This window comes from Plutella xylostella, chromosome 6 (assembly GCF_932276165.1).
Source record: "Plutella xylostella chromosome 6, ilPluXylo3.1, whole genome shotgun sequence".
Taxonomy (NCBI): Eukaryota; Metazoa; Arthropoda; class Insecta; order Lepidoptera; family Plutellidae; genus Plutella; species Plutella xylostella.
The window spans coordinates 3174949-3247037 of NC_063986.1; the positions used below are offsets into that span (position 1 = coordinate 3174949).

Genomic DNA, 72089 nt, shown 5'->3' on the forward strand with positions numbered 1-72089 from the left:
AGTCGTGACTCGCTCTGAATTAATTTTTTTTCGTAATATAGAGTGAACCCCCTGTTTCGGGATCCATTATCTCCCGGAGCTTTGATCCTACTTTGAGTAGCATGCTCTGTAAACACGGCCTGAGGTTAGGATTAGCCCGTATGAGAGCAGAGAGCAGGATTAGTCATGCAGTTTTAAAGGCAATATTTTGGTGCTTTTGTAAAATACCGCCTGAAAAGAGCTGGTTTGAGTAAACATAACTGCTGCTACACGGGTTCATCATCGATGTAGATAAACGTTACTATATCGCGATTCACCATAAAATCGGCGTTGTGATTGGTGGAACGCGCATTAAACGAGTTTATCGACGTCGATAACAAACCATATTTTGGTCTTTGTGTTTGTCTGGGCCAGTTAACAAAGACATTATTTTAAGATGTTTTTCAAATTGAGTCTTTAATCACATAAAAGTCAAACACCCTCAGTTTTAGTCTTGCGTTTCCCAGTAAATAAATAATACTTATATTATTACTTACCTATATCCTTCGCTTGCTATAGTATAAACATAACGCATACACGAAATCGTTAATATATTTACGTTTTCTTTACGGTCCACCGTAACAGGTCGTTTAGAATATGGCGACACTTCCGCTAGGCACGTAAGCTGCATAATATGAAAATGCATAATAATATAAAAAGTGAAATATGGCGCGCACAAGTCTAGTTAGCTTTTATTATATTCTGTTTAACCGCACGTTGTGCTAACAGATGGTACCGGTTTTAATAAATATATTTTATTACTTATACGCGATTAATCATAACACATACTGGATGCTTATACTGGTTATAATAATATAGTGCAAATTATTTTAATATTATTGAAAAAAATATATAAGAATAAAGCAACGCAACCCAAACATTCCACCGTAAAGCAAAACATTCGCAACCCCAAAATTTCCATCTATGTAGGTAAGTAGGTACCTATATCCATACGGCCATCTCATCGGCAATTCAAAGCGAAACAGTCGCAGCCACGCAGACCCATTCCCCTCAATTTGGCCACATAATAAAAATAAATTAGCAATATACGCGCAAATAGAGTCAACAGAGGGGCCGGATTGGTCCAGCAATTACCAATACCGATATGTGCGTAATTGATATTTACGGTGCATTTAACGCAATATCTGGAATAATAGTTTGGTCTGTTTAGTCTCCGCCATCAATCAATTATTGTGGGTGAAGCATGAGGTTGGATGAGATTAAGTTATTAGAGTTAGTCATCTTTATAAATATATTCAATTATTTCAAGCTATAATGATGAAGGGAGTAGAGAGAAAAAAATACTTCGTGAAAATCGATAACAGGGTTTAAAAATCCCAATTTAGGCGAGCTATTTTCAGCTGATAAAACTAAAGCCGTAAATCACGAAAGAAAGACAGGCATTATCATGACAGAGGCTTTCGGGGAGTCGAGCGACAGCGCTTCCGGTCAGCGACTTCCGGTCGACACTGATACCACCGGAAACGGACGTCACGCGATACCGGGTTCTAGCTGAAGCTGAAATATGTGAAAATTGCCTAGAAGAGTCACAAAGGTATGTCGTACACATAAAATATTAATTCTCAAAGAAATCCTTGTTTTAATAGTTAAGTATATCCAAATCTACACTTCGAGTCCTATGGCCTTAATTATGGATCCCAGGACCTGATGCTGATGATATCCAAATAAATATCAATCATAGCGGATCGTTGTTTTCAGTTACTATGCCTAGATCGCATGAAAGTCGTCAATACTTTCACTGGTCATTATATTTCATATGTAAATAGGAGATTGAAGATTTTTTTATTTTATTTTATAAGTAGAATATCTAATCTTCTGTGGTAACCGAGAAATAGCAAGACTAGTAGCAGTGTATGCAGACAGGCCCCCAATAAGTCACAAACCCAAAGTTAAATTTCAAAGTGAAGCTCAAGACAAATACTCGGCTACCTTCCCTCTAACTTCAAAGTCTCTGAATGGAAGTGGAATGGAGGGACCATTAGTCAATCGTCTAACTACGGAGCGCTGTGGTCATTGACAAATCTGCTGTGTGACCGCTTTGTACTGCTGAAGATTGAATGCCACGGTTAAACTCATGTTTTTTGTTGTGTGTGACGACCGAATGGCGTAGTGGTTAGTGACCTGACTACTGAGCCGATGGTCCCGGGTTCGATTCCCGGCTGGGGCAGATATTTGTTTCAACACAGATATTTGTTCTCGGGTCTTGGATGTGCCCGTAAAAAGGCAATAGGCCCGCCCCCTATTACATTGGGACTAACATAACACTCTGGCGAAAAGTGGGTGCAGCAATGCACCTCTGCCTACCCCGCAAGGGAGTACATTAGTACAAGGCGTGAGTGCGTGTTTTGTTGTGTGCAGTTTATTTGGAAAATTGTGCTAGTTCGTTATTATTATTTTATCTGGGATTCTGCGCTTGTGTAATATACCTTTGACAGTTTCCTGATGTACACCTGATATACCTTTGCCTGTTTCTCCGTAGAGTAAGGACGAACCAGTCTCATATACCTATAATACCAAAAAAAAAAAACGACGGGTGACGGCTTTTTGCGGAATTTTCTAAGAATATTTCAAACTACCGACCGCCGCCAAATGGCACCTTAACCCTGTAGAACAATCCATGGTATTGGACACGCAGACAAGCCAGCATTAGTCAGCAACACGCAGCAATTTAGCAGTGTCAACCGCACATTTGTACACGGTCGCACCTTCCACGTACACAGTGGTCCCAACAATTTGTTGCCTAATTTCACTTGCCACTAAATACAAGATTAATGAGAGTCTTTTGTTTCATGTAGTAGCTGTGGTGTGTGAGTTTACGTATGGTACGTAATATTATGTTGATAATGTATAAAATATTGGTTGTGTCCTTATATTTTAATCATTTTAGTAGGTAACATTCTGATGCGCTGAAATCTACTTCAATACTGCAAACGACGTCATTAGGCTAGCCTTTATCGTTTAGGAGTAATTAGGTGCTAGTGTCACTAGAACTTTTTTGCTAATATAAAACTTATAGCCCACAATATGTTTATGTCCTAGAAAGCCTGACAAATATTTGATGGCATAGTAAGGCAGTAACTCGGAAGATAACTATGGATTCTCCATTCTAAAGCTGCATCTACATAATCGATAGCTTATTGGCATTCCCCTTTACTTCCAAATTGCAAATTTTCCACACGATTTCCTACAGACGAATAAATTTTGAACGCGAAGCTATTTCGCCAACTTTCGTGAACAATTTTTGTATTCATTGTTAGTTTTTATCATTTTATTTGCGCAGGTATCCTTTTTGAAGCTAAATGTATATGGTTCGATCAATATTCTGTTATATTCCGGTTAGGCATGATGGCATGAATCAAATCAAACATGTAAAGCTTATTTAAAGTTTGTTAGTATTTTAACCTGTTAAATCGAAATCTAGACAGTCACCGATAAACAACCGATATACGGTTATACATACGGATTTTCAGAGCTAGTTAAGATCTGGTGCTAGTCAAAAACGTACTCCTTAGAAGACTATCAGGATTGCGGATTTTATTTAAATTACACTTTTAGCGACGTAAAGTATTATACAACTGTATGGAAAAGGATGAAGGTAAAATAAATGAATATGAAATTCACTTTTAATCTGCTTTTACATAGTTAAATATTACTTTGTTTCGTGCCATTACCAACAATATAATTTGCGATCTGAGAACAAACATTAAACAAAGATAATTGCCTAATTATTAACATTCGCGCCACTGTGTTGTGCACCTCGCTTTCCAAAGTAATTCCAAACTATGGTTACTTTCCAAAGACCTGAAATATTTATTACCAAATTTAATGATGCCTTGAAACTAAACTCAAACATAGTACTTACCAAAACAAAATAAATTGCGATTTACATTACAATATTATGCATGCTACTTAAACTTTTTCTGGTTTTAACAAACGGTCCAGTTTTATATGCATTCATTTACACAAGGTCCTACAATTTTACATTTGTAATAGTTTTTTGTTTCTTATTCTTTAAAGGAACAATGCACACGCCATACGTCAACTGCGGTATTTGTTCAAGAAAACGGCAAGTTATATTTCAATAGAGTGTGCTGACTCTTATATATGTTTGTAATACAATTTACTAGCTGTAGCGGCGAGCGTTGCTTCGATCTAAAGTTTTTCCCATGGAAATTTCCGAAACGTAGCTTATTATGTGGTATCCAGGGTGACAAATTTATATATCCCAAAAGATTAAGAATTGTTAAATAAATTTTCCATTACATGATAATATTTTAAGCAAATACTTAGAAAATAACCAATATCTTTGGTACTTATTTGATTGATGGGAGTCCGTGCGCAAAACGACATGTGTTTTTTTTGTTGTTGTAGTGAGGACAGGCTTTAGCCTTTTAATTTCAGTTAAGCCACCAGCCAGCCATTCTCCGAGACATCTATATAGTCAGCATGTACAGCATCTAGACATCAAACCTTCACAGACATCAACATCAAAACATTCAAAACCTCTTCGAGACAAGACACAAACATAACAGACGGAATCATAAACTATTTTTATGTTATAACCGAAAAGCCGTATAAAATGTGTCCATAAAGTATAAACCAACTCAAATATTTACATCGAATAACATTTCGATTGTGAATTCGTGTGTGTAGTTTTATTGGAAGCATTCATGTTTGAGATACACTGTCTATTTCACGTCTAGCGTTTATGACGGGAGATACAATGTCTATTTTATATCTATCGTTTTCTTCCGACTTCAGAGCGGAATAGCTGTTGAATGAAATAGTTATAGGAATACGATGTTTTCGTACATACATTTATTTGAGGCCGGCATATACATATTTTTGTTTCTATACCAAAAGGGGGTTTTCTGACATATTATTGTATTGTTACCAGCAGCATAGATTATAAAAAATAGATATGTATACATAAAATAGTCTACCATCAAAGATAAAATAAAATACTTACTTTAAACTACATAACATCACCAATAAACAGTTAATCTTGTTGCAAAATTCACTCAATCTACTATGATTTTGCTAAATTCAGATCGAAACATCCCAATTTCCCGACTGAAGCGAAGCAAAGCAGTAATTAATCACTTTGTCTATGAAACAATGGGCTGGGCTTGCTTCAGCGTGCATTGTTTGGGCTGGGTACATGCTGGGTACATGCGGGCTGCTCTGCCTGAATGAACCTGTTCACGGTAAACTGCCTGCGGACATGGAATCATCAAATAGTGATGGCTATATACGTAAATAGGTACATAGGTTTATAGAATAGCCAAATAGGTTTATCTACATATGTCAGATTTTAATAACGTATACTGACTTATTACAAAATATAAACGAACGCAATATCACCAATACCAGATTTAGATTTAGTTTACAATTATTGGTTGAATGTCAAGATTATCACTTCTTTACCACCATTTTACAAAAGTTAGTCATCTCCATTATTAAATTATGAATATGTTCAATTTGCAACTTGACTCAATTAAATAGCATTGTGGACTCCGTTAATAAACCTAGCTAGCAAGAGTACAAGACAAAAAAACTCCGGAGAATAGCGCAATTTAAAACTTTCAAAAAGTAATTAACTTATCGCGGTTGGAAAGAATTTAAACCGAGTTTTAACCTCCTTTAATTAACCTGGCCACGTATCTGCTGTGACTGCAATCAGCTTTGGAACAGTTTATAAAACTTCCCTCCTTTTGTTGGAAGTCGATCGCTTGCAATTTTTCTCATTACGGTTCGTTTCCTGAAATTAATTAGGTACATTTTTCAGGGCGCAGCGTGCCTGATAAGGTGGTTCGCTGCTGCAGTAAATTAAAACTTAATTGTATTACACAGAGCTATGTTTGCGCTAACCGCCTTGATAAGAATGGCTTTCAAAGGTTGCTGCTATAAATCTAGTGGGTTCAGAAGGCTTGAAAGCTGCTTGCTTTACGATGCAATAGCAGAAAAAACAAAGTAAAGTATTTTCAAAAACAGAGTTTCGATGCCCATTTATCCCATTGTTTAAAGGTAAATAAATTGATCTCATAAATTTTATTAATACCTCCTTTGTTTTATTTAGCGTTGGTTGCGACTACTTTAACCGCACCACCCCGAAGTAGCTGTAAAATTAATTACCCAAATAGCAAAACCTTCTAAATCGTCGGCTTTCTCTGCACAAAGTCCACAACAGCTAAGTGGGGCGAGTAGCCTAAGATAGAGAAACGGAACCGCAGAATACATCCTGTGAGGTTTCCGCACCGCCCTTTTACGGAACCCTAACATTCGCATTTCCTTCCCAGAATCAGGCTTTGTTTTAATGGCCCCTAAGCCTCGCCTTTTAATTTTGCATTGAATAGCCACGTTAGAAACAAAAGCTTTGGCGTGAATAATTTTTAACCTTTATGACTTTATTATGCATTGGAAAATAAGCTTTTTCCGTGCGCTTAATAACTTTGAAGCCGATAGCCTTTGCGCTATCGTTTCCTCGATGAAAAATACCTACTTACCTACCTACTATTTCGTTGTAATATATTACTTTATTTCCGGGCAGTTTAAGTAAAAAACATACAATACAATAAACTTTATTTGCACCAAGAATAAAAATTACAAAATCAACAAGTACCTACTTAAAAATAAAACAGTACAAAGCGACGGCCTTATTGCTTATAGTAATCTCTACCAGACAACCTTTGGATGGAAGAGATTGAGTCTATATAATTATGATTGTAATATACTGTGCCGTGTCAGCACCTAAACAAACAATTACAATCATTTCAACACAAATTCCTCAAACAACTTGAAACTTCGAAAACAATTTATTTGATGGATAATCTGCGGTGCACCGCCCATATTTCATACTATTTCTTGTAACAATCGCGCTCAAAATCTCTCTGTAGCTTTGTAACCTTAGTAATAAGGTTCAATTTATATCTGCCGTTCCTTGTTCACAGCAGTTCTCACGGGTAGGCTGAAAAGTAAGTGAATTTATCTGTGTCGTCATAAGTCAACGTAAAATGCCTTTCTGAACTGAATGATGTGGTGTGGAGTAAATATTCATGAGTAAACATTTAATTGCATGTTAACTGGAGTAAGTTACACACCGTGAAAGTATGAATCAAAGTCTCATTTTCTCACGAGAAAAAAGTTATAATTTATATTTATATTTGTAGGTATTTGAATCGAAATTATTATAAAATAAGATAGAATGTCTAAAAAAACATAGATTGATGATAAAAACTGTCCAAAAGACAAATGAAACGAAATTTTACAACTTGGCTCATTGTAAATTCATAGTGCACCGCTCTCATATTGATAGGCACTAAAATTTCAATCAAAAAGCCGACATTTATGGTTTTAGCATCGAGGGTTTTATAACAATTTATCGGCGTACAGTATGATCGTCTGGCCACCAATATTTTATGTCAAGTTTTGTTTTTTAAATATATTTTTTGTGCACGTGACCAAATATTTATAACGAAGCAATATTCATGTTTAATCGTGAATAAATATCGTATTTGCTTAACGTTAGGTAAAATTCAATTTATTTTTTATCTATACTTATAGTACCTATAAGTAGAAACTACTGAAAAAGCTGTCTTGCTTTTTAACTTAGTTATTATAAGAACATAGGTAGGTTGTACATGACCTATTTTAATGTGATTTTATTTGAATCATTTGTTAATATGTTTGAAGAAATAAAAGACAAGTCGTATAATTTTCAATTCTACTCAAACTCCAGTTTAGCCTTCAACATTTACGGGCGTTTACTGTGTATACAGGATGTTCAAAGTTGTACCGCGAATTGTTCGCTGCAGCGCAACTTTTATTGCACCATCCGTCCGAGAAATGCTGCGAGATATTTTTCATATTTTACGATGTTTTGAATTTATACCTGCTCCCCCGTACCACGGTGTTCGGAGAATCATCCAGTGGAAGAAACATAGAGCCAAGATAATGATATTATTCAATCTCATACCATATATGTACCTACTTGTACATTCAGAGTATAATAATGGAATTCACCAATGGAGACCATATAATAACTAGTTTAATTGATGATTACTAATAGTTTTCATATAGTAAGTAAGTAATTTACTATGCTATCTGGATTTCGCACATCTTTTTTTGTATGTGTATCTTTTTGGACACCAATCTATACTAATATCAAGAACATAAACAAAGACATATTTATTATTATTCTAACCCCGACATCGAAACTCAAGGCAAAATAACTTGGTACAGGGGCCACTTCTCAATGCTAGAAAATTTGACATTTCACCTTATACATGGTGTTTGCTATCATTCTTCCACGTCACGTACGCCTCAACGAGGCTGTATATAAACTTTTACTTCCCAAAATAAAGTCGCTGTTTAGCACCAAAGTTGATCGTAAATTCATTTTACGATAAATTCAAAATCTCGTTTTTGTAAGCATGCTCAATTTTGGTTTTAGATTTTTTTATTTCTAAATGTACCTAGTAAATACCTATTTTTCTAAAAAAGTTTGAGAAAGGTATGTTTTTTGTTAAGATATACTTTTAAAGCATGTTTAGCCATTAATAGTTGTTTATGGATAAAACATTAACGGAAACTGTAGTTTAAACTAACCCTTTACGACTAACTAACTGAGCACAAAGAACTTTGAATCTCATTTTCTCTGAAACACCACCAAGATACTAGTATAATATGCAAATTGCAACTAGAAATCAATACCACTACATAATAACCTGCTATCAAAACCGCGCACCGTTATGAAACGTCAACACAAAATTAGCAAGTCATCTAAATAGCCATTCCGCGTGCCCTATGATTCACTCTCAAAGAAGTCCCATATAATAAGGTCTCTGACTTATTCTTGGCTCTTTCTGTACAATTTCCTATGCAAATTTAATTGTACCCTGGGCCCGCGTAAATCTCTGCGAGCACTGGCTGGTTAATTACCCGCTCTGCTCTACCTAGTCTGTGGAATACTCCGGATTAACGAGCTGCGCGTTTGTTTTGTCTATGGTTAGAAGAAACAAAGATGGACGGCTGTGTGCGAGTTTTGGACAGCCATTTTGCGCGCTGCTGATGAATTGTTTAAACTTTCTATGTTATCTTAGTTTGGATAGAAGATAATTAAGTAATGGTTGTTTAAAAACAATGTTAAAGTCGCTATTAGAAAAACATGTACTTACGTATAAGTTTATATTAGTAGGTACTTACTACTTCATTTCACTCTTCATAATTTCTAACTTAACTGCAAAGAAAGCTCAATTTTAAGGTGCCAACGCCCGTATATAATCAGTGAACATGGCTATATCCAATTAAATTAGATACAATTATCATTTTGTATTGAGTACATACTCTTCCATGTATGGTCTAGTATAAAGAAGTACACGTCTAAAACATCCTTCTTAAAGCATCAATGGCTGAAAATGACTCAATTCAATTTATGCTAACAATGTAACCCACTCATTTCAGTAAAATGAAATTTCCCTTTATAATGATGGAACTTTAGGCAAAACTCCCAACGAGGTCAGTGACCTATTTTATAAGCTATTCTCGTAAGAATTATGAATGCTGTGAACCTCATTTACATACTTTACCTTTTTTTGTTACATATAATAGGAGTAAATACCCCTATTAAAATTACAATCACAGGCAATGAAAAAGTTCCACTCACAAAATGCCGACACCAAACGACCCAAATTTTTTCAAACATTTAATTTAATATTTGAACAAAATGTTGGCGTCTTTAGTTGCTAATATCATGATGCTCTGTTAAATGGACTTCAATGTTACAGACGGCGTCATTAAGCTAGCCTTTTCAGTTTAGGAGTAATTTGGTGCTTTTCTCAGTGCAACCTTTTCATTGCCCGTGACTGTATTTTTTTCCTAGATGAACCATAATTATATGATCGTACTAAGCTAGGTCCACCTACATAATACAACAGGGATGATTAAAAGCTCTGTGACCTTCTTTCGGATGTGCACCTACGAAAGACTCACCCTGTATATGTCCAGGATCATCAAACTTAATACTTTAAATAGGTATAATATTTAACTATAAGATTTAGTTAACAACCAGGAAAAGATTGCAACATTTTATTATGAAATGAAAGATATTTACAATTAAGAAATTTAGTTAACTATCTAGATTACGCTTTATTATTTTTAAGTATTTTAGTTACATTTTGGCTGTAACATTACTGGCAATATAAGGATACAACAGAACTCCCTATTTCCAGAAACCTTGGCTACAAAGCGAATGCTGAAGTCATTTTTCAACTGAATGCGGATGTAAAATTTTATGTAAACAACTAAAAGAGTTTAACCTAGAAACGAACCACATTTCAAATTACGGAATATTTCCCTAATCATTTGGCTGACCAAAGAAATTAGTATCAAGTAAAAGTATGAAAATGAAAAAGGAAAATGTATGAAAATGGCCACCGCATTGCGACCCATGTAGTATTTGGCATACATTCAACTGCAGCGTAGTTATTAGCTTTGAAACTACTCGAATATTTAGTTAATAGTTATTATAATGTTGATAAGTTAATGTTTAGTGTGAGTAGTTTGCCTTTGTTGGGAAATTGGGTCCAGGATATTTTGATCTGCAAGTATTCTTGGATATAGGTAGGTATAAAGTAGTTAATTGAAATGTTCCTTACTTACCTTTCTTTCTATTTCTCTCCCTAGTTACGCACTAGGTATATTGACTCAGGTATAAGTTATAACCACGTTATAACTAACTCTATCAAAAAAATCCTGCTTTTTTCGTCTTTAGTCACTTGAAGGACAAAAACCCTTTCGCAAAATAATATTCCCTGCATTTATAGTGCTACTAAACTTACTTAGCATAATGTATAATTATTTCGTCAGTTTTGGCATTCCACACTTACTTAACATGTTCGTAACAAGTTAATTAGAGGTGTAAATGTCAGACAAGTTTAATACTAGAGTTTGCATAATTATTACGGATTCCGTGTGACAGTCCGGTATTTAAGTATGGGGTTCAAAATAATACTATCGTTTATATGGGTACCTACTGCCTGTATGGTTATTAAATAAGTAAGACTTGATTTAAATGTCATATAATCAAGAATATTTTGTAAACAGTTCGCCATGGTTATGCAACAGAATATTAATAAAGATACTTATAAAATTGGTATGCTATTCTCTAAGATAAATCATTTATACTTACTACGTAAATAATTGATCTTTCAACTGTGTCTCTTAGGATCAACAAATATTTAAACTGGTGGTGGATATTTATCCCTTTTCCCGACTGTACCTACTAAAATTCAAACTCCCAAGTATGGACTACAATAAACGATGTGTCAAATTACATCTTCTACCTCTCAAATTACGTAGAGACATAAATGATGTAATTTTTCTGGTGAAAACCTTTCGTGGCCAAGTCGACTGCCCAGACTTACTTAACAAACTCGGCTTGCGGATCCCAACCTTTGAGGACCCGCTCTCGGCCCCTCCTTTCCATCCCTCGTTCAAATAGCAATTATAGACATAACACTTTTGTGATTAGAGCTGCCGAAACATACAACCGTCTATGTAGCAATACCGGTGTTGATCTATTTTATAGGAGTTATAACTCAATTAAGGACCACATTATTAATAAATTTGTTAGCTCACTGTGATGCTAATCGTAAATTTTTATAGTAAAGTATAAGGTTTCTATATGTGAAAACCTTTAACTTGCATGTTTGTTACTATTAATTTAACTATTCCTAGTTCTATAATTCCATGCTGTTGGTTTTCCATGCTTCATTAATAAATAAATAAATAAATAAATAAAAATAAAAATCACTAAATACCTACATACATGCTGTAACCGAAACTCCTATCGTATGAAGCGGCGCTTTCACTAACCTACGGCAAATATACATGAAATAACTTTATCCAAACCGCGAGTTAAGCTGAATTGTCACTAAACTGCTATAAAGACATCATATAGATCTTGGCAACTCAAACAAAGGTCCCATTTACAAACCACAAACGAAAATAGACCTATAAGTAAACATGGCATCACTCATACGTTCGCCGCCACGACGCCAAGATAGAGTAAAGAAACTTCAGTCGTCTTATGGAACTATAAGTAAGAGGAGAAGCGGAAACGCAGAAAGAAGATATTTTAAAATGTGGTGAAATTTTATCTAAGTAAGTTCAGTAAAGATCAATACAACCTGACATTTCAGTTGAATACGAAAAGGTCGTTTTTTGTTGCGGTTTTGGAGTTGGTTTTATATCAAAAGTTCTTAGTACTTATATAAGGTACATTGGCAACGGGAAATACGCTGAAAAAATACCGCCCTACATTTTCAAATTTAAAAACTTTGTAAATAGAATTTTAAGGGGTTTCTAGGATCAAGGATCAGGGATATATAGTTTATGTTTAAAATCGCAGAGATTTTAATAGATTGGCTAGATCTACGGAAGTCGAATTCTAACTTTTGACAGGTCTAACTTCAAGCAATTACTACACTATGGAATGAAAATTGTTACTTGAGTATTTACTTTTACTCAAGTAATTACTTTTACTTGTTGATTAATATGGGTGTAAGTGTGAGGCCCCACTACTGCGTTGCACTGCGTTAGTGCGTTGCGTCGCGTAGTACCAGTAGACAGTTTCATTGGGACGACGACGTAACTCAACGCAGCAGTGGGGCGTCGCTCTTATAAATTGTGTAGTGGTAATTGTAATTTCCCTTCTGCCCTTTTCCTTGTTCGTATGTTTTATTCTATTATCCAGATTGTTCTCGCCTCGGATGCCAAAATGTGTAACATTGCGCTGCCAAAGAGATGTTTTGTAGCCAAACTCCGCTAACTTTATGAGCTATGTGATGTTTCTCTAACTTCCCAACTGATCACGATTTTGCAAAATATTTGTTTTGAAAAAACATCCAAACAAGTTAATAAATAAGTTTTACAATGCCTAAATACAGATCTGCATAGCCTAATCATCTAAAAAATAACATGGTGATAAAATTTCCGTCAAATATCCTTACATTTTTTATGTAACAATTACTTAGCGCTATTTATTAGATGTAAAACAGAAATATTTCGTTTTATCAAGATATAACTCTTTTATATTTTTGCAATGAATAAATAACTACCTACCAAATTCACAACTTATGGGCTAAACGGCTCTAAATGGGGCTAGCAAATAGCAAATGAAGTAATGAGGGATATTATTTTTTACCATGGCACATATTGGTATCTGACAAAAACATGTAGGTAGGTAGGGCAGGCCTACTATAATAAACGGATCATTACAAAAAAGCCTGACATATCAGTTTGATTACATGTGTCATATTAATATGGAGCCTTATCATGTATCCAATTCCTGAAAAATATTAAACTCTAGTAATGATCTAATGCAACTTATAAATAACAATGTCTTCCTACAACAGCTATACTCGTGTAAAACTTTAAACTGAGAAACTTTATCGGTCAAGTCAAAGCAAAGCTTCATGCTCCATAGACGGTTTGTTAGTTTAACATGGTAGAAGGTGTATTACTACTTATATGATACTGACGGTACGTATCAACAGCTGCTATTCTGCCCCTCTAGTACAGGTTTTGAAATTTACGAAAACGAAAAAAGTTTACGTTTTCTCCTGTCATCTGCATACATTATCAGTCAAAAGTTTCACGATAGTTTCCGCTACAGGCGCCACTTAGTATGCGAGAAAACGTAAACTTTTATAGTTTTCCACAAACTGTCTAACCTGTACTAGACGGTCTGGTATGAATATGATACGAGTATATAACCAGTGAAAAATAAGCAATCAAAAATTGTGCATCACTTATCTCTCAAACATCTCTCAGATCCATAAAGGTAACGTCACATTTGACAGGTAGACAATGCTACTAGGATTTTAGCAATCAGCTAATGTTCGGTGGTGTTAACCCCGCTGCAGTATGTAGGACTTTAAACCGAGCTTTAATAGAACAGCGGGTGGCGGCGGCGGGTACAAGCCTCACAGTTAATAATAAGTCTTCATGACGTAGAAACAAAGAACCCAAGGGAAATTAGCCCGTAATAGCAATATTAAATTTCCTTTTATCTTTCATTTGCGATGTGATTCTCATTTATAAAAAAAAAATGCTGTTCCAGAATACATTTGAATATTAATCACGTACGTAGGTTGGTATAAATGATAAAAAAAAACTATCTGTTCCCGCGAGCTTCCCTTCGCCTTAAAAAGTTTTCCCGTGGGAATTCCGGGATAAAGTAGCCTATGTTCTTTCTCAGGGTTTAGACCAGTATACCAAATTTCATTCAAATCGGTTCAGTAGTTTTGGCGTGAAAGAGTAACAGACAGAGTAGACAGACAGACACAGTTACTTTCGCATTCATAATAATATATTAGTTAGGATTATTTCAACACTTTTTAGAATTACACCCAATTTGGAATCGCTCGGGAAATAAAATTAGAAATGCGCTTCGTACAAATGTGAGAGACGTGAAATTATTTTTTTACGACTTTCTCTCTCAATTAGTGCGGTACTAAAGTGGCGGCACTATACAGGGTGTCATCTTGATTTGAATTTACGGCACTAATTAGACGCAGGTCATCAAGAGAGTGATGAAAGTGCGACGCGGCGGCAGAGGCACACATAAATAAGCAGAGAAAGAGCGCTCACATAATGATAATCTTTTATTCGAGTCTGTTTTTTAAACTCTGATACAAATTTAGTATCTGAGATCAAAAAACAGACTTGAAATATTTATCATCGAAACTCGATGAAGAGCGATATTTTATATATTTTTTTTAAGAAATTGAAATAAATTATTTCATAGTTATTGTGTATCAAAGTAAATTTTATTTTCATTACTACTGTTTTATAACTTTTGTGATGTAAATTACTTACTATACAACTGTGACAATAACAAGAAGAAGACCAACTTTTTGAGAATGGCAGCTATTTGAGCTCTAGTAGCTTAAATAGCCATGTTCAACTTTAAATAAACCAGAAACATCCATTGATATAAGACTGGATCTTCTGTACCTTTCTATATACCTACGTGTTTTATTGCAGCACCCTCAATATCGTTCTAATAATACGTAAGTTACAGAATCCGCCTTGTCTCGACTGTGTTTTAGTGGACATTAGAACAACGTGTTACAGTGGTCGTTAACATTTTAGACATTTATATCATAACACCTTTACTTTTCCGTCAGATTAGTAACCCGTAGTAGATAGGTACCTAGGTATGGATCAAATTGCGTTTTTATTCCGATAAGCTAAGAATTTTATTTCATAAAAAAATTCTGAAACGTTTAGTATGCAAAAAACTCATTAAAGGGCGATTCATATAAAACTAAATAAGTACTAACACCACAGTTTAAATATGTATTTGTAACATCTCTTTAAAAACAAGATATTCAAATGAAACTTCCTGTACTTAAAATGTTTCCAGTTTAGTTGTGTCTGTAAATATCCCTTAAATTGAAAGCGTCAGTATAGATTTGTAAGATATACCTACATAATATGGAAGGCTACCGCAACAGAATTAAGCCATACCTTTGATAACCAAACCGGCGTTTTTTCACCGGCCATTTCCTGCCTGGAAAACCCTCTAATGCTGTAGCAAAGAAAAATAAAGTTGTTAAGCCGTTCCAGCGAAATTTATAACGGGTTTTACCGCGAAACAAAACGAGAAGAAAATAATAATAATGTGTTGTTTTGAATTACGGCGAAGGCGGGTCTTTCCTTCTTCGGTAATGGCTCGAATTTTTCACAAGGAAAGCGTTGAAACGGTATGGGCGTTTGCTAATAAATATCCTTGAAGCTGTAGGGCTGTTTCGCTTGTTTCGTGTTGTTGGTTTTCCGTTTTCGATTTGCGTTTGGATTTAGCTAATCCAACTTTGGTAACAGCCTGTGTTATCGGTAATCGTGACTTATGTTTACGTCAATTAATAACAGAGTCGTGAGCACAAGTTTCGATCCTCCGTTAACGTAGCGTATCGTTAACTGTCACTGTCAAAATGTAAGGCAAAGTTAGTTCCAAAAGTGACATTTGTTTTTTCCATATGTTAGGTGGTTAGGTGAAATTTCACCAAACGCTAAACGTATTTAGTAGCCTGTCATACGTCTCTCAGTTAGTACAAAATGTATTTAAAATTTGATTTGAATACGTTTAGCGTTTGGTAAAAATGACCCTTCGTGTAGATTCGAAAATAGTATCGAATCCTATGCTCGCGACACAGTACTTACCCATGATAATTTTATGCCAAAAGCTTTTTAGTTTTAATACACATTAGATGGTAATAAAATTTATGCATAAGTGAGAGTTCATTAATTAACATGCAACATCAGAGCACCTGCAAACAAAAATAAAGTTTTTTTAAAGCACAAAATTAAGGCCGAGCGACCACCAATTTAATTCCCACCGCTATTAAAACAATTAGTAACACAATAACAAGGATATTCAAAGTCACGACACTATATCGGGCGCATGTGCTTGGGGTCATCAGTTCAATACTTAGACAATTGAACCGACTACAAGTATACGATAGATACAGTCAACAAAACAGATAAGTTCCCACCCCCAGTGCAAACACTTTTGTATTCATCATCCACCGACGAATTTTGTGCTTGTTTGTGAATATCTATGTAATCGATATAAATAGTCATCAACTAGATATTCATATCATCAGTGGCTCTGAAGATAATTTTTTTTGGACCAGAGGTGAATACATTTCTTTTTTGTTGACTATACATATCACATATATAATTCTATCTCTAGTTCAACATTCACACTATCGCGGCACTGCTACCAGCCGCCCGCCATATGTGAATATGACGAGTACTCATTGTCACAGAATAGACCAATTATTAAGACTTATGTACACTAATTTGTTAAGTTTAACGAGACGAGGAGACGGAACAAATGTTAGATTAGTGTTATGAAAAATTATGTGGGAGCAATGATATGACTGTTTAGTTGACTAACGTTTGATATTTTTTTTTATTAATAATAAAAGGTAATTGCTAAGTTAATAATTTAATCAAAATGCAAGTCTCTAGCTGATGCGGTTGACTTAAGTACGGAGTATGTGAGAAGGTACAATAATTAGCTCATATACTAGTTATTATTCTGTGCTCATATTAAAATATGCTTATCATTTTACTTCACCTTTACAAAGTTCACTGCCACAGAATACAGACCAATACATTATTACCTAACCAACGTTAAAAACCGGCGACACTGAAAGTTGTATAACTATTTGAACGGCCAAGCAGATTTAGATAGTAGAGTGGCTAAGAACACTCGTAGTGAAATTACCTATGACAGTTTTACCGTTCGGGTATTAAGCTAACCTTCATTGGGGATTAAAAAGGTGTAGTCCTATGCTCTTAACTCCCAACTCTCCAAAACAGAGATGGACATTTTGATTCCTATCGTAAAAAGTCTATCCAATTTCGCTTCAGCCTTGATGAGTCCGAGCGAAAACGACCGAAGCCTTTTAGCATGGCGCTTGAAACTGTCTCTCGTGATCTTGACAGGGACTTTGCATAAAGCTTGAAGAAGGGTTGAGTAGGCTCTGTATTACGTAGCTTATGTTGTGACGACGGTTTTTTGCTGAAAACTGAAAAAAAAAATGGTTTGCCCCAGCTGTTTATTTACGAGTACTGTGTAGTAATACCTGCCTATGTGTTGTTATGGTTATGGAAAATATATTAGTATCTTATACGTTCATACAAAGAGTGTTAGTACCTATATATTAAACCCAAAGGGTGACTCTTTTCGTAATTTCGACCTACAATAATTGTATTTTAGGTTTTTTTTAAATGTTAGAATTTTTCGGCTTACAATACCTTTTAAGGTCGTTTTTCTTTCTAAATAATAGACATAAATAATCCTTACTAATCCTTACTTCCTTACTAATATTATAAATGCGAAAGTAACTGTGTCTGTCTGTCTGTTACTCTTTCACGCCAAAACTACTGAACGGATTTGAATGAAATTTGGTATACATATGGTCTAGACCCTGAGAAAGAACATAGGCTACTTTTTATCCCGCAATTCCCAAGGGAAAACTTTTTAAGGGGAAGCGAAGCGCGCGGGGACAGCTAGTAGTAAATAAATACTTATTCTTGTTAAAGAACATTTCGTAGTCAGGAGACATTTAGTTATTCATCTCTTACCAAAACATGTAAGTATTTTTGTTGTATTACAATTTATACTAGTAAATAATACAGAGTTAGTACATAATAATATAGTAAATTCTAAAGCCATCAAAGCAACCACTAAACTTCACTTAAGTGTGACACGGAGTCACATTGGCATTAATCGGGGTGCCTTCGACCAAACTGCCTTCAACTCTCATTAGCGGGCGAGCATTTTAGTCGAATCCTCAACACCAACCGACCTCTTTGGGGCAATATCGTCACATTTACAACACTGTTCATTTTACCCAGTCCTTTGCTTCAGCTTTAGCGTGATTCGTAAAGCGAGGTAGTAGAGATGGTTTTGTTTAAGCAAGTTGGTTGGAAAAGGACTAGGATTTCATAGTGAACTGGTGATTCCTTGAACTTTGGCTGTTTACGCTGACAAAGTGATGGGCTCGGGCTAATTGCTATTAATTCGTATTTTCGTGGCCACCGGGAAATGATAATTTGGGTCATCGGTTCTCGAATAATGGGAATAGGACTGTTAGTTTACGAATAGGATATGTTTACACAATTAATTGTTTCTTGTAGCTAGTTGTTTTATGAGAATACACGATAGATTTTATACATGTCCTAGTTTGCAATAATGATAGATAGAAATTCTTAAAAATATATACGACAACAATAAAATACGTTAATGTTGTAATTTTCCTAATGCAACAATTTTTAAGTGACCAATAAACGAGTATTACTCAAATCCTGAAGGAATGGAGATTCTTGGAGCCGAATTCTTGGTCTTTACTAGGATTGGGAATATTGAAATAATAATTATTAAATACGTTTTTAATGTTGGTAATCGTGATATGTATAGCTATCTGGCTTATTGGTACTACAATTAAACACCTATAGTTTAATTTATTAACAAAGCATGATTATTTAATAACGCTCATGACATACCTACTGTTTTAACGTTCTTCAGAAAAAACCCTTTACGAACTTTTGTAGACGTTTCACTCATAGAAGAATTTTTGCAGCTACAGAAGTGAAGACTATGAATACGGAAAAGGCTCCAAGAAAGAGCTAAGGACAGCATCATTTCATTTAAAACGTCTCTTAGAAAAATCGCGTTTTCATCCCCAGTAATGGTCGGTCTTTCTCGAACATTTTAATTAACTTCGACTGCAGAGTGCTTTTTTAGTTCCCGGATGAATTATTGAAACCGTCCCGGGGGATATCGGGTTTCTTTGTTTCCCAAATATCAGTTTCCTGAAAATAATAACTCTGAATGAAGTGAATGTGCGGTAAATTCAAACGAGGTTTACGTTAAGGATTTCAGTTAATACTTAGGTCTGAAATACTTAAGTAGGTATATTTATAGCAAATCATAATATCAGGTATCAATAATTATTATAGGAACTTATTTATAATAAGTGTACGCTCAAAGGGGAAGCACTTTGTCATTCAAACATCGATTGATGAACACAATTTTGACAATAAAATATACAGCGGCATTAAGTTGAACATCTACTTACCTACCTTATTTACTCTGAGTTAGCCTGCGTTTTTTTAAATAAATGTATATGTGGGGACATCTCACACACAGCCATCCGACCCAAAGTTAGGCAAAACATGTGTTAAGGTTAAGGGTGTCGGACAGCTGATATATCTACACAAATACAGATAGATACATACTAAATATAAATATCAAGACCCAAGACCCGAGTACAAATATCTGTCTTTAAACAAATATTTGCCCCAGCCGGGAATCGAACCCGGGACCTTCGACATAGCAATCAGTCTCACTAACCACTACATCATTCAGCCGTCAAATTTACCATCTATTTACTACCCCGGGAGCCGAAAGAGGCTCTGAAGCTATATACATCGGATGAACGTGTCACACGACACATAAGCAAGTTTATGGGACAACAAACAACTTTTATTCCTGTGCTAAGTATGCAGGGTTGAGATATACGACCTATCATTGTGCATACTTGATCATCACATCTGAGTATACAATACAGTAGGCTGAAGATAAAAGTTTATTGTTATGGAGTTGTTCCTCTTTGTATGGAATATTGAGGAAAGCCGAGGACAGAGAGTTGTGATGCTCTTTGTTAGAGGGATATGTCCAGTGTGGACTATTACAGGATGATAGTTATAGAATTACCTGATTAGGAATATCAAAGTTACACGCATTTGAAGGTACTCGTAGCAATATATTATGTATGTATGCCTAATATCTTTAGTCGAATATAAATAGTAGAAAATCCGTACGGATACCGTCCTATATGAAATGTACTCAAACCTATTTCCTTTGGGTTTTTATTGCGTATGTTTCGTACAAATTACTAAATAATTTCCTTAATGGCAATTTTATTCCTAAAAGTAACATAGGTACCTAAGTAGTGTTTTGTTTTGGTCACCGAATATTAATTTCCCAGACTATCCGAATAGGAATAGATTCAGTTGGTAAAACTACATTTTCTATTCAGAATGTGTAGTATGTAGTGCAAATTGAATACAAAACAGGTTCGGGGAAAACTATACGATCACGTAGAGGTAGGTGTTGGAATGATGAAATAAAAACACTTTTTGCTTTCAGTTTTCAGGAATGTAGGTCTGATTATCCCTTTTACCAGCATTGGTTAAAATCTGGCCACCCCAATTTAATGTTATGCTATTGAAGGTCCAAAACCTATGATTTCTTTTTACTTTTCTAACAATGTGGTGTGTGTAAGCTGATTAAAATTATGACCTGCAAGTAAAACTCTTCAAAACTCATATCAGGTTATTTAAACTGCATGTTTGGTTATAACGAATTATATCTGCACTAAGTATCTACTAAATATGTTATGAAATTGTCGAAGTACGTACAATTATTTATTTACGGTACACAGTAAGTCAGTAAGTAATACATATATTTATCTCTACACGAGCACAATTTCGTAAAAATCTACAAAACCAACATTTACATACATAATCATTTATTTACCCAATAAACCTCTGCCAAAAAACATACTTTACGATGTTTCATTTAACCTTTAGCTTTAAAGTTGCAATTTCAACAAGTTAATATTTCGATGAATCATTGGCTAATAAGAGGGGTTTTAAAAAGTTATTGAGTATGAACCTGAGAATTGCCTTCAACATCACAGCAGGACGCTACGAAGCCTGTTGGCTTTAACCTGCCCCTGTCTTATACTTATAATAAACTGACAAGGCAGAAATACGATTGGATAACGCTTATGTAGGAAGAATCGGAACTTAATTGTATGTTGGTCTGTCCTGATTTTCATAGTTTTACAGACTGCTGCATGCTATACATTACATTTTTTTTATTACTTATAACTTACTTTCTCGGGAAAAGTTCCGGTTGACCTCGCTCGTGTTGTTAAACTTTTCAGAAGGATACAATTACTATTTTACAAAGTTTATCTAGTCATTAGACAACCTGAAATACCTACATAGTAACTTTTTATAGGATGGTGCAAAAAATTGATTTTAAACTGAAATTTATGTTTTTTAGAATAAACACAAGAAGGGTTCGCTCTTTAGATTAAAATTCAATAAGTTATTCGTGTTGTAAACACTAAAACTATTCAATATAAGTAATTATTTACACAATTACGAGTAAATTCAAGTAAAACCGCAGACGAAAAGTAAGCTACGTATTTCAGCAATAAGACAAAATATATCATATTATGGTTCATAAGTAACTACCTATAGGCACCATTGCTGTGTAGTGAATCGTGAGCTACAATTTATTTTTGCGTGTCACTGCTCGATAAAATGGCAGAGCGCATAGTAAGAATAGTTCCTACAATAAAACATTTCTGCAATGCATTCTATCTACACTCACGTGCAATGAAAAGATTCCACTGAGAAAAACATACATTATTTACTCCTAAACGGAAAAAGCTAGCTTTATGACGCTTTCTACAACATTGAAGTATATTTAACGGAGCGTGAGGTTATTATTATTATTATTATTAAATCATTTATTGCAGACTGTAAGTCCATAAAAAGTTAGTTACATAAATTTCTTAAAATATAAATATTAGTAGGTACAAAAACAAAAAAAAACAACAAACAACAAACAAATATTAAATGACTAAAACAAGGTAAAAACAACATAGAAAGAAACTTAAATTACCAACTAAACACAATATTTTGTTCAAATTTTAAATGAAATGTTAGAAAAAATTGGGGTTGTTTGGTGTCGGCTTTTTGTGAGTGGAACTACTTAATTTCCATGAGTGTATTAGGTATTAAGAAAATATATATTGTATAAATACACACTGTATTTGTATTCATAAATGTACCTGCACTGTACTATTTACCTACCAATTCGTACGTAAGTTGACTGATAAGTCAAAGATGTTGGAAAGATAGTCTGCTTTGTGTACTATACAAAGCGTCAATATACCTAGTTATAAGCATATATTTTTTTACAATAATATTTATTCAATATAAGGTTAGGTATTTCAACAGTAAAAACCACCTTGCTATTTCTACTGATTCATGCCAAAAATACATGTTACTTACCTAATTCGTCATTATTATAATGCCAAGACACGCGTTTATCTTTAGAAAGCATTTCACTATACCGTTCATTAAACACAAGGAAAAATATTCATAAATGATAAATATATACCTACTGGTCAAGTTTTCGACTATTTGACTTTCTACCAATGTGCCATGACAGTCAATACGTGAATGGGTTTGTATGAATCCGAGTTTTTGACTGTTTGCAAAGCTTCTGATGTTCCATAACGTTAAGTCAATACTTGTGTATGGATGTATGTATGAGTTTATATGGACCATTACAAGTTGGAGTATTTGTTCAGCCATCTCCATGCTTCTCATATGAATGTTGACCGAAGGCTCATAAATTCACTATGTTAATGCTATTTGAAAGATGACGTAATCTGTTTCGTAGGTATGAAGAAATAGGTAGATGTCAGAGAAAATATGCTATTATACGAACCTACGCAAACTCTACTCGTATCTAACTAATATGCATAAATAGATCAATCAAAACACGCAAGAATACCAAAAGGTCTAAAATAATGGCAGATTCATTTTATTATTTTAAAAATAAAAAAAAATAAAACAGAAAAAAACAACTTTACACATTTTCTTCTTATAAAGTGGAAGTGAAGTATGACTTTGACTAACACACAATGTCCGGTAATATTTGTATGGCAAAATCAACTGATTTCCACTTCATCGATCTCAAGAAGGCAAACATTCACATATTATTATGTGAATAACTGTTTAGAAATCAAACATGAGGCAAGACATAAATCAATTTAATGAGTTCTTAAATAATTCATATTATTATATTATTTCAGCGATCGTCCCACAAACAATGACACCCACTCTCTGTGCGTAAACTTTTAATATATTATAGTTATATAAAGTGTTAGTGTTTACTTTAAAAATGATAAAGACCACCCGGCCAGGTACAGATTGACTAACAAAACTTGAATGTGGTGATTAAAGCTAAACATCCACCATTCGGTATCGTACGAAATTCACAAAATGTGCGTCCACAGGTTCTACCTTTTTTGGCATAAGATTTTTTTGCCTAATCTCGTATTGCATAGTAACGTTTGGTCAAAGTCTCGTTACGCCGAAAATCGTATGGCATAAATCTCGTTTAGTATAAAGTTATTTCGCATAACATTGTTTAGCCTAATAATGGTATGGCCAAATCTTGAATAGCCTAATAATGCTATGGCATAGGTTTATACAAAGTAATAATATTCGTTTGGCTTTAACTTTGACGGAGCGTCTCCCTACATAGCGCAAACTGGTGCCTTGTATTGTTTCCGCTGTTTGGAAAACGCTCCGCTCCGCTTCGCTGCGCTCCGCTTTGGTTTTGATGAACATGTGCACCTAACACGCTCCTCCTCGCTTTGCTCGTCGTCGCACCTATTTTTAGGTTTCGATCTCATGGGGTTTGTAATAATTATATTGGTCGTTAACTTTCGATTTTTTGATCATACAATATCGTGATTTTCGGGATGTACGAGAAAAATACCACAATTTGTACATTTACTACATACTTAATATATTATTTATTAAGATATCATTAGGAGAAACAAGATTATACATAGGTATAGACGAACATAAATTTGAGCAAACGAAACTTAGGTGTTTAAAGATTGTGCCTAAAAAGTTTTAGACGAAACGAGCCTTATGCCACATAAGTCTTGGCAAAGTGATGGTTCGGCCAAAAAAGTTTAGACCATACGAGTTATGCGAAATGAGTTTTGGTCAATAAAGATTATGCCAGATGAGCGGAACCCGCGTCCACATCATCGGCATTTCCGACGCCGTTTCTCCATACATTTATTGAAGTCCGTTTGGTGCGATACATACGTTGCTGGGAGCACTGACGACACAAATATTCTAAAGCGTCTAAATATTTTAATAAATGAATTTAGGTACTTTAAAGTTGGTAATTTTCATATAATGTTTGCTACACTTTTTAAATCATTTATTACTCGTGAAACTTAGGTTATCTCTAGTAAAACAAGCCATTGAAATATCTAATTATCCTTAAAGCTTGTCCTGCATTACTATAACTTGCTTAATAAGTTCTTATTAACGTCGCCACTGTTTAGTTTAACTTTCGTACATCTTTAGTCAATCTGTATTTGTACAAACATTAGGATGATCCTCTTTAGCAAACAGCAGTTGGTCTGCCTCAAAACAAGTGGCACATAACAAGTAAACACTCGAAGATCGAAGAAAGAGTTCGTATACCTTTTTAATTTTATTTTTCTTTTATTCTCATGCTGTGACGATGTGCCAGACTGCCAGTGCTTTTAAGTTGAAAGGAGGTAACAGTCTTTTGTTTGTAATTAGAAATGTAGAGAACGTTTGAAAAGATCTGTGAATGTAGGTATTTTTTGTGTTAACTAAATATTAAGTTACTTAGGTGTGAAAATTATTAATTTATGGCTATTCTGTAATAAAGATTTAATTTTAGTTTGACTAGTGCGCGATTCGAGTTGTGTCAGAGTGGAAAGAAAATATAAATATTTTGCTTGAGCTTCAGCTGTCTCAAGTTTCTTTATGCATAAACTCACATGACCGAAGAACAAGAAGGCGATTTAACTATATTTTAACACCTACTTTGATAATATAATTGTATGTAGCAAATGCCAAAAGTTTTCGTAGCACGCGCAACTGTGTCCATCAAAAACAAAACCCGCCTCCATTTGTCAGTCCATAAAAAACGGCTCCGCATAAAAACTATCACGTTCCAAGACGCATAAAAACTTCGAACGACGTTATCACCCCCCGAAAAAGCGCACTCGGAAAACGCTCCAAGGAGACTAGACGGAAAAAGTTCCTTTTCCGGGCCCATTCCATATTTGAAACACTTCTTCAGTTTCCATGCCACAGAGTAGAAAACTTTCTAAAAAAGATAGTTTATTCTTACAGCATCTAAGCTTATCGCTGTGTTCTTTTGTTGGCTGTGGTTTGGTTTTGCATGCGTCGTTCTAGTCTGTATGGAAAGTAAATGTATTCATGATCCCCCGGTCGTGATAACAGTCACGCTATCGGAGTGATGGCACCGTAGGCGCCCCTTTGCCTATTTGTAATTTAGTTAAAAATATGGAAACAGATAACTGGAAAGGGCTGTTTTATTCATAGCTTCGTTGTAACTTGTTAATCGTCGCATATTTGTTTGTTTGAATTTGAATACGTTTTGGGATGAAGTGGTTAATGTCGATAAGTTAGCCTTACCCAGGGTAGTTTTTTTGAAAGTAGATTACTTATGACAAAATACTAGGGGATGTGAGTCCTTTACAGGTAAGCCTTATTTAAGGTGAAACGGAGCTCGCGGTCAAATGATTCACCTATAGCTAAACACGCAATCATATTGCACTAATAAGTCTTTACAATCATATAATTGAAACTAACAATGAACAAATAATAATCAGTAAATTGAATAACTCCTGCTCCTACATTCACCCACATTACTTCTGATTTATATGACAAATCAATTATACTAATAATCGTTATCATTAATAACCATATCTTTCCTGAATTTATGATATTGTTATGACTGTAGGTCTGTTGCCTTATTTGCATTCCAGTTCGATGCTACGTTGAAATATTGCTAAAAGGAAGAGCGTTCCAATCTTTATGACACTAATAATATTTCCTGCAGGCATTTATTTCATAATCCTTTTGAAATAATTGTGGTGTGCGGTTTGTTTTATATTTTGTTGGATACTTACTAGGTACAAAGAGATACAAATATTTTATGAACTATCTATATTAATACGAAATATTATTATGTAAGACCTATGTAGAGCTCTCGTGATTTATAAGCAACCATGAAGCAACAAATGTACAGCGAAAAGCGGTCTACAACATTTGTGATTACAGACTTGAGCATAATTTTGTATGTTTGTATAAATACAAAGAAATTACTATTGAAACGACATTATACTCGTAAATACGAGTTACAAATTACAACAACTTGCCACAATAGGTATTAGTCACACTGAGTAATAAATCACCAAAATCCGACTAAATAGATAGACACAGTCTTACCGATTCTACTAAATTATGTTTCTGTGATGTTCTACCGAGAAAAATCCCTTTCAATGCCACGACATCATTTTAAAGCATAGCAATTTATGTCGTATTTCTGTAACATTACGATTGAATGTTCATTAGTAAAAATTAAAATCTTTTGTCATGCCGTCCCTGTCCGCGTAGGCCATAACTATCACTAAAATAAATTTAAATGTCACAAAACGGAGACAATGTGACATCTAGCCCATGTTTTTCCCAGCTTTTATATTATCAACTTACCTGCCCTGTACAAATATTTTTAGTAAGTAGTGGAATAAGGTCCGGAGTATAAGGTTGCGTGACTATCCCCCTACACCTTGGAACGTGTAGGCCGGAGTAAGTAAGCCTGCTTTACTTGGGTGGGTAGGTACTGTAGGGGAATAAACTTTGTTTCCTCTTTCTATGTGTCTGTCTATGTTGAGAAAATGAACTTTTCAAAGGTAGGTAGGTTTAGGTATCCTTTTTTAACCAACACTAAAATAAAAGAAAAATTCCTCAATTTAATGTTTTTTTTTAATAATATAATAATTATGTACATCGGTATATAAACGATCGTAATTTTTCATAAGAAGATCAAACACAGTGAGATCAGTCACAGTCACAGTTTTATTGTTCCTACTCTTATATTATGTGTGACTGTACAAGTGTACACCATCCAATCATAGGTGGTAGATGTTATTTCAAGCTATTAAGGGTTATTTTCGTTTGTATAGATGGCGCTAGTATCCTTGCTGTAATCGACACCGATGTCATAATACCGTGTTTCTAGTCAGCCATGACTATAGATTGGCAAGTTTCTTGGCGACCCTCCTTGCGGGGTGAAAGACGCGGAGGGGACGAGGTACCCAAGACGACAGCGGGTAGCGGGAGGGTAGCGGTGGAGGGGAACGCGTGCACTGCATGTCATTGTTACGGCAGTCTCGGCCGCGCAGCCGAGGCGGCCACATGTCTTATATAGTCTGTCATAATTTGAGTGCGACCCACATGAGATCATTGATCCTGAGACCATTAGTCTTAGGATGAGTGTTGAGGCCTTTTTAATATTATCATTATATTATTATTAGGTATCTATAATTCGTCAACAAAATAACGTTAAAAACAACAAATCGTATAATGTCTCAATATAGGGGCTTCTTGTAGAACAGCGTACCGGTTCAGTCATGCTACGCGGCTAAAGGTTGGTACTGCGCAGTCAGATACGAAAAAGTAAACAACAAAGACGAAGAGTCCATATGACAGTGCGTCAGTTGTCAGTTCTTGTAACTATGAAAGCCATTGAAAGCAACCAAAATTTATGTGATTTAATGAAAGTAATTAATGAGCAAAACACAGAGAAAAATTACAAAATTGATGAAATTTTGAAAGAAAATGGTCATATCGTGCTTCGCCTACCCCCATACCACCCGGAATTAAATCCTATTGAACTTGTGTGGCGGTACGTGAAAGGCGAGCTCGCAAGAACGTCGAATGACTCTAACTTAGATAAAGAGATAAAAGACTTAGAGTTGCTTTTCTCTAATTATTCGCCTGAAAAGTGGAGAAATTGTGACGACCATGTCATAAAAAATTAAGACGAATATTATAAATCTGATAGAGTATTTGACGATGTATTGGACAGGTATGTTATTGTTTATTTATAATTTAATGTAAATTAAACATAAAATATTATAGGTGTACACTGAACTAATATGACTGGCGTACATTATACTTCAAAGTAGGTATAATGTTTTTTGGTTTTTGTCTTAGATTTATAATTGAAGTTAATGAAAACGATGATGAAGATGAGGATGACGACGACGATGAACAAGTTCAAACAGAGAGTGAACATGAAAGTGACATGGAAATTGATTTATAAAATAAAACACTTTTACATAAATAAATTCAAATTGGTAGATATTCTGAAGGTAAACATAAAAATTTTAATGCTGTCTAACTATAAATTTTAAGCTAAATATGACATTTACGGGAACACTCATAGAATAAAATTTTACTTACGTCAGAAATAGTTACAAGCTATCCCGAGATTAATCCGGGCACACTTTTCTACGTGTGTAGCATGTCGTGCTACCTCGCCCCCGCCACTTCTTTCACCCCGCAAGGAGGGTCGCCAAGTAACTTGCCACATTATAATGCCTTTAAGGGTCGTAATAATCGCTATTAAATGAATAAATTACTAGTTACCTGTGTGTTGTTAAGTTAATAATCTAGAGTTACAGTTTGTTTAATACCAATTTAATGATTTGATTGTATAGGATAGGATTATAGTGTAATAACTATAATACACTAAGTAAATTATAATCACATAGCATAGTTGTTACTATTTAACATTAGTATTAAGGAAAAGCCATACTTAAATTAATCCTTAAAGACTTCCCAAACTATTAAGCCATGTACCTGTATTGATGAATTATTTTAAAATAACAAAACATTTTGACAACCTAATTATTACAACAAGGCACTAAATTAACCTGACCAAATTTAGAAGCAGACTGCTCGTCCCAAAATGAGCTACAATCTACAATGTCCCGCTCCAGTTGATACAATAAACTTACCCTAAGCCAGTCTCGGGGTCGTAAAAGGTGATGCTACTAAGTTGAATGCCCTTCCGTCTCCTATATTATGTGGAAGTCAGAGATCAAATTGCACCGACGTCGTATCATGAGAGCCTGGTGGTTTAGATAGATACTAGTAATCTCTAGAGCCAGACGAATGGGTTTTTTATATCATCTATGTAATCTTAGTGTCATTAATTTAACTCTTAAAAGAGTTGTAACCTGAAGCCGTATAGGTACAGAAACAAAGCTGGAAAATTATAAGCGCTTTTTCATATAAAGTTCATATTTTCAGTGGTGGTCTGGTAGTTTTAAATAAATTCATTCCCACACTTCAGTAACTTCGGTAGGTTCAATATATCTGAAAGCAATATCTGGCACATAGACGGGGCATGAGCACCGAATATCTGCCGATATCTCGCTAAACTAACACCTGAAGTGTTCAGTGGAAATTGGAAACCGTAACTCAACTAGTATTAGGGTAAAGAAAAGCCCGTAGAAGAGCCATCTGCAGTCTTATCTACAGCTATAAATATCTTGAGCCTGCCTGAAGAATAGACAAAGGTACAGGGGAAAGAAAATTGGTGAGAAATGTAAAAAAAAAATATTACTAAAAGTTGCCTTAATGAAATATATGCAAGCGAGTAAAGTCCATTGAGGTGGGATTTATAATAAGTTTATTATGGATAAAGACACCGGCGGATTAAGAACCAAATGCTTCATTATTGAAATAAAAAAATATAACACTATTTTAGACGTAGTGTGTGTAGTTAACGTTTAACCAATTCCCTTGCACAGAGATAAAAAATAAAGGTGAAAAACTCCGAGATAAAACTTACGTACACCACAACAGTGCATATTTTCTTTTTTCCATGTCCAGATATAAACAAAATACAGGCAAAGGCGCAAGGCCTGTCTGGGTAATGGATAATTCATGCACCCTCGTCTTCACGAACCGAAATTTTAAAGTATTTTTGTAATTAGGTATTTTACGGCACTTTTGCTTTCACCGTGAATTTTAAAGTTTGAATTTCTTATGAAAAGATGAATTTTAGCATAAAATTTCGGCAGGTGTGCTTACAATGCAAAAGTTTTTATGTATTTACCTATACCAGTACTGTGGTATTTATTCTGTATTTAATAGGATACCTCTTGTTGCATTGAAATTTGGATCTTTCCAATTTGTTGGTAAGTATGTAATAGCGGTTTTTTTTTTTTTTTTTTTTTTTTTTTTGTATGTAATAGCGGTTTTGATCAGAAACTGTTATAGGTACCTATATCGTCTGAATACTTTTGCCTTGCTATAGAAACGCACGACAGACACCTACGTCAGTACAAGTACAGTTCCAATTCCCTTGCATAATTTTCATTTCGACAAAGCCTCTCTCACAAAGCAGCCCTTGTCCGTGCGACAACAATGCGACTTACATTTGTTTTCTGTCACATCACAACGCGGCCGTTCCGTTCTCCTAATGACGCCTCTCTACTCGCATTTCTCAATTTTTCTTCCGCCGCCACTTGACTTCACGATGACGAGGGCTCTCCCGTCTATGATATTGGATGGGGTGTCTTGATTAATAAAGAAGAAAAAATATGCATTGCTATGATTGAATGGAGTAAAAGGCTCACATGTTTAATGCCTACCTGTTTTTGTACACAAGTAAAAACGATGATGCTTCTACAGTAATGGATTCCACTTGAGATTATTCCTGTGCCAATCTCTCAATTAAAGCTATTATACCTATCCTTATTCCACCCTAAGTTTCAGTTTCAAGTTCTCTGACATAAGAGCAGCATCACCCAACACCTGGTGTGAAATGCAATCAAGTTTAATTATTACCAGTATTAATATCTAGGGGTTCTACTCGCGCCCGTTGCCATGGCAACTCCCTTCAGCGCCAGCCTGCCGAAACGCCACCGTAAACCCCTTGCAAGATATTGAACCTAACGTGAATGCAAACGATATTAACCCCTACAACCTCCTGATAAGAGTGACAAAGCGCCGCGTTTAATAGTAAGGCTTGCAAGTCCTGTTAGTTATTTATGAGAAAAGCTGATTAAGGTTGTGATTGTTATGGAACTTCCGATTGTGGCATGCTAGATTTAATTCAATAAAACTAATGTTGAAGAAAGCGATTCCATAGTCTAGACCGGAGGTAGTTATAACTTTTTCGGACGCGCTACAAGCACATTTATTGTTCCGATGAGCAAAAGTAAAGATTCTCAGAAAATATATCATGACTTTGTCGAAGTGCCAAAGTAACGATCCATTCCTACAGATTTATAAACACTTATTGAGTTTAGTGCACCTTAAAGTGTTTAATTGCAAGGAAATAGCGTGAAGGTATTAGGCAATTACTTTTTTCTTCCCAGACTTGTACTATAAAAAACTCCTTGGAGATTTAGTACACCTGTTTCCAACAGTTGTTTATTTATTCGCAGAGCACTGTAAAACTTAGGGAATTAACTTAAAAGTTAAATGAAACAATGTTTGGTATAAAATCATGCTGTACTTTTATACTGACTGAGTTTTGGAATTATTATGTATAAAATACAACTGTGATTGTAAATAATCAAAATCAACTGTTAATATTTTCAAGCTACATAATTCACTACACACAATAAATAGTTCAAGTTAATGATAAAATTGTATAAAGATATCAAACAGTTAAAATATTTACAAAATAAATACAGAATACAAAAACTATACTATATCACAGTCACTAGAGAAAGATAAACAAATTCAAGTGAAATTACTTGGCAGTCTATAATGAACACGACCACAGGAGCTAGATATCATCACTAAATGTAAATCGTTTATTATGTACTAAATTACTGTACATATTTACAAATCCTATAACCTAGTATTGCTTGTATTACGTTCTAGTGATATTTGCTGTTGCAGTGCCCTAGGATAACTTTGAAATGCAAAGTTGTATTAACTTCGATAGGTCCCGGAGCAGCCCGAGGCGCTGGAATGGTTTGTGTACATGTGCATGTCTGGATACTCCTGCTCACTGCAAAGATATTTACCCGAATAAGTATCTGTAAACAACTTTAAAGACTTACAAATAAACTGCAAAGTAAACTTGTATACTTACTGTTCGTACGGCGGAGGCGGCAAGATATCGTGCAGGTTCATTCTTCGACTCTGGTCGGACCTCCCGGCGCTGGGATGTCTGGTGTCTTGTGTACTCATGGCATTTCTGAAACTATTTTCTTTTGCTAACCAATGCCATTGCGGATAATCGTAATCCACTTCAGCTATAGCCCACTCCTTGTTGCCATCATGTTGACTAGAAGATCTGGAATTATTGGTTTTGCAAGACGGACATTCTTCCATTGAAGTATCTTGTGCGTTCATATCATCCATTTCGTTCCCACATTTTGTCATGTCACTGTAATCTTTAGTTAGAGTCGAATTACTGCTTCTACAGCATGTCGAGCATTCCTCGTTGGAATATTGATTGCTATCGCCGTACGATCGAACCATACTATTGTACTCTGACCCTGGACTTATTGCGCATTTCATACATGAATCTTCTGCGTCAGTATGATGACCCTAGATAAAAAAAGTTTAAGTATTTAAAAAAACAATACATGTACACACTTATGTAGGTTTTGTGAATCAAAAGTAGTTAAGTTTATAACTTCCGTACCTGATAGTTAAGTTCAGTATAAATAGCGCAAGTAGCGTAGGGCTCAGTCGCAGCCCTGTCATCGGCCGACATAAGATTCATTACATTAGAATGTTGTGGAAGACTGTATTCAGCTTCCATTGCCATTGTACCTACAGAATGTCCACCTGTAATAATAACAACGATGAAAACCAAAACCTATAATTAGTAGGAGTATACTTGAAGTTACATTTAAGTAAGTACATAATTCCTGACTAAACTAACTCACCTCGTAATAGATTTTGATGGCAGTTTAGAATTTCTATTCTGGGTTCGTTGTTTCCATCAAACATAGGTCTTTCTCTGAGCCACACTGCTTCTTTCCCCAAGAGACATTGTTGTGCATTTACTATCGCTGTATCTGTAATAAAAGAAAGTTGTAACAATTGACAATACAATATAAGAAATGTTTATTGATTAATTCAAGTGAATGATCATGTTGAACTTACTATTAGCACTTTGGCTCTTTCGTTGCTTTGAGTGTTTCCTCTTCACATATATGATAGCTCCTGTGCCGACTACAACTAATCCTAATAATACAAAACTTAAGGCTAAAAGCCAAGTTTCTTGGAACATTGAGTACATTGGCTTTTCTCTTGCTGGTTCAGTTCTGAAAAAAAGTATGAGACAATCAGAATGAATACATTTGTTTTTTTAATTGACTACGATAAATTTAGCAGATGTGTAACATAGAGATATGGGAACGATTATACCCAAGAAAAAGGTTCCTTATGTAAGCGGACCTAAAGAATAACGTAGAAAAAAACCCTAGAGCTATTCGAAAGTCTAGATACTCACTGAACATAATGCCTCTGCGTATGCGTAGGAACCATGTGGATCTGCACAGGTTGGCTGAACGGCCCGTGGCCCCGCTTGGTGACGGCGGCGGCGCGGGCGCTGTAGCGACCCCCGACCCTGAGGCTGCTGGCTGCGGCGGCCCTCGTGCGGGGGCCCAGGGACATCTGGCCGACCACCCGGCCGCCGGTGCCGCTGCCGACGCGGATCTCTATCTGCAAACAGGCACAATTAAAGTATCTTTTTTGAACTCAGATTCTAAATTGACAGATTCTGAACGGTTCATAAATATAGTGCCACAAACTTATCTGTTCCGGTGAGAGCGAACTAAATTGATCCATATCTCATTACTTACTAATGAATTATGTATTGATATAGACTAGATGGGTTTATTAAAACCCCAATGGCAAATTACCACTACGGGCAAACTTAAAATCTTTAATACCCCATCCACACGCTCGGCGAACAATGGCAAACAGCAAACAGCAAACAGCAAACACTGACGTGTGGATGGGTGTTTGTCGTTGTTTGCCTGTTTGTGTTTGTGTTCGCCAGTGTTCGGCATCGGTGTCGGTTTTTCTTGCCAGATCAAAGGATGTTCGGCAAACAGTTCGCTACGTATCCACACGTCTGGCAGCGGTCAGTATGCGCGCTAGCATTGCGGGAGGCGGACGTATCAACTTGCTACTACTATCTCACCCCTAAGGGTGGGTAAAGGGGTAAAAACAGGGTATGAATTTCCATTTTGGACACATATTAACCGATTCTAATGAAATTAAAAACATAAATATAGTTCTTGTAACAAAAAAATATGATGGTGACCTTGAGCTGATCTGATGATGGAAACGGAAGGCAGTCAAGGGAACTCCTCAACGGTATATAGCAACTACCTCGTGTTTAGGCTTGAATGATTCGTATTGATTAGTAGGACTTTTTGGTATCATTTGCATCTTACTTTTGATTAAAAATTATTGCAAATAAACCAAAAACTATAATACCTATAAAATAATAATTAAAAAGAAGAAGTCAGTTTTTTTTTTTTTATTATTATTATTATCCCATCATCGTCTTTGCTTTCTTCTTATTTTCCTTTTTTCTTTCTCTTGCTTTAATTTATACAGGGTGTTGCAAAAAGGGTATACTAAGCCGAAACCTACATGTGCAGCATGTTATATCTAAGCCCGAAACTGAAATCAGAATTTAAAAAATCGCGAAAAAAAAACATTTTCCATAGAAACTTTGTTGGGCACGTGTGACGTGACTTTTTACTATGGAAAATGAAATATTTTTTTGCGAATTTCCAAATTCTGATTTTAGTTTCGGGCTTAGATATACCATGCTGCACATGTAGGTTTCGGCTTAGTATACCAATTTTGCAACACCCTGTATAATAAAAATATGTCAACCCGAAAGTAATAGCTCGTCGTCCGCCGTGTTTGCCGGTTCGGAATGTTATGAGCGTTCACCGAGCATGTGGATGGCTGTTTGTGTTCGGTGATTGTGGTTGGTGTTTGTGACTTTGTTTGCTGTTTGCCGTGTTTGTGACAAACAGCAAGCGTATGGATGGGGCTTTAGACATTTACTTGAACTGTCACCAGAACAGATAAGTTTGTGGCACTATAATGAATTGTCCCGTCAATAGAACGATACGTCACTTAATCGCGGAAATATCGACTGTTGATTTGGAAGAAGGTCTTTGCTTACCAGGTAACCTGTGAGTTCTCCGTGCCAGGAGTATACTGGAGGTGGATCCCATCGGATCCAAGCTGATGTGGCATTAATAACACCAGCTGACACACTTTGAGGAGCTAATTGGGGAACTGAAATGTTATTGTATTTTTTAGTGTCACAGAATAAATTGTTTTCAAATGATGTAGGTAAAAAGCGTAAGTAACATGTAAGTCTTACCATCGTCATCTGTAAAGCCGTTCTTCAAATTTGAAGGTTTTCCAAGTAAAAGTTTATAAAATGGCATCAAGAACACATCGTATTGAGCAAACGGCATTAACCCTGTTAGGACATGACTCGACGATCCACTGTTGTGAACCGTCGTCATTGAAAAGTTGCCATGTTTGGAGAATTCCACTAAACTATCTATTGAAGTATTCGAATATTGAGCAGTATCTTCTAAATTGTGTCTGTTTAGGGATGTACCATTGAACCAGATTTTTACTCCTTCCAAATACTCATTGTAATCTGTAACAACCTGAAATAGCAATCATGAATTTAATAGAGCATTAAATAATCATAATTGGTTTATGTTCCAGTAAAGTTATGATTCAGTACAATTTTGTAACCTTGTTTTATTAACATTTTAATCACTTACATCCCAGACAACTTTCAATGCCGTGGACGAAATTCCCTCGACTCTTCTTAGAGCTAGCACATCTTGTTGCAAGTATCGACGAGCTTGCACTAGTTCGTACTGCGTCATTGGAGGATGACTCTGAGCTTTCCCCAGCTCTGGGTGTGAAGATGATGTTTCCGTGTCAGCGTTGAAACCGTTAGCCTCTCTTTTTAATACCTACAAAGATATGCACGGGAAGTTAAAATGGAACTTAATTTGAATGATTGATTAATGTTTATTACTTATATTATATCAACGTAAATTAAAAAAATAGTAGTAGGTATATTGTATACCTGTAAAGACGCAGTATGCATTGCGCTACCCGCTGCACTCACGGCCACACAAGTCAATTTCCCGGCGTGGTGAGTAGATACTCGATCTAAGTACAACGTCCCGGATCCATGGTTTGATTTAGGGAATATGAGCTCCTGGCAAAAAGAAACAAAATTAATAAATGTAATAAAAACAATTGAATATTTTCACTGTTACTATAGTAGAATATCAGTTAATACATGGTAGTAAAACCTGCTTACTTGAGAACCTTCCATCGTCCAAAACACTATAGGTTTGGGCGTCCCTGTGGCTTCACAAGGAAACGATACCTCTTCTCCTTCCCACGCAGTTTGGTCTGAAGGAACTTTCGTAAAATGAGGTAGTGCTGCAAGAAAAACATAATTAATGAATAACTTATTGACTACCATTTTATAAATTAAATTATTTTATTTACTTTTAAGTATGTTCTTACAGTTGACTGTGAGAGTGGCGCTAGCAGCGCTACTCCCAGCTTGACTTTCAGCTCGGCACACATAAGTTCCCGCATCAGACGCAGCGACCCGATCGATCCTCAACGATCCTCGCCTTATAATAGCATGCGACGATAAAGTCCCCTTTTCCCTGGCCCAGGTCACCGAAACGTCCGAGTCAGGAGACACCTTGAAACAAACGAAGGCACTGAAACCAGATACTAATGCAATATACATGAGGTCGTAAAACGCAACGTACTTGGCAATGAAACTCGATGTTTTGTCCCAGAAGTGCAGTGATGTTATTGGGTTTCACGAGAAAATGCGGTCTGCGTAATACTAGGAGCGTAGCCGGTCGGGATTGCCTCTCGCCCGCCACGTTCGACGCCACACATCGGTACACGCCGCTGTCTGACGGCAGACTCTCCAGGATTTTTAATCTACCACCGTCTAACAGAGAAATTCTGAAACAGAAATGTACACCTTTGAAGGATTAAACCCTTATACTGGCACCTCACATGGCTGTTCGTGTTTGTTATTGGATGTTTGCTGTATTTGAAATTCAACTAAACGAACATGGCAGTATCGGCAAACATTCAAATACAAATAGCCAAGAAGAGTGGTAGAATTACACCTTTGTCGTATAAAGAGGTATCTATCAATGAATGTAAAGGTATACCTTCCATTAACTTCTATGTCTAAGGAATGTCCATCTTTGGTCCAATGTACTGAAGGTTCAGGGACGCCTCTGGGCGGTGAACACTCCAACAAAGCTTCTTCTCCACTAGCTACCTTCACGTCCCTGGGCTCTCCTCTGAATTCTTCACGGAGAACTAAATCAAAGAAGTACGTATAATGAAAATTAAGGTCCATTGTTTGAAGACAAAGCCTTGCTTAAATAATCTGACTTGACGGAGGTAAAAAACTCTGACAGTAACAAATGAGATCGTAACTTTGCAACATCTACGCCGATTTGATAAAGCAAAGCTAACAGAGAGCTAGTACATACATAGATAACTTCGCTTATGGTATGAAAAAATCCGCATGCAAACCGATCCAAGCATTTGTTATATGCTAACTCTTACATATATGACTTTTTAATGGTTGAAAAAAGTAAGTACCTGCAATCGTCAAAGAAGCGTTTTTACTAACGGCTTCCCCGACTGGGTTTCGTGCGACACACCAATACACCCCCTCGTCGCTGTCCTTCTTGCCTCGCACCACCCTAAAAATAGAAAACCTATACATCTCTGTGCCTATACGGTACTACGTGTCGGATATAGCTGCGGTATCCGATTTCTGCGAGTTAAATTCCCTAATGCAGTCCGTAAATGTAGGGTTAAAGTTACATTGGCAGTGGCAAAGGTTTAGTGGCAAGGCGACCTCTGTCGGAGGAATGTTAGTAAATTACTGGCGTCGTCGTTGCGGTTTTGTTTTCAGTAAGTATACGGGATGTGTCGTGTGTGTGTATGTGGAGGCGGATTTAGTATGATGTTGTGAGTAGGTACTCTCATTACTGAAATAGTATGTGCAGAGACTTTAGACATTCCAATTTAATTTTTATTGAAATCATCTTCTTACGTAGTTTAGTACTTACAAAAAACTTGTTACAATAAATACAATCGCCCAAATACGACTCGACAAGTACAGAATTTAATAATAAAATATCTGTTTTTTAGTTTACACAACAACAAATATCAATTTGTTAATCCGATAACAACCCATTGTTTTTGGGAAGTGATTGAAAAAAAAAACACAAAAGAATAAAATACATTGCATTGTTTTTCTGGACAGCTAAATGGTTTCCCATCGCACATAATTTTTCATTCAGTGATGTCCTTTCGTAACAAAAAAACTCAATACAAACAAAGCCAAATTATACTGCTGCCGCTGTCTGAATATGTAAATCTTTTTTTTAACTTGATCAAATATTGAAACGGTTACCTTCACCGTTTTAAAACAGTTTTGTTTAGACCACCCCAGAAGTATGTATGTTGAAGTAAGTATTGATTACTTATTGTAACTGATGAGTCACAGGTATTCTTGTTTTTTTCTTTCTTTTTCAATATTAATCTACTTACCTTAAAATAACATCTATTTACATATATTTAATACATCAAATGTTTTTTTTACCAATCTTACGAAGAGATTTCGCCATTTCTTCTCCCCAGTAACTGGGCCTTTGTGAAATGCTGGTAGACTCATAATCTTGACAATCAACAAATAATTGTACATGTTTACGTTGAATAAATCATATTCTATTATTCTATTCTACCCTCACCTAAGGAACAGCAGCCCATCCTCCAGCAGCACCCGATGCGGGTGGTCACTCGGAGCGAGCGGGGCGCCATCTTTGTACCACAGTATGGAGGGCTTGGGCTTCCCCTCGGCCACGCAGCGCAGGGTCGCCGGCTCGCTGCGCCCCACGACGGTGTCTGCTGGGTGCTCCTTGATGCGGGGGGCGCGGCTCTGGGCTGCATGGGAGGAATAATGATAAGATATTCTTAATTTGTACACAAAAAACATTTGCAAACTAACAAAAAATTAATCTAACACATATGCAAAAATGATGGTAATATTGCTTAAAGCGATTTCCTTCAGACAATCAGATAGTATGTGGGGACATCTCACACATGGCCCTCCGACCCCAAACTAGGCAGAGTAATATGGTTATCGGACCGCTGATATATTGATAGAGATACATAGATGGGAATAAATGTGGTGTAGTTCAGAGAGCACAAATTCTAATATTAATGCTGTCAAAAGCTTAAATTATTTGTTAAAAATTCGGCAATAGGTATGATTGTTTACGTAGGCCTCGTTTAACTGCCCAAAGGAGAGGAAAAATTATTTGGGAATAGTCTACATATATCCAGTGGACGACTACGGGTCTTACGGGCTGATGATGATATCAAGTGAAGGTTGCTTGGTTAATAACCAAAATACAGTACAGTGTAGTCCGGGATACAGTACAGTACATAAGCAGTGCTACATAGGTTTTTAAATAGACAATATTTTAAAAAAAGCATTGCTTCAATAATTATATGTAGTTACTTCCTAAATAGGATTAAGTTAGTATGCTACTTATGCATACTCTTAGAAAACGAGCTTAACATAGAGGATATTAATATAATATTGTAGGAAGGTCTAATATGTTACGTTAACAAAATAGAAACACAACCGGGCAGATCAGTCTAAATTGGTATAGTGTCAAGCATTAAACCCGGATACGTATGCTTAACAAGCATCAAACCTACACCGACGACGGATGCATCCATCACACTGTTAATTTAGGACGAATGCACTCTTTACTGCCATCAAGTCGAATAAACAATCATAAAAAACAGTTAACATTACAATCAGCTATAAGTACTAATCTTCTCCTTGTCAGTGACTAAAATTAGAAAACTGGACTAGTCTCACTGATAAAAAATATAGTACTGTTCTGTTTTAAAATTAATTGCTTCATCAGTGCTAATGCTACTTGTAAGTCAATGCAGAGAACGAGATAACACCGGTTATTCAATAAAACAAGCAAACATCCAACGTCGAAAAACAAAACACTGAACGACGATCACAGTCCTGATAAAAAAGCTACACCATTTAATTACAGTTCATTGCCTTCTCCAGTCGTCGAAATAAAGCACAGTAAAAAAAGTAATAAAAAAGTTGCGATGTCGCAAAAAGAATACCAAAAAACTTTCTCACCTTTAACTCCACTTGGAAATGCGAGCAAAAAGCACAGTAGCAGTCTCGCGAACTGGTTCGTTGCATGTTGATTATCTCTTTTAATTACACCGGTGACCATACTGACACTACTGATTACCGTCACTTAGCACTTTACACCACTGCACCATCGTAATCCACTGGTACTTTCTCTTTTACTTTACCATCACTTTGGTAATCATTTTCTCCATATTTGTCGTCTGTTTTTTCACGGATTTGTTTTATTTTGTCAACAGTTTTGCGGACATCGCGATGTATATGCGACGGGCGGCGACACGGGTTCCTCGCTCGAGCACCTTGGTCTCACTGCCCCCCTCCCATCGAGTCTGTTTGGCGCACGCGCGCTGACGAGCTTTTCGCGAAATAAACGGACAGGTAGAGCTTTGTTATTTAAACAGTCTTAACGGTTCTAGACTGGGTGCATAAATTAGTCACTTATGGTGGAGGCATTTGATGCGCGTCAGGTAAGTTCAACAACAACTAGTGTGAGTCAGGTTACGTTTACAGCAGCAGTTTTAACTTATATATCGCAATAAGTATCCAATGACTTAGTTACCTAGGAAAAAAATATCCATCTTGCTCTCTTCTTTCGTCGGAAAAGCCTTCTTTTCCTGTCTCTTAATTTGACCGCCCAGAGCTATTTCCTTCCGGCAGGACCCTATTAGTGACATAATAATTAATCACGGCTATTAATATCTTTGCTACAATACTATCAACGCTTTCTGTACAATTTTATACGCATGTCTGGTTTTGGTGACTCATCGACAACTTATATTACAATTAAGTGATTAAAAAGATGAGTAATTCTGTAATATTTCACTGAGGAGTTATAGGTAACAAAGAAGTGGGGTATTTTGATATGTTTTTTAAATAACTGGTTAACTGGCAATATATTGCAGCCGCTTATCGAGTAAGAAGCTCAAATGATATATGAGCATATGCAAAATCAGATAATATTATTATAATGTACGTATCTTAAAAAAAAAACTACTTAGATAATAATTTATGATAAACGACAATACTATTTTATGTGAATCTATTTTCATTCATATTCATCAAATTCATATTTGTAGTATATTTATTCAATAATTTCATAACATATAAAATATTAAATATTTTCAGCAACCTCGACCCAACTCAACCAAACAAGCTTCACCTAAATAATTTAACCCGTCAAAATCAATAACCGCAACCCTTTTACTCCAATTGACTCTTCCAGCATCAACAACAACGTTCGCCCAAAATGCCCAAAATATTCTGCACACGTCAAGTCTGTGGTGTCAACTAGGTGCCGGGACCTCCGTATGCCGAGCACGTCGGCTACGTAACGGGCTTGTGGGCCCGTCAGCCTCCAGTAATCAACCTAGCAGGCACAAAGGCAGCTTCCTTCATTAACTCTAAGCGTATTAAAATATTCATAGGGACCTTCATCCATGTGAATAGGTGCCATGTGTCTGGGTGAAGGAAGGAAATTGATTTGATTGGCTTTCGGTAATTCGATGTGAAGAGGATATTATGGTTTTTATTCTTTAATTGACTACGAATTGTCATAAATTATGCTTACGAAATTTTGTGGGAAATAAAGCTGTAGTAATTGTATTCACTACTTCATTCATTGTCACTCTAGTCGCTTAGTATTAGTTAAGTATCAAATCACTAGGTTAAGCGAAAAATATATTGTAAACTTTTGTAATTAAATAAATAATAATAATAATAATAAGTAGGCACACTGGCGCAAGCTCGCAACAGAATAATTGATAAGCCTGTCTTCCGGGAAATAGTTGGATGGTGCATATTCGCATTAGCATAATATGAAGCTACCTGCAACCTGTGCATAGAAATACCTGTAATCATGCAAGTTTTAAATGACTAGGTGCCACTTGCACCAACATATTAAATCTAGATTTAGTGTCAAATCTCGATTTGAGAAACGTCAGTCCATATAAAATTTGACACAAAATCGAGATTTAACACAGAATCTAGATTTAATATGTTTCTGCAAGTGGCCCTAAGTCCGTAACTCTATAAAGACCGCCAATGCTGGGACATTAATCTTGGAAGCAAATAAGAAGAAGCAACAGCAGTAACACTAAAACACAACATTGGTTAAAGTAAAAACGATAAATCTGACACAAATAGTAATTTACTACAAGTACTTCCGATGCTCGGATAGTATTCATGATTCATTTCCTCAATAGCCGGCTGCATGCAGGTCACGTACGAGCTGGACTCAGCTTCTTGCATCAGGTGAAGCACACGATGATACAGATAGAACAAACAAAACAGACCCCTGCACATTCAATAGCAATCCTTATAACAAAGACAAAGAGCTGACAACAAATAAACAAAGGTTGGGAGAAGATACTTAAGGCAAGCCCACGTGCCAAACCCTTGTAGGGAAAAAATGAAAACCGGAAAGAGAGATAGGTTGGATAAGTAATCGTTAAGTCCGAGAGATCGATACGAATAGGGCAGAAATGGCGGAGTGGCTTACGATAGTAGATGGTTCATCTCTATAAAGTCACATGGTTCAGAATCTTCAACCCATTTTTTTATGAACGTATCATTTATTTTGTATGGAATACGCGTTTATTCCAAACAGATACAAATTCCTTCAAACAAATTCTAAACCTGAGTATTTTTTTTTTATGTTTTATCTTGATTTAGACAGAAAAAATAACTAAAATTACTGCACAGAGGAATTCACACCAATAGGTACCTAATAATACATTAAGTTTTAATAACAAGCTAAATTACCCGCAAGAATTTCCCTCGCGACACAAGAGCGGCAAAATGGAGTGCGTCCAGTCTCTGTACACTTGCCCCGCTATAAAACAGGCTTGATGCGATCGAACTGCCTCTGGGGCTACTAATTCAATCAATTGACTGACCATAAATAAACACAGACAGTGCAGGCGGACAGACGGACACTGCCAGGCCATTAATTCAACACGCATACGAATCGAGACAAACTAATTAATACCGGCCGCGAAAACTCTCTGATCATCTGACCAATGGGGAGCGACATTGTTTTACAACTAACGAGCTGATTTGAATTATTTGTTTATGACCGCGGTCTGCTTTTCACCGCGGCGCTTTCTGTGATGTTATTCATAGAAGTTGTTAAGAGATTTTTGAGGAATTAATTGGTAATTAACATTTTCTGTTGGCGCCGGGAATGAAATAAAGTAGTGTAGGAACAAAGAAAGATGTGTTTAGAAAATTTATAGAGAGAACTTGTGATTAATAATAGTGACTTGATGACAAAAACTACAGTATGAGCTGTGGTGCTATTTTATAACGTATACCTACCAGAGAATACCTATGGGTTGGATGATATTGTTTTAGCAGAAATGATTTTTCTTGTGGGTTCACGAGTAGAAAATCAACTCTTTTTTCTATCTTCCGGTATTACAATATTTTTTAGGTAAAATAAATAATTAAATAACATTTTGATTGTTAAAGCAGTTGTATTTTCGCATGAGCCGTATAAACTCTACACTCGCGCCATTGAAACAAAGCGCAGCGGCGGAAGTTTGTCTCTGCCAACATTTTCTCGACTTCAGCAATTGATCCTTGACGTGGAACACTGTGACAACGTGTAACAGGCAGCGCACGTGCGGGGGGTCAATCTATAATTATATATATGACGGAAAACGAAAATTCGGAGCGAGCGACGAAATTTAAATTGAAATACCGTTTATTTGAAGTAAAATTTTACAGTTACTTGTCAATAGTCATAATATTACTCTACCACCATTTCACAAAGGCCCGGTTATTAAGGAGGAAAGAAATGGCGAAAGAAACTCCTCGAACATCTTTTCAACATTTTGCTTATATCTAGTACAATTTTACTTATATCTAGTACATCCATACTTTAGTATATCCATTTAATTTTTCCAACAGCCTTAGCTAAAGTGGACTAGACGACACGACTCTATCTCTTTGTATTAAACGTGCCAAGGCATTCGTTTTTCATCAGTATGGAGTAACCCTCCTGCGACTTAGCGCACTACGTCCTTGCTTAAGAGATATTTTTCACGATTAATTTCGACTGCAACGGGTGAGACGGGTGTCAGTGCCATTTGTCGGCTGCACCCTTAACAAAAACAGGGATTAGTCTAAGCCCCTCCGGCTATGTTTGTGTTGCTACCGTTTGTTTGTACCTAAGTCTTGTGGAAATTGTATTTGTTTTGGGGAAATTTGTTGATATCCATCCGGCTTTGCAGATTTTCGGAACTTATTGTTATGTTTTTAAGTGACTTTAAATTAATTTAATGTATTTTTTTTTCATTTATACACATGTGTGTTGTTGATGATGAAAAATAAAAATACATTATTTCAACTCATATTTTCTAAGGAACTGAGACATTTTACCGTTTTTCATTTTGAGCTACACCATCACTCGGATTGTAAACGAAGAATATTCCAGATTATTCCCTGGCAACTGCAACGCGCGCCATCAGAGACGTTTGTTATCAGAGCACTCAGTTACAGCGTTTATCGCGAGCAGCGTACAATGACTAACAAATTACAGCCAAGATTCCGCAAACAATGATGTGTAACTTCGCCCTTGTCGCGTCGTGATAAAGTTTAAATTGCAGAGCTTTTAAGAAGTTGTATGGGGTGTTCTTATCTGGCGTTCGCGGCACCTCAGTCCGTAGTGTTCCATTGCGACTCTGATTCTTTGGGAGATACCCGTCGGGCCCCCAGGATACCCTTATAGCGTTCGTCCTTCATTTTTATCTCGTGCAAACAGATTTTTTTCTTCTAAATGTCACGGTCATGCAGTGGCAATGTTTGTTTAGTGTATTTTTTCGATGTCGGCGCCGATGTTGTGGGGTAAAAAGTTTATCGATTTCGGACTGGATGGGTGCTGGGTGCAGTGTAAGATTATATTTTATAAAAGTTTTTAATATACAATTAATGCCTTTACACCGTGCATATTTTATTTAAACACGTCTTCTTGCGGTAAAATTACAAGTTTTACCCAGTTCCGTGTTATAATCCCATGAGATTACTGAAACTTTCACGGGATCAGGTGATATAAACGGGCACATTAGGAGGGAAACTTCCAAAATATGTTTCACCCTTTACCGCGAGCACAGTCGTTAAATAAAACGATGCTGCTTTATCAAACTGATATTGTTCTGAGTTTCACGCAAAATACTGTTTGGAATAAAAGAAAGCTATACAAATGCTGCCCTAGGGAACCTGCCCCGAGGTCCAGATAAATGTGTTGATAGAAAAAAAATGCAGTAATGAATGGTTCATGGTACTATTATTAAGGTATTCATAGGCTAGGTTGACATATTTATATTTAGTATCTATCTATCTATGTATTTGTGTAGATATATCAGCTGTCCGACACCCATAACACAGGTTCTGCCTAGCTTGGGGTCGGATGGCCGTGTGTGAGATGTCCCCACATATTTATTTATTTATTTAAAAATAAAAATAAAAAAAAAAACATTATAGACTCACGGGCAATGAAAAGGTTCCACTGAAAATTACTCCTGAACGGAAAAGGCTAGCTTAATGACACTTTCTGCAACATTGAAGTACATTTAACAACGCATCAGCATCAGGATATTACCAATTAAAAACAATAATATTTTTTTCAGATTTTAAATTAAATGTTTAAAACAATTGGGGTCCTTTGGTGTCGGCATTTTGTGAGTGGAACTTTTTCATTGCCCGTGAGTGTATATATAGAAATACCTATCTAGCCTGATAAATGCACCGTGTAACAATTGCGAATATCGTGATCGATTTCAAAGGGGTGGCAAGAATAAAGAGTACAATCTTCCCGGCAGGATATTTTCGTTATGTTTTACCGAAAAGGGAAGATGAAATTCACTGTAGCAATTGTAAAATCACTATAAATAATGTATTTTTTTAACATGTGTGTTTGTTATTGACAATATTAAATCGCTGCTTGTTATCTAGAGTAGTATACATGTATATCTTATTTCATTAAAAACCAAGCTACCTAAAGTATAGGTAGATCATCCATAAATATCACGTATTTTCCCTATTCACACCATGAGTTCATACATACTTACGTACGTACTACTACGTAATCTTGACAGAAATGAAAAAAAAGCTCTTCGAACACCCTCCTGAAACGCAATAACCGTAGATTGCTGCACATTCAGGAAGGGGTACGTCCTCGGACCAACACTGTCCCTGTCCCTAGTGTTGCCCTCAATAGGCTAATGTCGATTGTTTATCGATAGTTGAAGAAAACTAGATACACTCACTAGCAATGAAAATGTTCGAGTGACATAGCGCCAAATTACTCCTAAACGGAAAAAGAACTGGCTTAATTCGAACATCTGCAATTTTAAAGTAGGTATCGATAATAACGATTGTGCAATATATGATACGGCAATACCAAATACTTTCGATAGTATCATTGCTGGCAAATTATTAAATAGATAATCCCTATCGATATTTGCTCCTCAATATTGAAATACTATCGATATTAATTTTATAGATACTATCGATGATCCTAATAGATCTACGGGTTTTTGGTGTAGAACAATCGATTGAAAAACTGTAGAATTTTCGGCAACACTACTAGTGTCCACCCTTTCCCCGTCCCTACAGTAAAATACCTTCGAACGGTGATTTGTACGGAGCCTCTATTGTCTGGGACAATGCATTGAACCCTTTTGGAATAACTCGGAAACTGCTGCCCGGAGTCTTATTTCGTAAATTAAAAGCTGGGGAATGGTATTTATATAGCCATGGCAATGGCTTTGATGAAGACGCTCTGTTGCTGTTTGCATAGTAAATCATCATAATCACCATCAGCGAATAATCATCCACTGCTGGACATAGGCCTCTCCCAAGAGTAAATCATTATCAACCTTAATTTTTGTTCTTCGAACTTACTTATGGTATGGTTGAAATTTAAACTTCAATAAGTAATAATGCAAAAACGTAAAAACTGTTCACATTCTAAAATAGCGGATGACAAGGTATAAACATAATTTATTTTGATATCTACGTCCGACGACTGGCTACGACTCATACCGAATTATTATAGCCTTTAGTCATTTGGACAGAACCATTCTTTAGAACAACTACTAAAGCTTAGTTAAAAATGAAAATTAATATATTCTCAGTAATATTCGCGGCAAATTTGTGTATGTTCCATTGCAAACATCTGATTATTGGTGAATTCAAGAACTTGACCGCAATTTTTCATACGGTAGCTAAAGTTGAGTTCCATGGAATGTCATGTGCTAGAAAAGTTAAAAAAGTGTCGTACGATGATTATAAAGGAAGAGTTATTCTTGTGAGTATCGAAATATCAACGTGTGTTCTTTAACTTTTTTTATTCACAACCCATTACGTCTCCTGGCACACGGGTCTCCTTCCAATGAAGGAAGGGTTTTGGCCTAGTCTACCACGCGGGCCCAGTGCGGGTTGGTGGACCCCAACACAAGCAAGCTTGTACTGAGAGAATTGTCGCATAAGTGGGCAATCCCATAATTTACAGGTGTTTGTGTGTTCGAAATACTGCACAATTCTCTTACTGTTCGTAGCTATATTTAAAAAATATGTTTTTTAACTCAAAATTCCCATCTTTCTTTATAGGGCCTCGTAGCCTACGACAATTTGCAGTCTAAAGCCACCGTCACAATCCTGAAAGGAGGCATCGGCTACACTCACATCGTCTTACGACTACGCAGCGAGCGAGGGTGGGGCCTTGACTACGACATCGCGGTCTATGCCCTCGACCGAGACCGCCTGACTACCACCACCACCACGACTACTCCGAAACCGACTACCACGCAGCAACCACGACTGAATATCAACAAGCGGAGGCTGGAAATCAAGAGCCAGTATATCAAAACTATGAAGGAAGTACCGACAAGCGTTATTTAGAAGGAGGTTTTTCAAGAAAAATCAAAGTGTTAACAAACTTGCATGAGAAAAAGTATGGCCTCACATCTCATCATATACCTAAGTCCTACATAGAGCAAACCTTAATCTTGTACCATTTTTTTACTGAATAATAATGAATAAGTAGTTTTCTATCGATCTTTAATTCCTTTCCTCTTATAACATAATACTTTGTATAATAACTAATATACTTATGTATTTAAAAAATATATAATTAAACTTGGAACTAGGAACTTGAAGAATCTCACAGTGTTAGCAGACACAACCTTGGCAAACGCGAGACAATGAACGAAAATAATGAGCTTAGAACCTAAAGTAAATTGTAAAGCCATCTTCACATTACAGTAAACATAAAACGAAGACGCATATCATGTAAATGCGAAGGCATAGAGCACAAATTGTATCAATCAGATGCGACAGCCGGAGTAAGATGTGATAGTGGAACAAAATTGTAGACGACATCATGCTTTTAGCGGAGCTCCAGGAACCGCCAAGCTCCCGGCTAAATGGGATCACTGAATGTTTGGTCCAAGTAAAACGAGCTACAGACTCTCGATAAAACTACACGAGATGAGGTGCAGCGAGCACCGGATTCGATAGTGTTTTCGAATCTACACGGTGTGGTAAAAGTGACCCTTCCACTTTTACCAAACGTTAAACGTATTTAAATCAAATTTTAAATACATTTTGTACTAACTGACAGACGTATGACAGGCTACTAAATACGTTTAGCGTTTGGTGAAAATCCACCTAACATATGGAAAAAAGAAATGTCACTTTTGGAACTAACTTTGCCTTACATTTTGACAGTGACAGTTGACGATACACATACACAACGTTAACAGAGGTTCGAAACTTGTGCTCGCGTGACTTGTGACTGAGACGTAGCGAATACAAGAGTGTAGAGGTGGTGAGGCAGAGCTCACCAGTAGTTTTAATAGTGAATAGTTTTGTCGAGACCCGAGACTTATTCCTGGAATTATTATTCAATAAAAATACGTTTTCATTAACATTACAACATACTACTTCATTATTATTAAACAAAAATTGTACACCAGTGACTTGATTTCGTATGAATAAACTCGATGAATTGCAATCTTAATTAATATACTTTGAACTTACTTACAGCTTTTTCACTTGTACCATAGCAATACAAAAGTCTCTTTTGTTAACTGTTATAAGTCAGAAAGACGCTGTTTCTAAGAAGCTTCTAGTGTAATAGGAATAAAATTAACAAGTCAGTGGAAGCTTTCAAAATAATAATATAAGAGTATTTTTTTTTATATGCATCTGTATTAGAGGGTATTACTTTATGTAACTAGCTCCTATGGAGAAATTCCAATACAGTGCAAATGGAAAAGAGAAGGTAACGCGAGAACCGATTGTAGGAGCCAATTCCAAAGGCATTACAGCGGATTAGTCAGAATTTAAAGCATTGTACAGCCTACATAAATAAACGCTAATCTGAATGCAAATTAGGGTATTTGTGCTATTCCTAGTTTCCATACATGTTATCTACGTTTAAAGTACTTACCTAGCTTAAAATTTATTCAAGTTTAAACGAAATAAAAGACGAATGTTTTCAGGTATTCAGAGCAGAATTATTCAGTGAAAACACTATTCCCAGCACGCAGCATCAAGTTTTTGAGTAAGATATCTTGTTGAAAATGTATTCCATACGGCGGGTGTCTTGAATGCGCTTAGACGATGCGAGCAGCAAAGCTTTGTTCAGCGCACTCACAGAACTTCTCAAAGTAGATCGCTGTTTGCTTGTCTAACTCTCGTTATATATGTACCGGGCGAACTCCGGAATACTCTACACTCTGCATGGAGTAACAAAAGTGTTATGTCATCTCGGATATCGCGCACATTTGGCACACGGCGCGGCGATACGACGCCTCAAGTTTGTTGACAAAATAACCAAAACAAAAGAACGCCACTTGGTGTTCCATGAATGATACTACGGTTCTCTCGTTCGCCTTATTTCAATTCCCTTAATGTGTTTCCTGATCCTCCGATTCCTGTTCGCCATTGTTTGGGAAAGTCTTTGTAAGTTTTTTGCATAGGCCTCTCCTGAGTTTCATTCCAATAAATCCCCGAAGATTGATGCGAATGCTGAGGCTAGCTGTCTTTGGGTGCAAAAAGTCGGATTGCGTAAGGTTGTAATAGATCGTTTGTCATACTGGTCGTGAGCAGGAGTAGGGTAGATGAGGCAATTAGTGGGAATAGGCCACTCGCCCGGATATCCAACAATCGATCTGGCAGGGACATTCATAAATTACCGCGCCGAGTTTAGATTGTGAGCTGTAAGCGAATAGAGTGCGTTGCAACGGTCATTCTATTTATATGCATGTGAAGCGTATGGCACTAGCCTGGGGTTGGTAACTATCGCAATTGTTCAGCCACATAAAGGTGATGCTGAAACTTTACGGCCGTAAAACGCTTCCAGTTAGCGGCTCTCTAAACTAGCAAACTTAGTCCTTTAACCTACGTTAATTAAAATTAAGAGCTTTTTAAAATTGACCTTCCAATTAATGACCTATACAACACTAATATTACAGCGTAGGTACAACACAAAACAAGGTTCAGAACATTCCACCCCTATCCAACTGAAAACTAATCAAACTCCAGAATGTTAATCCTTGGAAGCCCACACGTACACTTGGCGTCAACCGTCCTTAGTCTCCGTTAATCCAGCTGTCCGTCATCACCGGAATGGAGAGCCCTGGCAATTAGTGCCGCCACCGCCGCCTACACCCGGATATCCGGCGATCGATCTACCCCGCACCAATTATCCTCACGTTATATCCCTATGTACACCCGGCCCGGTTGGCCGGCTAGAAATAATCCGGGCTCCAGTAATTGGCACATTTACCCTAAAGTTTTGAGCGTTTACGAAATTGTCTATAACAAGGTTTTGTGAAGCTGTCGCAATACGTTTTAATTTTATGCTTCAGACCTCCCATTTTGCGTTATGGAGGTTGGAGATATACGCTGTAGAGTCAATATATTTTGGATTTAATTTCTTATTCATAAGGGGTTTTGTTATGATGTTATTCTAAGCTGAGGTGTACTCACATAGATAGCGTCTGAATTTTTACAAACGGGTATGTTTACTGCTCGTTTATAACTTCAGAGCGCGGCATTCTTTTTTATCTTTGATGGTTTTCCCTGTTTTATCCGCCAACGTCGCTACATAAAACGCATTAGCACGATCTACGAGCCATAGTTCTGATCGTAATGGTTCTGTTTATGCCGACAACAAGCGCCTCCGCGCGTCAAGAGGAAAATATTTCTATTTCCACAGCCCCTTCCTGCTTCTTCGTTAAATCGGATTTTCTCTCGAGAGCGGATTCCGCGTAATTCCATTCTGTACGGATTAATAAGGCTCTTGTTGCTCATCGATGGATGTTTTGGTACATTGATATACAAAATTAAGCGGGAAAAAGTGGCGAAAACGCTGGTCGTTACAATACAGCCTTAGGCACTTTATCGAAAAACAGTGATCGATGGGAAGGTTCTAAATTATTTCCGCAGTGGTTTCCAGGAGCCAATATCGGGACATATTTTTGTGAACTACCTCCATTTTTCTGCCGCTACTGAAAGATTGATGCCGGTCGGTGTACAATCCGGAGATATTTTTTTGGAGAAGGTACCTTCGGATAATGCAATTTAAAGTTTGGGGCTCACATGGGCCCGTTCGGTCGCCATGGCAACGCCCTCCTGCCTACATCTGTATGTTGCTGGAAAACGTAACGCACCTCGTGTATGAATTAAAGAAACGTTTTTCCGTCGGGTTGAATATCATTAGCCAATTCAATGATCGCACTTGAGAGCTTTCGCTTTGTCGATTCCATTAACTGGGAACAGGAAAATCCGCTTTGCGATATCCATATTTGTATCGGTACAGCTGTTTGGGGTGCGTTTGATTGGATTTAAATTCGGATTTTGTTTGTATTGTGTTCGCTGGCTTTTGAAATTATCATACAGTATTATTTACATACTATCAGAGTAGTATTTATTTGGGACTATTCTGCAATGAAGGCATAACGATACCTGAAGGTCTCTAGCACATTGGTGACTGGTTCGTAAGTGTTTGAAGAACGGTACAAATGCTAATGTGATAAGTTAAGTATGATAAGATAAGTTAAGTAGTAATAGGTAGACTTATATTAGAACGGTACAAAGAGCAAAGACTTATATTTTTTCATAACCACAACACATTATGAACAAGGAATTGTCACTTGTACAGGGAGGAAATGCATCCGTTACATCACGGCAACCCTCAGAATGAATTATGTTTCTGAATTAACTCAGAAAACCAACGTCATTGTTGTTGGACACCCTGTAATGATTATTTTCATGCTATGTCGTATGTAGTGGACATAAAAGCCGAATGATGGAGCAGCAATGTAAAAAATATAATTCCACGACGACGACACATAGCTTAATAACCTCTGACGGTATTGTACAGTGCTATTGTAGCTAGGGGTCTCGGGTTCGAGTCCCGCCCAGGGCAATAATATCTACAAGTAACATCAATGTCTGATTGCCCCTTTGAGAATTGAAATTGGGAATACATAACATGTTACATGCATTAATTAGTGTATTGATTGTAAGAGTGAATCCAGCGAATCACAGTGCACTTCCATTGTAAAACATGTCAGACTAGATTACAAAAAAAGCGCAAGCGAAAACGAAAACAATAGAATATCCGGAAAATATTTGCACAAAACGAAGAGGTGAAAAATATATCTCTCCTTCGAATAACACGCATACATCACTCGCTCACAGAATGAAAAAATAAAACAAGAGCAGTATCCAGGTTTCCTATTGTGTTATTTTAATATTTTTCTAGCGTATTTTGACGTGACACGATATTTGTCTTTTATTTATTGTTAGATAGGGAATTTTAAACACTTCGAATGCTATTAACTAATAATTTATTATTATTATAAAGGTATTTCTAATGTGTTATCTAAACAGCATAATTGATCCAAGGGATACCGGCCAAAAATGTATGAGACCCATGTTATTGGTGCACCAATAACGACACGTTGTATGTCGTTAGAATGCTCTTTTCATGACTATATTTTGTCACTATGGGGGCTAGTCTCAATTAGTTGTGGGTAAAATGTTATCGTTCTATGTTATGATCGTCCTTTATTATCAATTTCAAATCACAATTTTAGAGAGTATTTTACTATCCTAAGCGATTGTGATAGTGGCAAAATGATACAGCCTCATACGGCCTCCGGTTCGTTTGCACAACGCTTTTGTTTGCATTCAGATTTCAGGGGGGGTCAAACTGACGGCGCTCGTGGACTGAATTTGAAAACTGCGGGTAGTTTGTTAAATGTGCGTCGGAGCTCGCTCGGGACTCGTTGATGAGTTTTTAAAAACGAATGCAGCCGTTGGCTGGAACATACAGGACGCGTGAATTTGTTTCTGGGATTAAAGGTGCAATTTCAGAAAGAAATACGGTTGTACGGTAGATACTGCATGGATGTGTACATGTACATAATTAAATAAAAAACAAATATATTTTTTTTGTTAAAAAACCTTAAAATTTCCGAAAATTTAGTTGCTTCAAGTTTTTATATACACTGTAGGTGTAGAGAGATTTTCATAAAAATATTCATGTTATTTCCTTTCGATATACGCCATAAGTTTACACGCCCAATTTCTTTCAATAACAACAAGAAACAAAACAAAAGTTAAGACAATCGCTGAAACATATGGATTACAGAAGAAACTATCTGTTTGAATTTATTGTTGCGAAAAATGAGCGCGGAAAATCCCAGCTTACGCGGTGTTTCTAGTAAAGTCCACTTGCTTACCAGTGATCGATCGATGAGAAAACTACAAGGGAACATGTGCTTATATCCCTCCTTTGTTTAAACACATAGAGGTGAAAGTCGCAAGTCACAGGTTTGTTGTATTGTATCGTATTGTTGCCTGAATCACTGTGATGTGTATAAATAGTGAAAGGGCGCGACTTGGGCGTAGGTGGGAATGTTTTGTTACGGCTTTTATATTTGACTTGTGCATGGAAGACGGATTTTCAGGATCATTAGAGACTTTGAGAGATAGAGAGAGTCTTCAAAGTAAATATAATAGATAAGATGGTGAGTTTGGATGATAGAATAAAGATGGTTGGGATATAATACTTGATAACAAAATATAAGAGTCAATATCTAATTTGTTCGTCCTCGGATATTTTTCAAGTAGAGTCATGAAAAAATCAAATAATCATCCATTTCCAATCATAATAAAAAAATGCAATTGCAATCATCAGTGAAAAACCATAATCAAATGGGAATCAAATCGAGCGTGAAGCGTTGACGCATACCTTCAAAACGTCCAATTGTTCGTCACTTTTTCACCCCTACTGCAAAAAGCCTAATTCATCAACAATAGCAGACTTTTTGGGCACCGTCAGCAACACCAGGCGCTGCTGACATGTTGCCCTTCAGTACTGACAGCTGACATGTTGACAGCTAATGTAGGAAACTGACGCGACGTGGATTGCAATGCAAGTGAACTCGCCACCTGCATTTAATATTCTTTATGGGTCTGTCGGGCAGGCAATACTAAGTGCCAATTTCTCAATAGTCGTTTAGAGCATAACCAGGGAGTAGTAGTTGACTGTTGACACATCTGTCATGAATTTTATATGGAGATGACGTTTTATTTATAAATCAATCCCTGTCGGTTAGATAACCGACTATGGAGAAATTGGCACTAATTAACCTAACTCCCAATGGTTATTTTTGGTCGGGGAAAAAATAGTTAGCATTCACGACACTGTTGAAAGAAGCATGCTAATTGTTGATAAGTATAGTTTGCACTTTTGTAATGCCCACTGTTGCGAAAGCATAGGTGAAAGATATGTTATTCTTAACAGTGTTTACAATTTAGTGCATTAACTTAAGCTTACAAATCAGTAATACTAAGAGATAGGTATATACCTAGTTTATGAAAATAGTATGACTTAAAAGACCAAAACCCCTAATACCTATATGAGCAGACCAGTTCAATAACTTTATGATAAACATAGCCAAAGATAAGGGAGCCTACAAAACTTCATTACGGACAATACAGACCCCGATGATTCATAAAGGTAACATTTAGCTAACCCAGGGAACCCTAATCGGCTTCATTCGTAGAGAAATGATCCGCCCACGTGGCCCTGCCTGATGGGCGATTAATCTAAATTAACAGAGTTACCTTACCCTTTCTCAGAATACGGTATAGTCAACGGTCGCTGAGGATGAACCGATTTGCTGTTTGGAAATATACTTCAGTTAGTGTTATTGCCAGATATTTAGTTTTGTTAAATTATATCACTATGAAACTTATAAGTACAGAGTAATTGGTGTATAACGTACCACAAAAACTGTGTAATGGGTGTTTAATGTGAAATTATATTTAATAATAGGATATAATTTAATAAAACAACTGTTTTAAGATAGTCCTTTGAGTGGCATGACCGTATCGTAATTCGTGATACAGAAGAGTTCAGGTTTTATGTGCTGTTTCATGTTATTGTAAATGTTACATACTGTAACAATATACTATTTCTATCTGCAAAATCTGCTCTTCACCCAAATCATTCTAAACCGCGAATAAACTATTTCTTTCTTTCTTTCTTTCTTTCTTTCTAAACCACAGAATTTCGGGCTTTGTGTCTATTGAGGTATAGTTTGAAATCATGTTTAAGAATTCAACATTAACAGACTCTACAGAAGGTAGAAAGCAATAAAGGCGTGTGAAACAGTGTTTCCCAAAGAAATAATGATTTATAGTACGATTTTAATTTATGGTTCAATCAAAATGTCGAACTTAACACACGAAACTCAGCAATCGACTAAAATTTCTAATAAATTTTGATGCAATACGTAAATATATGCAATTAGTGGCAAGGGAATGAAAGTTCAAATAAATAAGGTAGGTACCTATATTTTATAGCAATATAATGTTTTCATACAATATTATTAAGTAAGTAGGTACATGGATATTTTAATTAGCAGTGGATAAAATAGGCCAAAAGATGTGGTTAATGTGGTTAAAAGATGGTTTTAATATATAAAGTAAGATCTATACTTACTTACTACTAGTTAATTGCTACGTTTTGGAAATTTCTGTGTCGGGAGATGTGACAGGGAATAAATCATTTTGCCAAAGTGTCGGAAAGCTCTGTCATGTAAAAACTTACTTGAAAAGTTCATTTAAAATTTGAAGAGCTGTAAGATTTAAAAAATGTTTCAAAGATCAAATGTATTAATTCGTATTAATGTTTTTAACCATTAGTAATTATTTGTGAACATGTATATTTTAGACGCTAAATTTAATATCTTCTTAATAGTAGGGTATGCCAATTGACTATTACAAGCAACCTACCTATACGTTATAAAGAATCCCATTTAGCAAATGATTCTTATAACTAGACTTGGGTTCACCTAATTAGCAAATGATTAGAAGACTCATGTAAATAAAGTTTTGATTGCTTTTGTGATAAGTTACAAACTACTTTCCCGTTTCAAGATCTTATTTCACATCGTGATAATGCTACCAAATGTGAAATTTAAATAAAACAAAACACTCCCTCAGTCATTCTTATCTCAACAATACAAACAGAAGACAACAATAGAATCAATTTGTTTGGCTTCGAAATGACGTGTGTATGCACAAAGGTTATCGCTCATTGGTCATTCGCGAGTCGACATTCGCTCAGCGTGCCACCTCATTAGCGGTTTCCAGTCACAAAAATGCGAAATGTGCTTATTCCGAGATGCGTTTGGCAATATTGTTAATTGTTTTTGTGTGTATTGTGAGTGCGAATGCGGCAGACATGATTGTCGGTGATACGGTTCATAGGAAGATGGTGTTTCACCAACGAGTGAAAGAGTTCGCAATACCGTTTAAGAAAAGAATCAAGACCTTGACGTATGTTGATGTGGAGAAGAGATTGATTAAAGTGAGTGTTTAAAGTAAATATAAAAAAGACGTTAAAATTTACATTAGGTATTACTTTTTTCTCAAAGTTTTGAATAGGTATATTTAGATTTGATCATTATCTTTTAGTTCATCAATATTATTAAACTCTTAGGAAATTGTTTCCAGTATTTCTATTTATTTTCATTAAATATTTAAATCTTTATTTGATTTCAAAAGAAAAGTGTAACAAAACCTCAAAAATGTTGATATTATAAATATATAACAGATCTTATTATGACATAAATCATGTAAAGTTTGGGCAAAAATCTCCGGATCCCTCAAATAGGTAGTAACAATGCAATCTAAGACAGTTCAGGTTTATTTTCCCCAACTGCACATATTCTATAAACAAATGTTTATTTGTACTACCCGGGATTCGAACCCGCACCTGAACAAAGTCAATGCTACCAACTTTACTGCTGTTTCAACCGGTCCAAATATATTCACGAATCCTCATTTCTCTGCTACTACACGGGTTCGTTATCGACGTCGATAAACGTCACCATATCGCGGTTCACAATAAATACAGATCCGTGATATTTGAAACACGCATGAAACGAGTTTATCGATATTGATAACGCACCCGTCTAGCGGCCGCAGTTCTCATCTTAGTTCTCATCATAATCCTCTTCTTCTTTAACGACTGAATGGTGTAGTGGTTAGTGACCCTGACTGCTATGCCAAAGGTCCCGGGTTCGATTCCCGGCTGGGGCAGATATTTGTTTAAAGACAGATATTAGTACTCGGATCTTGGGTGTTGATATTCATATATTTACGAGTAGTATGTATCTATCTATGTACTTGTGTAGATATATCAGCTGTCCAACACCCATAACACATGTTCTGCCTAGTTTAGGGTCGGATGGCCGTGTGTGTCCCCACAAATATTTTTTATTATCTTAATCCTCATCAGTTACCCCCTCTCTCCCCAGGGTGTCCAAGTCTTGGACGCAGACTTCTCCCTGGCCAGCGCCAACATCACGGAGGGAGGCGTCGGGTTCCACCACGTCACCGTGAGGATGAAGAGCCAGCGCAGCCATCCACTCAACTACGAGGTGGAGGTCTACGTGTAGACTTAGGCTATAACGTGCTGCCGCTACATGAGTTAGTACGGGGCGCTATTTAATACGTGACAAAAGTTCTCTATTATTATTATTATTTAGGATGTTGCAAAAAGGGTATACAAATCCGGAAAGGTTAGTTAGGTAATAAATAATTTATAAGTACTTAAGTACTTTTATGTATTGTAGGTTATTATATATTTATTTATATATGTATATGCAATAAATATATGTATAGGTGTATATATTTATATATTTATATATATATATATATATATATATTATCATATTTATATTCAATCTCTTTTGCAATAATATTGTAAACTATTATGTTGATTTTTTGTAAGATGCAACTATAATGCTTAATTATTAGTAATACTATAAGTACTGTCATACCTACTGAACTACAGTTTAAATCATTTTAGAGCCTTACTTTGGAGATTTTTTGTAGTAAATTGTAAACTTCTATCTCTAGTGTCAAATGGAAGGAACTGAAACCTATGATACAGGTTTAACCTAGTTTAGGTTTTCAGTGATCAATTATTGAACTTAGTAGTTACAAAACCAATGTATATTTGTACCTTAGTTGTAATTTTTTCTTTCTTTTGCCAAATAAACGATTTGAATTGAAAAAAAAAAAGTTCTCCGTCGCGCTCTTGAGGCTGCGCGATGTGAGTGCGCGCGATGCAAACCTCTTGTCACGTCTTAAATGCGCCCCGTACTAGCCCTTCTAGAGGAAAAAAAGGTGAAGAAGAGAGATACCAACATCAAGATTACGAGAGAGATATTCCCTAGCAGCAATGATAAAATGGGTACAAAGCACAAAAATGAGGCGGTATAGATAGAATTCAAGTATGTTATTTTAGAATCGGACTCTTGTGAATCATTTTAATTATATCCCATTCAAAGTATTTCAAATTTTCAGAGTAATAATAATATGCTTGATAATCTAATGTCAGAATATAGATATTTTTGTTTATTAAAATTAGTAAGTATAACTATATAGATTGTTTGTTTCCTAATAAGTAGGTACATAGGTAGTACATAGGTACATAGATACCAACTTTGTACAATATTGAGTAGAGACTGACCTTTGTACTCGTATACCTAGTCTATGTAAGTAAAATATATTAAAACTGGGTCAAACTATTCAGTTTTCTTGATTCACTCATTGGTATTTTTAATGTTGTCGTTCTGCTAATATATTGTTATGTTTACAGTCCAAAGTTCATATTTTACTGGAGAAAGTATTGTAGTGTATATTGTACAAATAGTTACTTTAGGTACTTTAATTTAAATAGTTATTTTTTGTTTAAGAATAAATGAATGACATGGTCAGTGTATTTATATTTGTGTCTCCACAGTTCACTTGGGTAGATTAGAAATAAGTGATTCTGCTAGAAATTCCTCGAAAAGTTCACGATTTAATCCATATCAATAAAATAGTGAAAAAATCAAATTTTGACATAGATCAGCATGGTCGTATATTGTTAACCTAACTTGAAAGTAATAAGTGTCGATGAATTTATTACAGAGTTACCTATCTGAAGCTGTTAAACCGTAATATTCAGAAACTTGAAAACATAATTTATATCCAACGTAAAAGACAACAAAACGACCTGATAGCGGTTTTCGTCAGCTTAAAATGTGAAATGATTAATGCATTCTGAAAGTCGGTGTTCGGGGAAACGCTTGACGGGCGTGAAATTAAACTTTCAGGAAAATCTATGGTCTTTTCATGAGTGAATATCACTTTTAATATGCTTTTGATAGACAATTTTATGCCAGACATATTTAAGTACTACCACTTTTCAGATTTGGAGCATTACAATAGTAGTGTTGAGTTAAATACTAAATAAAAATAATACAAATATTATTTAAGTCACAATTGAAAACCTTAAAACAATATGCAATCATATCAAATAAACTTGGAAATCAAATCAACAGATTCATCATTAAAATTAATTCACATTTAAAGTTTCTTAATCATCTTAAAAATATTCATTTGTTTTGTGGCACCTAAACAAAAACCAGAAAACATAAAAATATTCGACAGAAATCTATAAAAAATACTTCCGGAAAGCAAAAATGAAATATATCCGGATTTTCCAAACAGAAACTGCTTACTCCACTGGCAGTTTTTGCCCGGCCCTTTCACATAAATCAGGGTTGTCCGACCACTATGGTTATATCAAAGAGAAAAGTTCTACGAAACTCCCAATTTATTAATGGAAGACCTCGTTGTCCACACAACCCTAAAGCTGTGGTATAAAAGTTTCGTTTCATCTGGCAGGTAAAAGTACCTACATACGTCTACGGAGATTGAGGCTCAAGGTTTTTGGTAGAATAAGGTAGAAGATGAATCAAAGTACCAACCTACAGTACCTAGGCATAAGGTTGCATAGATCTATGTTTCAAAAAATTCTAAAAAGGCCTCATTTCAGTTGGTACTTACCTATGCAAAGGAATAAGGAGGAAAGTATTATGTTTTTTGTATCTGAACCAGTAGGAAAGTATTTGTTGCTTTATTATTTGAGTTTTTTGCTGACTTTACCCGGAACACAGATTATAGAGGTATGTATAGTACTTACTACAGAAACATAAAAGGGTGAGACCCTTCATAATTTAGTATGTTTTATGCGAGTTTCCACTTAACTAGCTTAGTTCCGACCCGAGTTGGGTCTGGTAGAGATTTCCTAGTAGTTGCTATGGAAACGTGGAAATTTTATACTATGTATAAAAGTATATAGAGCATTTAAAACGTTACACAGTAACTGGATTTTATACAAATCATTTAGGTCTATTTTAATTTATGTTGCCGAATCAATGAATGTAAGATGCATGAAGTAGCTAATTAAATTCTATGCTTAGATAGATTTGACAATATAAGAAACATTATTTTATTCAATAAAATCAGTAACTATCGGTCACAATTGTTTAGAAAAAAGAATAAAGCAGCATCCTCATTGAAATTCTAGCTGCATCTAAAGACAACTCTAAACCATTTAGTTTAAATCAGTGACTGGACTCTTTTTAAAAATAGAATACAGCGAAATTGCTTTTCAGTCCGGAAACGAACCTCTAGCGGTGCGCTCCGATCCACGGAACTAGTGCAATACCTGGAATGTGATCTGGCGAACGATAGAGTTACACTAGAAAATTCATCCTTAGGGTGAAATCTGAAAAAGCTTGAATGGATGTTTTCGACAATTATCGAAAATTTATGTTAAGTATGTTAAATTAACATAGATAATTATACTACAAAAACAAAAAACAATGACATTTCATCCACTTCGTTTGATCGATACTTAGCAAACACCCTGAATAAAATAAAATATTTACCTACTTACCAATAATTATCTATGTTAATTTAACATACTTAACATAAATTTTCGATAATTGTCGAAAACATTAATTTTCTGCGGAAAGCAAAATAATATTGACAATTTTTCAGTCATTAAAAATATAATGTCTTGGCACATCCAGCATGCGTATAAGTTCCTGGACGTCGCTCTAATCCCGGTAACAAACGTTCAGAAACGGGAAGCCCTGTACGTGGCAACCGTTCGGGAATTTTCAATAAGGGTCCTTACGTAAGTGTGGTAGGAAAGGCATTTAAGTAGAATAAAGGTGTGGATAATATTTAAGTTAAGACTATCTGTAAACTAACTGAAAATATATGTGCCATAAATTATTTTCTATATACAGGGTGACGCGTTAGTCAACGTCTTAATATTTTTTTTATATATTTGGCAAATTTATTAAAAACAAAAGTAGCTTAGAAGTACGATTTCTATCTATTGCTATTACAAAAGTACTAGGTATCAAAACGGTATAACTATTTTCACATCACTCACAAACATTGCTTATGGAACATGATGACGAAAGCAAACACAAACAATCCTAAACTCTGTCGGTATCAAAAGCTCATCAGATCATCGAGATGCTAATTGCATATTCCTTCCCCCCCACTTCCCCTTAAGTCATCAATCAGTATCTGTCAGTCTGAAGGATGACTAATTTCCTCGTTTGTTTTGCTATTAAGGCGACAAGTTTAAGTAAATACACTTAATGCGTGTTTTTGCTTTCAATCAGTGAGATTTAAGTGAGGAGGGCCTAAACTGTTTTTTTGTCAGTTCAAAATTGGCTCTGTTTATCATTACCTGTTGGTATAGGTACTACTTTAGATATTTAAAAATCACAGTCTACGTTTATTAGAAGGAATACCTACGTTTATAAAAGCTTATAATTATATCTCGTTTAAAAAAAGATTTGGTATTCATATTTCAGTAAAAATGGCAAGGATTGATTGATCCCATATTATACTCACGGGCAATGAAAAAGTTCTACTCACAAAATGCCGACACCCTTCGTCTCCAATTTTTTCAAATATTTAATGGGAACTATATTTCTTGCCAGCAAAGTTTATTTTTGTCATCAACTTGTATCAGCAAATTAATAGATCCACCGTAACTAAATATTTTTATCCTCAAATAAATAAAAAGTGTCCTCTGGTATGAATTAGCAAATAATATCAATACAAAAATCTAAAATAATAGATCGATTGCCAAAAAATTTGAGTTCATTACATAAATAAAAACTTTATTTGCAGAATATTATTTTTGCTCAATAAATAATAACTGCGCCCGCAGAATAGTAGATTTGCCAGCAAATATATTGACTCTAGGTCGCATATTGCGATTTCTTTTTAATTCATATTTTGTCAGCATTGCAGTAGTTACATTTTAATAGGTTCAGTTATTAAAATATTATAATTTGTTAACAATTTAATATATGAGTTTACAAATTTAATGAAAAAATGTTCAAAGGGGCGGAGCCAAATTGGCGCGCGACGAAAATTAACCAATCAGCGGCCTCGCGGATGGGTCGTATGGATCGTACGAGGTGCGGGCGCGCGGGTGCGGGTAAATTCATGGTAGTGTCTACGTTGTAACTAGTCATTCCACAGCATTTCCACACTGGACTCGCTAGGTTGTGACCAGTCGTTCTTCGCTTTGTAAATGCATGGACGGATTTTGCTGAATACAAAGTGCAATGGTTCAGCAAATGGCAAGTGGATCTACCGCACAATGACTGGATGCAAGGGAAATGCAACTGCCGCCCTGCATTTTACAAAAATTATATGTGCAAACATATAATGGGGCTAGCCATACGCTTAAAGCTCGCGAACCCCCCACCAGAAGCAAAGAATGTGCCTATCGGCCAAAAAAGGAAGAGAGGGCGCCCTTCCAAATCAAGACCAGCGCTGGTAATACAATGATTTTGATAAGAGAAAGATTATGTTTTAATTAGAAGATGATTGCTTTTTATGAGAAGAAGTTTAAGGTTTAAGTTTTAATTAGAAGAAGGTTATTTTTGTTGTTTTTAATAAATAATATTGATTATTTAAACTGTTTTTTTTTTGTTTCATTTAAAGATTAAACATACCATCGAGTTATGAGGACATACCTATTAAAATATATACATAAATGTTAATTTGCCACTTGATCATAAATCCCGGCGATTTTAAGTGATAAATTGTTGAATTGATTTAAAATTGTTTGGGGGCAAAAATTTGCTGGCAAATCTACTATTTTGCCTTCAAACCTATTATTTAGCAAATTCAAAACTGATTTAATTGGCGATCGTTTAAATGACACCCATATTTAATTTAAAATTGAAACAAAAAATTACAGTTTTTAGTTGGTAATATCCTGTTAAATGTACTTCAATGTTGCAGAGGACGTCATTAAGCTAGTATTTTCCGTTTAGAAGTAATTTGGTGCTTTTCTCAGTGGAACCTTTTCATTGGCCATGAGTGTATTAATAAAATATGGAAACAAGCAATACATTGTCACGGGAAAACTTTTTATAGGGAATAAATAGAGAGGCTGGATAGTAAATACTTACTTGAGAAATGCTTTAAGAAATAACCTAAAAGCATACAACGAAAAACCTCAAAGTACAAAGATTGAATCAATTGTATTATATTGGTGTTCATTTGTAGTTCTAACACGTAGCATTCGAATAAGTTAACGAAGCCTTTGGCAAGAGAAAGTTATTGTTTGACAAATGTACACAGACACCTTGGATACCCTAATATGGTCCTTAACTCGTCATACTAAGAATCAAGTGTCAAGAAAATTGACGTATTCATATGGTGGTCGAGTAAAAACGCCTGTTTCATACAAATGGTTGCTAATATGCGTCTGAAGTTATTATCCCATACGCACTTTTCAGACTCTGGGCATGGTTACTGAAGTGAACATTTGGATGATAATCTCCCTTTATAAATACAGGATGTTGGAAATGTGGTAGAGCAAGCCGAAAGTGGTGACTCAGAGGGTACCTAATTCAATTCGAAACAAGTTTTCTTTTTTGGCTTTTGGAAATGCGATAAAAACGGCTACCCGTAATTATGCTCTTGTGGCTTACTATAACATATTTGCAACACCAATTAAAGAAGAGAACGAGGGTACCTAAATACATTGTGCACACAATAATAATGATCTAAAATTTTCCTTACAGTAACGTAAAGAGCCTGTAAAGGGCCGTACATGTTAAACAACATATTTTCAGGGAAACACATAAATCATCATAACGAGAGTCTTCAGTAAAGTGTAGCCCACTGAAAATGTTTCGCACATATTTTTCCTACTTACCTAAGCGTCATTTTATGGCGTGGGTATGCCATTTGGGGGTTAGTCCCGCTATGGTATGGTCCCGGTATGGCACCCTCTTAAAATACCTATCAAAAAGTCCCGCTATGGTACCCATCTTTTAGATCTACTTTACAACAGTACCAAAAACTGAAGGGTACCATAGCGGGACTTTTTGATAGGTATTATAAGAGGGTGCCATACCGGGACCATACCATAGCGGGACTAACCCCCATTTGGCGGTGTTGTTGATTATCTTCTACCTTTTCGTGTGAAACGTCATGTGTTAAGTGTTTTTAACATTTCCTCAGGAAACAAAAAGTATTTGAGACGGTTTTAAGAGGTGTGTCTTGTAGACTGTTATGCATCTCATGTAGGTACGTATCCAGGGTGGAAAAAGTAGATAGCGCAGCAAGGATAGGTACAGTCTGGGACATAGATACCTAACCTCTTTCAGAGGGGCTAGCACGGGGCGCAATTAAGACGTGACTTCGTCGTACTCGCACTTGGTAGCATACAGACAAACAGTCTCCCTGTGAGGGGTAGGTGTTTTTACTCCAGGCTGTACCATAAACCATAACCGTTGTAGCTAGAATATCGCCTTAATGTTCTCGTCTCGATTTTTGAGATTCAACATTCTTAGACAAAAATAAACGAGGATTCAGGACGCTCCAGAAACCCTGAGTGACAGGCACCGACAGCACCAAATCGCTTCTAATTAAAACTGACGTATTCATGATCGGTCCAAAATAGAAAAGATGCATTTGTAATACACGGAAGACATCGGATACGGCCGGGAAAGAAAATTGAAAGCTATTAAAAAATATCTTTTAACGACTGCCTGCTAGCGCCATTAAATAAAAATAAAATGTACTGTGAAAATCCAGCCCGTAGACCATGACAAATGGCGGGGATTAAAACCGGAAATATTTCTGATTTTAATTTATTGCTCGTATTAATAACCCGGTCAGGGAATGTTTGTTCTGATGCAACTTTCCTGTGAATTTTTGATGAAATAATTTGTTCAGGGAATAAGTAAGAAAGTATCACAAAACCAGATTGTTTAATTAAATAAGACTGTACGATTTATGATACCTACTTACAAAAAATATATACCTACTGAACTGGGCAATATCAAGCATGCTATAAATAATTAAAAGATATAAAAAAATATTGCATAAATAATATAATAGTTCGGAAAATAAAAAGCGAGGAAGATGCCATAAATAACAACTAATTGCGATAATACTTTGTTAGCTAGCCCATAATTATTACACCGATAAAATAATAAATTTACAACTTATAGTTACTTTTTTTATCGCGGCACTCTTTTATTAAGCTCAATCAGGTTTCAATGCTAGCTGCAATTATTTATCTGTTGTACTTCATTAGCTGTATCTTTATAAATAAATAAGTTGCCTTTATAAACTGAAGGCAGTAATATATAAAGCGGGCTTTATCAATTTAATGTTGACAGAAAACAGTGAAAAAAAATTGCTTTGAATTTAATACACGCATTTTTCCTGAAATAAAAATGACATATTATGTATCTAGCCTATCTGAAACCTAGTTAAACATTGTGAGATTTGGCGTTTCGACTTTCTCCGTGTTCGGCATCATAAGGGTCACAGTGACAGTTAAATAAAGTCCATTTTTCTCTCCACCTTTAGTTTGCAAGGTGCGGGTGCCTATATAAATAGAGTGAGTCGCCCGCGCGCCTCAGTTGTAATATCACCATGCAGAAATGACTAGGTTTCAGATAGGCTAGATACATAATATGTCATTTTTATTTCAGGAAAAATGCGTCTATTATGTAGTCTGAGCCTATCTGAAACCTAGTTAAACATTGTGAGATGTGTTTATTATCGCATGGTGGAGAGAAAACCAACTGTGACCCATAAGCTACTAATGAGTGTATCAGTAGATAAATATTTGAATCTATAAATTTATAATGCATAGATTTCTAGGTAATAGATATACTAAAAAGAAAGGTATAAGTATACATAAGACTTAAGTACTTCCTTATTATTCCTGACTTGTCAGAAAGTTATGGAAGGTATGTACCTATACATATAGGTAGGTATTTATACATATGGATACACACAGTGCCTCTTCGAAAGCAATACTTATAAGTAATTATTGATCAAAATCTTGTTATTGTCAAGGCAATATTTTTAACATACACTAGCCCAGGGATGCACAGACTTATCAAGACTAGGGCCGGACAAATTTTGAACTGATGGCGGGCCGCCGGAAGTATAGGTAATTAAAAACAATAAAGAATTGATATTAATGTTAAAATTGAAAATTATTAAATTATTTTGAAACGTGGCACTGCATAGTGTTTTATACTTACCTAATCTTTTTTTATTGATTTGGCTTAAATTTACACGAAAAACTGCTTCCAACAATTCGTTTGCAAGGTGGTTTCGATTTTTTTGTCGATTTACTATTGAAAAGGTTTTTGTTCACATATATAGGTAGGTTCGGTACAACCAAATAAACTGGCACATTTTTATCAATGCAGCGTTAAAGTTCAGTAATATTCTTTCGTTAAATTTGTTGCGTAAGTCTTGGTCGTTTTGAATGTCGATAATTTCTAACTGCATTGATCAGGATTTTTAAGTTCCTGGACATCCCTTTGCTTTTCTACCAGAAAAATTCTAATTTCTTCTACTTATTAAATTTAGAAATTGTTCCAGTGTACTACTACTACACTATTTAGCCACCTTATTTCTGTATAATACAATAAATCTCTAAGTACCTATATTCGCTTTGATGCCATCGAGGAATTTTTTGAATTGCCTGTGATTAATTACTTTTCGAACATACTTTTTTAGAACTAAATATTTTTCAAATGTATGAGAGTATTATTTTGCTGTCGGCGGGCTACCAGTATTAGACCGGCGGGCCGCATGCGGCCCGCGGGCCGCGGTCTGTGCATCCATGCACTAGCCGAATGGATGGAACCAGTGAAATACTTTGCAACAATATTTAAAAGTTGTAAAATGTAGAATATCGATCCAGGCCGCTGGGGCTCAGGTCAGCACATGCTGACTAGGGTATGTAATTCTGGACTGACCTCAGAAATGCAGCAGCCGACCCTGGAGCCTCGAGGACCTGCTCAGTCAGCCCTGTATGACGACACGGCCTGCAACACCTGGCGCGGCATCTAGTCCTTGGAACGAGGAGTGGTGCTTGAAGGGAAGATAATTTTACTAAATATCTCAGCCTCATCAGCTACTGGAAAAGATTAGATGAAGGCTGTGACACTGGCGGATAACTAAGTATTCAGTTTTTCAAAACATGATGCAGGTCACTATATTCATATTCTAGATTGACAAGTAACACACAGTCTAATTTTGTATTCTAACTAACTCGGCGGTTAACGAGTTCCTGTGCAGTCCTACTAGGAAGGAAAGTTATTTTATAAGCCTTTGCACCGATTTTGTGGGCTACTATCATTCTGTATCATCATGTGTGAATATTATGAGCTCTGGCAGCATTCCTTGGTAGATGACATCAATTAATAAAGATTGATTAGCACAACAATAACAATTATAATAGTTGATAAATGAAACCCGGCTAACATGTCTTAACTGGGTAAGTAAATGATCAGTCATGCCACCAGGATAAGTAAAATGTTCAGTACTTCATATGAAAAACATTAACAAGGTCACCTTTAGGTATGTTCGTCAACACTAAGGGCAGGTCTCGGCCAAAACCTTAAGGCTTCGCCTTGTTGCAACTTCAAAGATACGTATGTAGGTACCTACTTACAGTGTTGTAGGTTCGATAAAACAAAATAAAATAGCTCGATTAAATAAAGATGGTACGTAAAGATGTTAGTTGTACCTGATCAGACCTGATGCAACGACAGCCAACATAGACTCTCTAATCTGTGGAAGCAACAATCATGGTGGCGGGAACATGGACAGTTGGACGAGCCACCTCGAGCCTGACTTATCAATCAGAACTGACAGTTCGCCAACAGCAGATAGCTTGCGGCTATCTATAGGTAAACTTAGGTAGTTAGCTATACCCAAGAAAAATTCCTTGGACATCGATATTACAGTGGAACTGCGAATAACTGTGACATTCTTTAAAACAAAAAGGCTTGTTTTTGTTGTCCAGCTAAGGAAGGTTACCTACTTCAGCGACCTGGTATTGCATTCTGAAAGAACTGCGAAGAGCTACTATTATGACTAATAATTATTACTTATTTAGAAAGTTTTCAGCAAACTCTAATAAATCAAGCAGCTACCACGTCACCGCTGCCCGGTTATAACTCTGTACTAGCTTAGTAGATATATATACCAGTTCTAGCCTTCAGCTAGAGGCCAGAGAGCTCCTAAATGAGATGCGAGTACGAGCATGACACAAGTAATTTTTTACTTGGTAACTAGTTACGTAACTAACTGAAAGATCCATAAAACAGTTGAGGATTACTAAAATGGAATTGTGAAAACGGCACGTCTGCATCTTAACCAGTCAGTCTAAGTAGTTTCAGCAGATACAGTGTTGAAAAATAGTTATGAAACGTTTGCGCCAGAATCGAATTAAAAATACATTTTCATTAGAGAAGCCGTTTAGGCATGAATAGGTACTTTCACCCTTTGGATTGTGCTCCAAATGATGACCTTCGAAATTCATAGAAATTTAATGACGACTGCCATTGTTTATTATCTAGCCCCGTACATTGAGTAGGGCTGCGGCTACACGTGATGTGATACACAGTACACAGTAGGTATATGCATGTTCCCAGAATAGTGGAAGTTATAATTTTACCAAAAGGTAGTCGTCTCGTGCAAGAGCACCGTTACTCGATTTATTCGATAAACAACTAGTAGACAGCTGCTGCGTGGGAGGTTCACGCATTTTTCAACAAAGAGCTCGGATACACACTCACAATCCACTGGGACATAAGGAAGACAGCTAATATGGTGTCACTCAGAAACCGCGATGACACTCCGATCATGATCACCCGACAGTAGGATCATAATAAATTCGGTAACTTGTGAAGCGGTATGGTATAGCAACAGCGACTTTCACGAAATCAGGAATTAGCTCAGTGCTTTTAGGTTGAACAGTCGCCGGTGGGATTCACTTTGCTCACAGACGAGAAAAGAAAATACTCAAAGCTGGAATCTGCCGATGTGTCATGACACTTAAGATAGTGTCTGGGGGGTCACTTTATATCACGAAAAACGAACTTTCAGTGCACTGCGGCGCGAGCCGCTCTATCTGTTTGTATGTATTAAACGTGCCGATTGCACGACAGCTCTCGTTCGTTCGTTTCTCATCAGTATAGAGTAACGCTCCTGTACTTACCGTGCGTCACCATTCCCATGAGCAGTCCAATGATCTTTAGGCAGTTTAGAACAAAAGCTGCATTAGACAGTTTCTTCAGCAGAGACATCGAAATAAAAAATTTATTGCACAACTATCCCCAGGAGCAGTCTACAGGTCACTTTGGGCAGTTCAGAAGAAAGCTGCTTTAATAGAATACCCTACCTCAGCGGAGGCATCAAATTGAAGTGCTATAACACTTTTAGAAGCGGTGCACGTTACCCGATTTGTCGTCATCCATGCCGATGCGGCTACGGCGACTGCAGGTGGTTACTCAGGCTTCGTTGGTGTGCCCTTGTATGGCTAACATGACCAACCTTGGCAGTAAACGTTCGTCTGCATATGCCAAAATCACTGATGAATAGCGCACGTTACTCGATACCTTCTAAATAAGTCACTCCTAATGATGGCTGATCATGATGATGACCGTGCTAGCAATAGTGCAGGCGGTTCCGCTGAGCATAAAATCTCTTCCCAGACAGGGGGCGTTTGGATCCGGCAACCAGAACAGGAGTGCCAGGTGTGCGCAGCGATGCAGGTGGGACAACACAGCCGCCAGGGCAGGAGTACATGGTTGGGTCTATGCAGCAATGCAGGTATCACAAACCGGTGGCCAGGGCCAGGACCGGGTGTACGCTGCGATGCAGGTGGCACGAGACGGCGGCCAGCGCAGGAGCACAGGGCCGGGTGTATGCTGCGATGCAGGTGGCACGAACCGGTGGCCAGGGCAGGAGCGCAGGGCCGGGTGTACGCTGCGATGCAGGTGGCACGAGACGGCGGCCAGCGCGGGAACACAGGGCCGGGTGCAGGTTACACGAAACTTCAATTTCACCGAATCGGCCTGCCTACCCTTCAGCGGGTAGGTACCGGCGGATCACATTACTTGCCGCATATGCCACAATGTCCAAACATACTGAAACTCGGAGCCACGTGCTTCCTGTAAAAAATCCTATGACGGTCCTGGAAAGCTCCTGTTTGTAAAGCCTTACATAAGCTATAATCAAGTGCATTATTGTAATAGCAAAGTTTTTATCAACTGTTTTCTAAAAATATTAGAAATTGAGGGTAGAAAAATATATTTTTATAATTTTTTCCTGTATAAAATTAACATATGCTTTACTTAAAGCGGTCATTAATGTAAGTATCTAGCTCAAGCGCCACTAGTAGGACCGGAATATGTGATCAATCATCACCACGACTATTGAATGGGACCCTACTGCGTGGGATAAAAACCCCAAGCGCCGGAGCATTATGACCAGTGGCTGAGCTTTTAAAAGCAGTAAATAATAGCATTTTACTCACGGCTTATCAACTCAAACCTTCGTTGCGAAATCCTCAGTAATGGCTGCGTCAGCAGCCGGCAGGTCCCGCTCCCCGACGCCACGTGTCGCGGCGGCCGCGCCCCGCGCCGCCTGGTCCGCATCACGCTACAGCTCCCGGCAGCGAGGACTCCGCAAATTCAATATTATATTTTTCCCCGTTCGGAGCGAA

At 36.4% G+C, this 72089-nt stretch overlaps 3 protein-coding genes across 4 annotated transcripts; 2 read left to right on the plus strand and 1 right to left on the minus strand.

Moving 5' to 3' along the window:
* Positions 1-31718: 31718 nt before the first annotated feature.
* Positions 31719-40964, minus strand: LOC105390655 (peroxidasin). The gene is made up of 17 exons (XM_011561993.3): positions 40595-40964; positions 39168-39360; positions 38008-38111; positions 37566-37719; positions 37146-37350; positions 36889-37075; positions 36677-36801; positions 36437-36571; positions 36123-36320; positions 35705-36002; positions 35501-35616; positions 33800-34011; positions 33451-33611; positions 33231-33362; positions 32984-33129; positions 32426-32886; positions 31719-32341 (listed from the first exon to the last, which is right to left on the minus strand). Exons 1-17 carry the CDS (start codon positions 40692-40694, stop codon positions 32263-32265), a joined length of 3006 nt encoding a protein of 1001 aa, XP_011560295.3. The 5' UTR covers positions 40695-40964; the 3' UTR covers positions 31719-32262.
* Positions 40965-47647: 6683 nt separating this feature from the next.
* On the plus strand, positions 47648-48661 carry LOC105390656. The gene is made up of 2 exons (XM_011561994.3): positions 47648-47918; positions 48221-48661. The coding sequence occupies exons 1-2, from the start codon at positions 47724-47726 to the stop codon at positions 48509-48511; spliced, it is 486 nt and encodes a 161-aa protein (XP_011560296.3). The 5' UTR covers positions 47648-47723; the 3' UTR covers positions 48512-48661.
* Positions 48662-57227: 8566 nt separating this feature from the next.
* LOC105390657 lies at positions 57228-59883 on the plus strand. Of its 2 annotated transcripts, none has more exons than XR_007266402.1 (3): positions 57228-57509; positions 58462-58668; positions 59232-59883. XR_007266402.1 is itself a non-coding variant. In XM_048621906.1 (3 exons), the coding sequence occupies exons 1-2, from the start codon at positions 57324-57326 to the stop codon at positions 58600-58602; spliced, it is 327 nt and encodes a 108-aa protein (XP_048477863.1). In that variant the 5' UTR covers positions 57228-57323; the 3' UTR covers positions 58603-58615; positions 59308-59882. The 2 variants fall into 2 exon arrangements, 1 of the variants encoding a protein (XP_048477863.1); XM_048621906.1 differs by having other exon boundaries at positions 58462-58615; positions 59308-59882.
* Positions 59884-72089: the final 12206 nt, after the last annotated feature.

What these genes read in the sequence shown, in the direction of transcription:
- LOC105390655 (XM_011561993.3), bottom strand. Translation starts at nt 40,694, where the DNA reads ATGGTCACCGGTGTAATTAAAAGAGATAATCAACATGCAACGAACCAG. An exon ending in ATTTCCAAGTGGAGTTAAAG is followed by an intron (nt 39,361 to 40,594) that starts GTGAGAAAGTTT and finishes CCTCCCATGCAG; the next exon opens with CCCAGAGCCGCGCCCCCCGC. An exon ending in CCATCAAAATCTATTACGAG is followed by an intron (nt 33,130 to 33,230) that starts GTGAGTTAGTTT and finishes TTATTATTACAG; the next exon opens with GTGGACATTCTGTAGGTACA.
- LOC105390656 (XM_011561994.3), top strand. Translation starts at nt 47,724, where the DNA reads ATGAAAATTAATATATTCTCAGTAATATTCGCGGCAAATTTGTGTATG. An exon ending in ATAAAGGAAGAGTTATTCTT is followed by an intron (nt 47,919 to 48,220) that starts GTGAGTATCGAA and finishes CTTTCTTTATAG; the next exon opens with GGCCTCGTAGCCTACGACAA.
- LOC105390657 (XM_048621906.1), top strand. Translation starts at nt 57,324, where the DNA reads ATGCGTTTGGCAATATTGTTAATTGTTTTTGTGTGTATTGTGAGTGCG. An exon ending in TGGAGAAGAGATTGATTAAA is followed by an intron (nt 57,510 to 58,461) that starts GTGAGTGTTTAA and finishes CTCTCTCCCCAG; the next exon opens with GGTGTCCAAGTCTTGGACGC.